Here is a 65442-nt window from a genome sequence, read left to right as displayed (position 1 = left end):
GTGTATTAGTATGAATAGCAAAAATATTCAATATGCGTAATCTTCAACAGCAACAGAAAATACATTGCTAAAACCCGCGCATGTTATTTCGTAACATATTTTGACTTCCAGTTCGAAGAATCTTCTGTGCGACTAATTTATGATTATAAGTATTCCAATACATGGGCAATGGGCATAACCAACACATGTTAGGAGAAAAGATCTGCAAATGAATTTGATGTCTCGGAGATGCGCTGATTTAGGTCACGGGCGCTGGTTTATCTCACGCGCGCACATCCACGCGAACGTCGTGGCGAATTGTATTTTGCGCAAAACGTTTTTATGTATTCAATCTGCATTTTGAACAGGCTATTCGATAGTATAAGATGTTATTGATGGCTCGACGTATGCGTATTGATATTGGCTATCCATCTGTAATAGTTGTAATTGTCTACGACCAGAACAACCCAGGAAATTTTGGATTAAGTAAAGCGTGTTCGTGAAAATACGCTCAGTTATCATTAATGAGTACGCCGTTTCGATCGGGTTAACATGTGTTCAGCTTGCGATAACTTTTTATCTATAATTATCAGAGGTGGTCAGTAACGAAGTACTTCTACTTTTTCGAAGTACTCAAGTAGTTTTCCTCTACTTCTGGTTCTTACTCAAGTAGATCTGATTATCGCTACTTCTACTTCTACTTCGTAATATTTTGTGATCTACTTACTTACTTTTCGCTATTTTCAGTTTGTCAAGTAGAAGTAGTTCGATCTTCCAATACTGAAGATAGCCTGAGGGATTTCGGGGCTGTTTTCACGAAGTATCAACATTTAATTTTGATAAAAGTTTAGTAAACCCCAGAATTTTCGTCGCGCTTCGCGTGCAGTGCTGGATACGGAGTAACCAGTATGATTTCACGAAAGTATCAGTGAATATAATTTAGGTAGAGGGTTGGCTTGGTTCCGTTAGCACCACATTGTCGCCCTTCGTCCATATCAAATAATTCGTCACAGTATATATGGCTCATCATAACGCTTGAAACTGATGTTTCGCAATCTAGCATTTACTTGTCATATCGTAATCTAGCAGTCCATGGCGTATCCAAATCTGGAAAAGTGGACTCTATTTTGTTGTTTTTTAGTTTTAGAGCTGTTTTAGTAAACCACCGTTGAAACTTTCTGGACTAAAAACATGAAATACATGTTCTGTTTTTAGAAGCAGTATTTATATTTCACTTTTAATTCCCAGTATCATATACTTTGAGTTAAAATTATTATCAGTTCTTTTGTCTGGATAACATACATGTTGACGTATAAAAGCAAGTGTTGAAATGCCTTTAATTTCTGGAAATAAAGCTATACACAATATGGCATTTTTACGGTCCACCATATTTTTTATGAACGTTTACTAATCGCGCAAAGTGTTTACACCGTTACAACTTCTCCGTATTGCTCTTCGACTAAACTACGGGCCTTATAATATGGGGAATGGCGCCATACCATGCTATTTTCTAAAACGTGCTGTTCGAGAAAACAGAGGATTAGCATCGCATTTCCATATCAATACTATCATTTTCATCCCATGATGTGGAGGAATACTTATGCTATCGAAAATTGGATACCTGCTGGTATGCATCAATATAAATCAAGTTCGTCACCTATCGCATAGCTCAATTTGCACTTTTTTACAATCCATGTGAACGAATTAGGATCGTTTTCATAACTACTTACTTACTTGAGTACTTTTAAAGTCAGTCAATTCTACTTCTACTTCAAGTAGCTTTAGGTTGCTTATGGAATAAGTACTTCTACTCGTACTTGAGTAGATTTTTTCGTCGCTACTTCTACTTCTACTTGAGTAGATTTCTTGACTACTTTGACCACCTCTAATAATTATTCTCGAAGAAACCGCCGCGATAGCTCAGATATTTGGAATTTGTACTTCCTGCGAGATAGTTACAAATAGCGCAGTGTACATAATTGTAGAGGCGTAGCCGGGGGTCTCGGGGTTGATTTTGAGAACCACCGTGTCAGATGGTGGGATAGCATTTCCTATACCAGTGGTTCTTAAACTTTTTAGACCGCGACCCAAATCTGACTTTTAGTGGCATCTCGCGACCCAAGCAACACACACCAAAATGAATGCATTTGGGTGCCGACCAATTATATCAATAACGAAGGGTTTGGCCACCCAGCGACGGTCAATTATCGCCACCGAACTTTTTGGCACCGCACTTTGCCCAGCCGTATGTTGGCCCAACGTCATATATTCATGTGTCCAAGCGTGGACGGGTTTTGGCCTCATAAACCGGCAACCGCTCGTTGTACAACTCTACACTAAAGCGTCCCAGGTCTCCGACGGTGTTTTCCAGAGAAACCAATGTTGAAAAAATCTTATCATGAATTCAAACCAATTTGTTTAATACAAAGGTCGGCACATTTTCATGATCAAGTCATGTTGTGGTGACGACTTCTCCGCGTGTCTCGCTTATTGGCCGTGGTACCAAACTCAGTGACCTCCGATATGAGTAGTTAGGTAAATGGGCACGACGTGCCAAAACACGATTTATAATAAACAAACAAAGATTATCAATATAATAATTAATGAAAGAATTAGCTCATTCTCAATTTTGCAGCAATACTTTTATGACCCTGTGTGCGGCAATAAAAAAAGGGGGAATAATTAACGATAGAGAGAAAACAAACAAAGAATCTGGATTGACCTTTGTACACAGACATGAGACTTGGGTCATTCTACTTGTACTTTTCCACTCCTGATTTTACCTCGCTTGACCTCTGGACACGAGACTTGTATATTTAGTATTTTTTTAATGAGTCTTGATAATAGCTACCTGTCCTGACCTATCGGTCCGCGGTCAATCCTAGGACGAGTCTTGGGAATAATTGCCCGCCAAACCCCCTGGATGACTTGTCGCTCCGCGTTTGATTCAATTTCGTGTACGGGGGGGGTCATAGGAATAATTGCCGGTCGTGACGTCAGTATAGTTTTCTTCTGATCCATGAGATCCTGGACGGGGCTTGATAATAGTTGCCTGCCCTGACCCGTCGTCTCGTGGTCCAATTTCGTGGCTTGGGAGCAATAACCCGTCAAACTGGTTGACTCGTCGTTCCGCGGTTGATTCAATTTCGTGTACGATGGGTCATAGGAATAATTGCCGGTCGTGACGTCAGTATAGTTTTCTCCTGATCAGTGAGATCCTGGTGCGTGTTTTAGGTGTCTATACGTTCGGCTGTGCATAGTGACGCGTGTAGTCTGTTCCATACTGCCGTACTTGCTCTTGCTTTGTTGTCGACTTAAATAGTAAGGAGAATTGATCTGCTCTGGTTATAAATATGTGTGTTATTTTGAGTCATATCGAGAACCAGAATGTCGTGTATTAGAAATAGGTATTAGGCGCCCCCGACATAGATTAACTTGAATAAAGTACCATTTAGAATATAATAAGTAATTAAAGAAATAGCTCATTCTCAATTTGACTCGCATCAACGTGTTAATTTCCGATATTGTAGTAATTGGTGCAAGCAAAAACTGCTGTTCCACACCTTTACCGCTTTCTAGCGTATTAGGACAGACAGTCCCAACCAAACAATGTGATGGGTTCTTCTACTGCTTCACGTCTGGTCAAGCGTAATCATGCCGGTGTCTGTAAATGATATACAATTTACCTCGGTATATTATTTTTGTATGCTGTACATGATGTACAACTTGAATCGATCAGTTGTCGAACTAATGCTTTACCGGTATGTACGATCGATCACGAGCTCACCACGCACTTGTCGTTCGAGAGCGACTCATTTCGCTATAGACAATCAGTTGTGTTCGCGTGTACCGTAATATATCCTCAACACTTGTTATGCCAACACCTCCAAGCATATTTACAATATCATGCTAAGGAACTATTGCTTCGGCAGCCACGCGCTGTCGTTCGAATTCGACTAATTTCGCTGTAGACAATCAGTTGTGCTCGTGTGTGTCGTAACATATCCTCAACACATGTTATGCCAACACCGCCGAGCATATTTGCAGCATCATACTACGGATATATTGAACCGGCGAAGTGTTACCGTCAGAGAATTGCTGCGCCACACCTTCGAGCCTCGCTTTCGCGCTCGGTAACTGCGAGTACGATGTCAGATTCAATTGTCCAGTGACGAATCGGGGTAGCTCGCTTCATCGGGGTGGACAGACCTTATTTGGCTGAAACGCGCTCGGTGGTGCAATAATGGGAATGAATTGTGACAGATCATACCTGATACGATCTATAGCCTGAGGTGAGGTGTAAAGTAGAGTGGGAGATTTCGAAATCGGAATCCACTGCGACTATAGGATTGCAAAATCAAAGTCCAAAAAATCCGACTGGCCCGTAAAGTCCTGGTATTTCCATGTATTAGGCTGGTAAAATGTAACATAAATCCAACTCTCAAAGACACTTGGCCGCATCCAGTCCGGGTTTAACCAAAACTGATGAAATCTGCGCCGGGTCCGGAAACGAATCGTGACCACCCCCGTCCAGACAAAATAGTTCTGCTGTAAGGGGAGTGTCGTTGTACATTAATTTGCGTACAGCGAGACTTTGTATCGACTCATTGACGGACTTCTGTTTGTATCGCGTTTGGTTTAGAATCCCAATTCTATATAGTGCGGCCCGCGAAATGATTCAAATGTTGAATGCGGCCCGCGAGCTCAAAAGTTTGCCCACCCCTGATGTATATTGTACCACTTGAATCGATCTGTTGGCGAACTAATGCTTTGCCCGTCTGTAACATACACATATCGATCACGAGCTCACCACGCACTTGCCGCTCGAGAGCGACTGATTTCGCTATAGACAATCAGTTCAGTGTTGCCAATTTAGCGATTTTCGCGCTAGATCTAGCGATTTTTCATCCGGTTTAGCGCTAAAAATATGGATCTAGCGCCCAGCGATAAATCTAGCGATTTTTGAAATGGTATTTAGCGATTATTTAGCGCTTTTTACCGAAAATAACTAATAAAGATCGGTTCTGGCCGACGACTATGGCGACTCATCTGCCACCAGAGTGCGGACTCCAATGATATGTAATGAAATTAATGATGGATTACTAACGTACGGATAGATACGCAACTCCTGGCGGTTACGCATGGGCAAACAGTGTCTCTTCTTGCTGTGTAAAGTAGCATAATTGACAGTGCTACATCTGGCGACCTGAGCGCTGCAATTTAATATGATTGGCCTTGATCGAAAGCTAGTGTCGCAGTGATTTCGAAGATGCAAAATAAAATCTCGTCAGGACAATGGAACCATGCACCCCGAAACAGCCCTCGAAGTCTGAAAACCAGCATTGCTTCAATAATGGCACCGCCGCAACACAATGGACATAACAATGACCAATTTCGTCCAGCGATTGTTCTGATCAATGTCGATTTTCAGACTCTTGGGGCTACTTTGAGGTCGTTGCATTGTCTTTACAAGAATTTAATTCGTATTGTCGGAATCAGTGTGACACTGGCGTTTAAGACCAGATTCATTAAATTTCTTACTCCGGGTTGGTCCTCTACTTTTAGTGGCTGGCAAACCCGGTTCAAGTCGTGTTGTATCGGGTCAAGTCGCATGTTGCGTACAAGTGTGTCAAGTCGCATGTCGTGTTCAAGTACTCCAACTCAGTTTCGAGAAGTCAAGCGCATTTCCGCGGTACATCGCATCACTATTCACGGACGCATGGAGCAAGGCACGCTTATAGAGTGAGCGGTTATGCCTGCAAACCTGGTCAGTGGTCACGTATAGCGATCATTGCGCAAAGCGATCCGCTCTACCGAAACGCACTGCACGTTTTGTTCCGCCTAGAGATGAATATTACGTATTATGAACTAGAAATATGATAAGTGACTTTGGCCCCCAGGCGAGTAAAATACAGCTGAGAAGAGTGTATTGATATTATGGTTCAATTTAACACCTTTAGCAATTAATGTAGATCTAGCGCTATTTTTTAGCGCTCTTTTCTCAATATTTAGCAACATCTAGCGATTTTTGACACCAGTTTTGGCGATTTTCTTCCATCCGGAGTTGGCAACACTGAATCAGTTGTGTTCGCGTGTACCGTAACGTATCCTCAACACTTGTTATGCCAACACCAATATCATACTAAGGAACTATTGCTTCGGCAGACACGCACTGTCGTTCGAATTCGACTAATTTCGCTGCTGACAATCAGTTGTGCTCACGTGTGCCGTAAAATATCCTCAACAAATGTTATGTCATATTTGCAGCATCATACTATGGACGTATTGACTCGGCGGAGTGTTACCGTGAGAGAAATGCTGTTTGACCCCCTCGTCCTAGCCTTGAATTTACCGTTTCGAAAAATTCCACCAGAAGAAGCTGTGATCGAGTGTCACAATCAATGTCAGCCACGCTCCATCAATCTGTTGTTTTGACAAAACCAGTACGTATACGCCGGAGATGAGCATTGATTAGGATTTAGAAAAAACGTATTTGTGAAATTTTTCCGGATTAGGTTGAATTAAGTTTTGAGATTGATTTACTATATCGTACGGGCAACTACTACCGAGACCCGTCGTGACGAAATCGGATGAATCAGTCATGGAACGACAAGTTAGGGCTAACCGCTTATATTCCTAGTTTATTCTTGAAAGCTCTATAGATTACTGGTTAGCTGCATGTTGTGGGCGATTGACAACAGTTAGTTGTCGCTGTTATACAATTTACACTTTGTGTTATACATTCCTCGTTACCACCGCGAACTAGGAGGTCAATCACGACGACGGGCAACTACTCCCAATTGGCGGAATACTGTTTGATTCATCTGTATAATCAGGTTTAGCACCACAAGAAGTATATTAGTAGTTTATGATTGAATGAAATCTATCCATCAAACAACGATAACAACTATATAGATCTCGTTCGTATTACTATGAAAGCTAATCGATCACGTCCACACAATATTATTACGTAGCATTCATTTGATGGGGTTGTTGTTGTTAGTATTGTAACATGGTGATCGGCTACTATGACCTTTACACCAGTTCTAAAAGGGTAAGGAATTGGTTAGTGTTACAGCTGTCTGACGGTGGGGTATTCGACAAAATTACTATGTTTTACTACGGAAGCTATGATCACACGGACGGGCTCTCATCACTTATCGTACGAATGCTTGTAATCTCGATGTAGTGTGATACACACGAATCAGCTGTGATCAGTCGAGTGTGACACGATCGAAGTCACTATTTACTGTTTGAAATAACTCGTATATTCCGTTCAAGAAATGTCCCTCATTTGTCCAAATATCCTCCTTTTTGTCAAATTGTCTTCCTTTTTTTATCTTAAAATATCTAAAAAGACTACGAATGGCACTAAATGATGACCTAGTTTACGAGCGATGGGTATTTCGGGAGTCAGGGGACAAAATGAGCTTTTTTAGTCAACACCATGAAATTTGATGTATAAACATACAAATCATTCGTCCGCTATAGTAACTTTTTGCAGCTCGTGAAAAGTGTCCTCCTTTCGGGGCTTATGTTAACCCTATATTTTACCAGCTTTTAGTCTCGGACTTGAACATCGAAGTTTGCACATAATTTCACATTACATTCCCTATGACAAGCATAGGCTATTACGGTTATGGGACCTGTGCTCTCAAACATGTATTGATGAATAGCGAAAGCGACCACAAGCTATCATTACATGAAAAAAACGAGCTCACTAGCCGGTCCATGTTGGGATGTACACACCAATGGCCATGTCCATGATCTGAAGTTTGCACATAATTTCACATTGCATTCCCATGACTTAGCACTAGGGCTGGGCAAAATCGAGTACCTGAGTGATTCGATTCTGAATCGAGTATTTTGATTCGAGTCGAGTCGAGTAATCGAGTATCACTTATTATGACGTCACATCAGTATGGGAGATGACAAAATTCAAATATGAATTTTATCCTACCGCAAATAACATAAAACCTGTCGTACACCATGTAAAGGTAATTTGTAGCTTTGCAATACGTGTTACATATGCTGTCATACGACTAATCGAAGTTTCAAGGCTTCCTGAGTGGAAAATGGTATCGAATTATAATTTTCGTTGATCAATTTACTGTTATTGACTTGGAGCGTACGATTTCAGTACTCGAAAAAATCACCTCTTACTACTCGACTCGAATCATTAGGATTAATACTCGATTCAGATTCGAGTACTCGAATCATTGTGCCCAGCCCTACTTAGCACATACTATTACGTGGGTATGGGGGCTGTGCTTTTCAAACATGTATCGATGAATACCGAAAGCGACTCAAGCTACCATTACACGAAAAATCGAGCACACTCGTTCCTCCCTGTCGGGGTATACCCACCTTCGTTTCGTACAGACAAATGTTTCCATGTTGCAGCGAGAATAGCGGGGAGGGTGGTAGATCATTATCACAATGAGTACCTTGGGATGAGTGTGAAATCGACATCGTCCGTTAAGCGACTGAAGCAAGTCGCCACTACAATCACTCTCTGCGTAGTGCGTAAACGCAACGTACAAAGCGCTGCTGGGTATACGAAACTACGGATTCTAGCCAAAGCGAGGTTATCGAGATAGCTGTAGCGATTCACAACACATGCTAAATCTCCTTGAAATGGGAGTACAAAATGTATCGCTTTGAAATACTCAAGTAGAAGTAGTTGTTAAAGAGTAATTCGCACCGTAAAATTGCAACTGTTTTGGAGTGCTAATGTCACACAATTGCTATATTGATCACTCGCTTATGTGTAGAAAGCAGAAATTGACCCCTGGGTTGTACGATCTCGTGGCCTTGACAAACGTTCTATAGCTCAAAAGTCACTGTCATGTTGGGCTTTGATTGCTGTTGTACTCTTGTTAGCGTCGATATTCATTGGTACGTGTTTTCATGGTCTAAAATGTTGGTTATTATAGAGTGTTTTCGTAAAAGGTTGGGAGCCACTGATTTAGGCCTTCAACCAAATACACGTGTAACACATCCTATTCCTGGGCCGTAACCGATCCTTTACCACACCTTCTATACGATAAACGTCCTTTTTATCCAGAGGTAAGCCGACGACATACGGGAAATGCGGGCGCTGACGTGCTATTTTGTTATTCTCTCCGCGTAGCATGAAAGAAGGTATTGAGGTACCCTCCCAAGGTCACTGCGAGCGTAAGTTAAGTCAATCTCTGTGTATGTAGTGTTAATGTCGCACCGTCGCAATAATGTTCACTTATGTGTAGAAAGCAGAAATTGACGACTCGATTACTTGTACGAGCTTGTAGCTTTGGTAAGCTTGCTGAAGCGGAAAGCCACTCAAGTTGGACATTAAATTGATTGGTGTTCGTTCTCTTGTTAGCGTTGATAGTCGTTGGTACGTGCTTTCGTGCTTTAAAATTTATGTTATTGTTATCATCGAAGGATGGTCATAAATAGGCAGGAACAACTGATTTAGACCTTGATGTGTTCAACAAAATACGCGTGTAACAGTGTAACACATCCTACCCCGGGCCGAAACCGATCTTTTACCACACCTTCTATATGGTAAACGTAGCTTTTACTCATACGTAGCACGATGATCTGTGAAGACGCAGCACTAACGTGCCATTTCGTTATTATTTCGACGTCACATGACAGGGTAGGTAGACATTGGGCTGTGGTACCCGACAATACAGTGTTCAACGCGATCGACAAGTACCCCCACTACGTGCTATACGTTTAAATAAATATTTTTACTCGTTTCCGCCACCTAGTGTGTTGTAATGAAGAGGGTACATAAATGAAGTAGCAATATAAACTAGGCTGTACAACTGACTATGATTTCCGATAATACGGATTAATGATGATTTGGAAATGAGCTAAGAAGTATTAGACATAGAATCGGTATTTTGAAAGGATAGGTCTTTGAATTTGAAGTGGTTGAAACCCTTCCTAAGCCACTGTTAGTATCGCTGACTGTGAGCTAACAACGGCCGCAAGCACATCACATAACAGAACATCGGTATCATGATTTACGTGAAACCGCGACACATGTTTTATTCTACAGTTCAAGTTTCACAGCGAAATCAGTTCTAGAATGCGCAACTAGAACTCGAACAACTGACTTTTTTAACTCCGCAACTATAACTACATAAAACCGCAGATGGCTGACCGTCAACCAATTAGTTAGATAATTCGTACAAGGCCGCGAGCTGTCGTTACCACCGGGCTCGGTTATGATTTATTTTGGTACCCGATGATTTTATTGCTTTGATGTGGAAATTTGTCATGTATTATTTGATGAGTGTAAAACTTCAAATAGATGTCCGCTGTTCGTACTACTGGCCAAGGAGCAGCGTTCCAAATGTGTTTAACACACAAGAAACGTCAATAATTGCTTTGCTATTTGAAACTAAGCAGAGTGGAGGGTTATTATTCTCCCCTATGCGAAGTAGTGTGTCTGCGATTTGTTGATAACTCGCACACTGTGGGGGTTACGAGTGATAACTTTTGTAAAAAGACATATTAGCATACAGCAGGGGTCCTCACATATCACGGTCAACACTGCATAGTATCAATTCTTATTAGGATCGCATTCAATACTGCATTGTATCAATGCCTATACCCGGTGACATATGACGGAGGAGAGATAACAAATTAGCACCTTGGTGATTACGTTTCGACTACTTGTGGGATTTTTCTGTAACCGTAATTATAGTCGGATGATTCAGCAGTAATCGTAATCGCAATCGATTCAATTGATGAAATAATCATCCCCATGCCCACTAACACACATTACAAAGCAAATTAACACACATTTAAGCTTGTATAAGTTATTGTCTGATACCGATGTGTTACAATGTGTAACCGATTTCATAGTCACATGACATCAAGACATCATATCTAATTCATTAGTTGATGTTGAGTATGTCTTATGGTACTTTACAAAATTTATCAACCCCATTTTTGAAGTTTATTCTATTTCGCTATGACCTAAATCTCCTCTTTTCATTACCGCACAGCGGGATACCCGGAAGTATTGCTTGCAAAAGTGTGAATCAGCTTTTTCTTTATTTATCTTTAAAATTCGTTGAAAATTTTAAAGCACGAAAGCACGTACCAACGACTATCAACGCTAACAAGAGAATGAACACCAATCAATTTAATGTCCAACTTGAGTGGCTTTCCGCTTCAGCAAGCTTACCAAAGCTACAAGCTCGTACAAGTAATCGAGTCGTCAATTTCTGCTTTCTACACATAAGTGAACATTATTGCGACGGTGCGACATTAACACTACATACACAGAGATTGACTTAACTTACGCTCGCAGTGACCTGGGGAGGGTACCTCAATACCTTCTTTCATGCTACGCGGAGAGAATAACAAAATAGCACGTCAGCGCCCGCATTTCCCGTATGTCGTCGGCTTACCTCTGGATAAAAAGGACGTTTATCGTATAGAAGGTGTGGTAAAGGATCGGTTACGGCCCAGGAATAGGATGTGTTACACGTGTATTTGGTTGAACCCATCAAGGCCTAAATCAGTGGCTCCCAACCTTTTACGAAAACACTCTATAATAACCAACATTTTAGACCATGAAAACACGTACCAATGAATATCGACGCTAACAAGAGTACAACAGCAATCAAAGCCCAACATGACAGTGACTTTTGAGCTATAGAACGTTTGTCAAGGCCACGAGATCGTACAACCCAGGGGTCAATTTCTGCTTTCTACACATAAGCGAGTGATCAATATAGCAATTGTGTGACATTAGCACTCCAAAACAGTTGCAATTTTACGGTGCGAATTACTCTTTAACAACTACTTCTACTTGAGTATTTCAAAGCGATACATTTTGTACTCCCATTTCAAGGAGATTTAGCATGTGTTGTGAATCGCTACAGCTATCTCGATAACCTCGCTTTGGCTAGAATCCGTAGTTTCGTATACCCAGCAGCGCTTTGTACGTTGCGTTTACGCACTACGCAGAGAGTGATTGTAGTGGCGACTTGCTTCAGTCGCTTAACGGACGATGTCGATTTCACACTCATCCCAAGGTACTTATTGTGATAATGATCTACCACCCTCCCCGCTATTCTCGCTGCAACATGGAAACATTTGTCTGTACGAAACGAAGGTGGGTATACCCCGACAGGGAGGAACGAGTGTGCTCGATTTTTCGTGTAATGGTAGCTTGAGTCGCTTTCGGTATTCATCGATACATGTTTGAAAAGCACAGACCCCATACCCACGTAATAGTATGTGCTAAGTCATGGGAATGCAATGTGAAATTATGTGCAAACTTCAGATCATGGACATGGCCATTGGTGTGTACATCCCAACATGGACCGGCTAGTGAGCTCGTTTTTTTCATGTAATGATAGCTTGTGGTCGCTTTCGCTATTCATCAATACATGTTTGAGAGCACAGGTCCCATAACCGTAATAGCCTATGCTTGTCATAGGGAATGTAATGTGAAATTATGTGCAAACTTCGATGTTCAAGTCCGAGACTAAAAGCTGGTAAAATATAGGGTTAACATAAGCCCCGAAAGGAGGACACTTTTCACGAGCTGCAAAAAGTTACTATAGCGGACGAATGATTTGTATGTTTATACATCAAATTTCATGGTGTTGACTAAAAAAGCTCATTTTGTCCCCTGACTCCCGAAATACCCATCGCTCGTAAACTAGGTCATCATTTAGTGCCATTCGTAGTCTTTTTAGATATTTTAAGATAAAAAAAGGAAGACAATTTGACAAAAAGGAGGATATTTGGACAAATGAGGGACATTTCTTGAACGGAATATACGAGTTATTTCAAACAGTAAATAGTGACTTCGATCGTGTCACACTCGACTGATCACAGCTGATTCGTGTGTATCACACTACATCGAGATTACAAGCATTCGTACGATAAGTGATGAGAGCCCGTCCGTGTGATCATAGCTTCCGTAGTAAAACATAGTAATTTTGTCGAATACCCCACCGTCAGACAGCTGTAACACTAACCAATTCCTTACCCTTTTAGAACTGGTGTAAAGGTCATAGTAGCCGATCACCATGTTACAATACTAACAACAACAACCCCATCAAATGAATGCTACGTAATAATATTGTGTGGACGTGATCGATTAGCTTTCATAGTAATACGAACGAGATCTATATAGTTGTTATCGTTGTTTGATGGATAGATTTCATTCAATCATAAACTACTAATATACTTCTTGTGGTGCTAAACCTGATTATACAGATGAATCAAACAGTATTCCGCCAATTGGGAGTAGTTGCCCGTCGTCGTGATTGACCTCCTAGTTCGCGGTGGTAACGAGGAATGTATAACACAAAGTGTAAATTGTATAACAGCGACAACTAACTGTTGTCAATCGCCCACAACATGCAGCTAACCAGTAATCTATAGAGCTTTCAAGAATAAACTAGGAATATAAGCGGTTAGCCCTAACTTGTCGTTCCATGACTGATTCATCCGATTTCGTCACGACGGGTCTCGGTAGTAGTTGCCCGTACGATATAGTAAATCAATCTCAAAACTTAATTCAACCTAATCCGGAAAAATTTCACAAATACGTTTTTTCTAAATCCTAATCAATGCTCATCTCCGGCGTATACGTACTGGTTTTGTCAAAACAACAGATTGATGGAGCGTGGCTGACATTGATTGTGACACTCGATCACAGCTTCTTCTGGTGGAATTTTTCGAAACGGTAAATTCAAGGCTAGGACGAGGGGGTCAAACAGCATTTCTCTCACGGTAACACTCCGCCGAGTCAATACGTCCATAGTATGATGCTGCAAATATGACATAACATTTGTTGAGGATATTTTACGGCACACGTGAGCACAACTGATTGTCAGCAGCGAAATTAGTCGAATTCGAACGACAGTGCGTGTCTGCCGAAGCAATAGTTCCTTAGTATGATATTGGTGTTGGCATAACAAGTGTTGAGGATACGTTACGGTACACGCGAACACAACTGATTCAGTGTTGCCAACTCCGGATGGAAGAAAATCGCCAAAACTGGTGTCAAAAATCGCTAGATGTTGCTAAATATTGAGAAAAGAGCGCTAAAAAATAGCGCTAGATCTACATTAATTGCTAAAGGTGTTAAATTGAACCATAATATCAATACACTCTTCTCAGCTGTATTTTACTCGCCTGGGGGCCAAAGTCACTTATCATATTTCTAGTTCATAATACGTAATATTCATCTCTAGGCGGAACAAAACGTGCAGTGCGTTTCGGTAGAGCGGATCGCTTTGCGCAATGATCGCTATACGTGACCACTGACCAGGTTTGCAGGCATAACCGCTCACTCTATAAGCGTGCCTTGCTCCATGCGTCCGTGAATAGTGATGCGATGTACCGCGGAAATGCGCTTGACTTCTCGAAACTGAGTTGGAGTACTTGAACACGACATGCGACTTGACACACTTGTACGCAACATGCGACTTGACCCGATACAACACGACTTGAACCGGGTTTGCCAGCCACTAAAAGTAGAGGACCAACCCGGAGTAAGAAATTTAATGAATCTGGTCTTAAACGCCAGTGTCACACTGATTCCGACAATACGAATTAAATTCTTGTAAAGACAATGCAACGACCTCAAAGTAGCCCCAAGAGTCTGAAAATCGACATTGATCAGAACAATCGCTGGACGAAATTGGTCATTGTTATGTCCATTGTGTTGCGGCGGTGCCATTATTGAAGCAATGCTGGTTTTCAGACTTCGAGGGCTGTTTCGGGGTGCATGGTTCCATTGTCCTGACGAGATTTTATTTTGCATCTTCGAAATCACTGCGACACTAGCTTTCGATCAAGGCCAATCATATTAAATTGCAGCGCTCAGGTCGCCAGATGTAGCACTGTCAATTATGCTACTTTACACAGCAAGAAGAGACACTGTTTGCCCATGCGTAACCGCCAGGAGTTGCGTATCTATCCGTACGTTAGTAATCCATCATTAATTTCATTACATATCATTGGAGTCCGCACTCTGGTGGCAGATGAGTCGCCATAGTCGTCGGCCAGAACCGATCTTTATTAGTTATTTTCGGTAAAAAGCGCTAAATAATCGCTAAATACCATTTCAAAAATCGCTAGATTTATCGCTGGGCGCTAGATCCATATTTTTAGCGCTAAACCGGATGAAAAATCGCTAGATCTAGCGCGAAAATCGCTAAATTGGCAACACTGAACTGATTGTCTATAGCGAAATCAGTCGCTCTCGAGCGGCAAGTGCGTGGTGAGCTCGTGATCGATATGTGTATGTTACAGACGGGCAAAGCATTAGTTCGCCAACAGATCGATTCAAGTGGTACAATATACATCAGGGGTGGGCAAACTTTTGAGCTCGCGGGCCGCATTCAACATTTGAATCATTTCGCGGGCCGCACTATATAGAATTGGGATTCTAAACCAAACGCGATACAAACAGAAGTCCGTCAATGAGTCGATACAAAGTCTCGCTGTACGCAAATTAATGTACAACGACACTCCCCTTACAGCAGAACTATTTTGTCTGGACGGGGGTGGTCACGATTCGTTTCCGGACCCGGCGCAGATTTCATCAGTTTTGGTTAAACCCGGACTGGATGCGGCCAAGTGTCTTTGAGAGTTGGATTTATGTTACATTTTACCAGCCTAATACATGGAAATACCAGGACTTTACGGGCCAGTCGGATTTTTTGGACTTTGATTTTGCAATCCTATAGTCGCAGTGGATTCCGATTTCGAAATCTCCCACTCTACTTTACACCTCACCTCAGGCTATAGATCGTATCAGGTATGATCTGTCACAATTCATTCCCATTATTGCACCACCGAGCGCGTTTCAGCCAAATAAGGTCTGTCCACCCCGATGAAGCGAGCTACCCCGATTCGTCACTGGACAATTGAATCTGACATCGTACTCGCAGTTACCGAGCGCGAAAGCGAGGCTCGAAGGTGTGGCGCAGCAATTCTCTGACGGTAACACTTCGCCGGTTCAATATATCCGTAGTATGATGCTGCAAATATGCTCGGCGGTGTTGGCATAACATGTGTTGAGGATATGTTACGACACACACGAGCACAACTGATTGTCTACAGCGAAATTAGTCGAATTCGAACGACAGCGCGTGGCTGCCGAAGCAATAGTTCCTTAGCATGATATTGTAAATATGCTTGGAGGTGTTGGCATAACAAGTGTTGAGGATATATTACGGTACACGCGAACACAACTGATTGTCTATAGCGAAATGAGTCGCTCTCGAACGACAAGTGCGTGGTGAGCTCGTGATCGATCGTACATACCGGTAAAGCATTAGTTCGACAACTGATCGATTCAAGTTGTACATCATGTACAGCATACAAAAATAATATACCGAGGTAAATTGTATATCATTTACAGACACCGGCATGATTACGCTTGACCAGACGTGAAGCAGTAGAAGAACCCATCACATTGTTTGGTTGGGACTGTCTGTCCTAATACGCTAGAAAGCGGTAAAGGTGTGGAACAGCAGTTTTTGCTTGCACCAATTACTACAATATCGGAAATTAACACGTTGATGCGAGTCAAATTGAGAATGAGCTATTTCTTTAATTACTTATTATATTCTAAATGGTACTTTATTCAAGTTAATCTATGTCGGGGGCGCCTAATACCTATTTCTAATACACGACATTCTGGTTCTCGATATGACTCAAAATAACACACATATTTATAACCAGAGCAGATCAATTCTCCTTACTATTTAAGTCGACAACAAAGCAAGAGCAAGTACGGCAGTATGGAACAGACTACACGCGTCACTATGCACAGCCGAACGTATAGACACCTAAAACACGCACCAGGATCTCACTGATCAGGAGAAAACTATACTGACGTCACGACCGGCAATTATTCCTATGACCCATCGTACACGAAATTGAATCAACCGCGGAACGACGAGTCAACCAGTTTGACGGGTTATTGCTCCCAAGCCACGAAATTGGACCACGAGACGACGGGTCAGGGCAGGCAACTATTATCAAGCCCCGTCCAGGATCTCATGGATCAGAAGAAAACTATACTGACGTCACGACCGGCAATTATTCCTATGACCCCCCCCGTACACGAAATTGAATCAAACGCGGAGCGACAAGTCATCCAGGGGGTTTGGCGGGCAATTATTCCCAAGACTCGTCCTAGGATTGACCGCGGACCGATAGGTCAGGACAGGTAGCTATTATCAAGACTCATTAAAAAAATACTAAATATACAAGTCTCGTGTCCAGAGGTCAAGCGAGGTAAAATCAGGAGTGGAAAAGTACAAGTAGAATGACCCAAGTCTCATGTCTGTGTACAAAGGTCAATCCAGATTCTTTGTTTGTTTTCTCTCTATCGTTAATTATTCCCCCTTTTTTTATTGCCGCACACAGGGTCATAAAAGTATTGCTGCAAAATTGAGAATGAGCTAATTCTTTCATTAATTATTATATTGATAATCTTTGTTTGTTTATTATAAATCGTGTTTTGGCACGTCGTGCCCATTTACCTAACTACTGATATGCTCAAACCAACTACAGTAAATCGCGCGAAAAGCGAAGATATTTTCGTTGTTGCAATGACCTCATATAATATTACATACATATTAAAGGACCATTCTGGTACCGTCGCGACCCAAAATTATACCCTTCGCGACCTATGTTTGGGTCGCGACCCATACTTTAAGAACCACTGTCCTATACGCTGCAGCCTTGCTCATTCTTATTCCGATTAGGCCAGGGTGGTCATTGGTCAACATGTGGAGTACGAACGTGCGGCCGCATGCCGCCGTAAACCGCAATTATAATTATACGCCCGTCTACATATATTTATATTAGCGCGTGTTGGCGGCCGTCAATATGCAATTTTAATTTGTTCTAAAATCTTTGAGAGATTTTAATTCGACTTAAAAAATTTCTTCAGGGCGACTTGGAATTTTTGGTTTTAATATAATGTGTCCTTGCAATCTGATCCCCACCTTACAAATCCGAAACGCATAGGAAAGTGATGCGCTCCATAAAGAAATATGAAGTTGGTATCGTGTGCGTCTCACGGATGACGGTTTTTATAGTAGGCCCACGTTTGAGCGATTTCAATATATTTTGGCTATGCCGACAATCCTGATGAGACTTCAAGAAAAACGACATGCACCAAAGTGATTAACAGAGAGCACTGCACCATAGATCATAAAACGCTCACGGTAGACTTACAAGAGAAGAAAAGTTGTTCCGAAATATCAATATATTTTCACGCGGTAATGCGATGGTTCTGCTTGTTTATACGACTTATAATAATTTTCTGAAAGCTTGTCAATTTGCGCAAACCGAAATTGCCAACCACGGTACGTGGATGAGATATAGGCCTAATATAGCCTACCCTACATTAATACATTTGAATCTGGCGAGGTGGTTTTATCATGCAGAGAGATATGTTTTGATTGCGTCGTGCTTATCGATGACGATATCGATGATTTGATAATTTTCATCCTTCCACAGATGATTTCGGGTAGATCGGAGTACAGCAACGGGTTGAGAGCACTGTTTATGGGGACTATTAGTAGTCCGGATGGCAGATAAGCGTCTTTTGGGATACGCACGCCTGGAATGAAACAGACATGATATTATGTACACATATATGTCAATAATACCTATGGGCAACGTTGCACCAAACGTACTCGTTAGTCATCAAGTCTGGTTCGGCCTACACACAGTAAGGTAACTTATACAGTATCCATCAATCGACGAGATTTTGAGAGGGACGAGAGTCAATCGTTAACCAGGCTAAAGTAGAAATAATATTACACACACAGAAGACAATCAAACTCCCAGTCGGAGTGAAATGTTAAACATACTGAGAAGCAGAACTCATCTCTGCATGAGACCAGATGGAAGCGAGTCGACCGAGGTGAAACCGATAGTAATATAAATTAGTCTCATTTGATATCGAAAACCCACCGGAAAGATTCAACAATCCCATAATGCATATCGGCATCCAGCAAAGGAAGTCAGAGATAAGTATCCTTGTTAGTTTGCGTTGCAAATTCTCGTTATGTTTGGTGATTTTCTTTTCTTCCGAACACATCCGTACGAGTTTCCCTTTATTCTTCGTAGCATGTCTATATGTGAATTACAACTTAGCTGAGGATTGGACACAAAGAGAAATAGTCAACATGGCTGAACGAGTCATTATCACGCTTTGGGTTGTGTATTGTTCCCTGTAAACTAGAACTTTTATACGGCGTTAGAACACAAATATACTAACTGATATACATAAATCTTCCAATTTGATACTGAGCAAACATACGATACCGCAAAATCTGTGATATCGGCAGAGACATGGCAGAGTGTCTCTCCGAATTCATGATTCGTTTAAATATTCAATGTCTTGCCAGTCACCGGACATCGGTGTACCCCTGCCTCAAAGTGTAACATTTACAAACTATGTTTTGTCAGGTATATAAAGTAGTGAGTTCATATCCATGCAGCCACCTTGATGTGGTCCACAATACAATACAAAATCCATTAGGGTCGGATAATACCAATTTATCTTCACTAAATACCATATTGGGATGACCCGAGTCATGGCAAGACTTAACTTTACTCAAAATCATTTGGCCTACGCTATATTGCCTTGGCATGACAAAGACTCGAGAAACATGAATTGATTGATGGGAGCAATGTTCCCTTTAAGCTGCGCACGTGCGCAAACGCGCAGTGCTGACACGGTCTCTGCGTGCAGAAAATCTAAGTTGCGCACAAAAAATTCGAAGTGATGACATTTTTTAGTCGTTACGCACTGTTGTCCATGGGTCTGCGCAGTAAGTAGATGAGTGTGCGCACACTCGTCAAAAATTAGAGGAAACATTGGATGGAAGTCAATTTTCAAGTCGACCTTTGCAAAGCATTCTGAAGATAAATTTTGACATGACTTGATTAGATTCCCCATTCACTCGAAGTGACGTATTACGACTGAAAGGTATAATGACTTGATCCAAATACTGCTAGATATCGATTCTCCAACTTTAGTATCACTATTACATTTACTACTCAAAGATATTATGATTTATTGAAAAAATATGTCGCAGCTTATGCACATGTACATTGTACAATGTACAATGTACCTAGACGACAGTACGATACAAAGTTCACAATACCTGTACAACAGTACGTAGATGGCAAGCATGCAAACAAATGCAAAGAAATTGATGAGTAGAATCCCAGTCGAATATCCCCAAGCTTTGCTCTCTTTAGGCTCAGGGAAAAATGCTGGAAGACACACAGAATGACTTGCATAATATCCAAATTCGTAAATTACGGTGATGTTAGGATTCATCTCGGAAATAAGGTTCTTCAGATATTTCCAGTTCGTCGTTCTGTATTGAGAAACGCCTCCGATTACTATATTGATGCTGTTACAGTCCCATATAAAATATATGCGTTACCCGTAGTGTTCCGTGCGAGATGTGGCATTGTGCATCAGATTAAGCCAGTTGATCGTATATGGAACTTCTTTAATTGCTACCACCTTGAAGATATCGTTCGCACTGAAACTGGATATAACAATTAGTTATTTTAAAGCCCAACATTTCAGCAGAGACTTTGATCAAGACATGATTGAATTCAGACTAACGTGCGTCGAGGTTGAACATATACACTTGAATGACAGAGATTACAAAATCTCACGGTATCTTGAATCCAAACTGTTGTCATATTTAAAAAATAAAAAAATAATGGAATGGAGTTACATGAACTCCGTGATACTTACCCTACACTGGACTTGAAAGTATCTTCCATACTCGGAATCACAGGAATAACTGCAAGCAATATCGAAATCACCCATGCCCCCAGAATTGCTACTATCGCACGGCGTAGTTCGGGACGAGCAAATGGTCTGTTAGGGTGGAAAAGATTAGATTATTCACAGAAAGTCACAGCGATAGGCTACTCCCGATGCAACAACATTCTAGGCGCCGGTTTGCGTGCGTACGTAACGTACCATGAAAATACACTTACTTGATGAGCGCCACTCAATTCACTGTTTTTATCTCTATTATTAATAATACAGCTACCAAATACACATGGAGACACAATAGGATTGGTCACTACATTTTTGAATTATGCAAACATTTTGACATAACAACTTCGACAAAAAATTGGTATGAATACAGCCCAGCACCAGTGACAGAAAACGACCGAGTAAAAATTTTTTGGGATGTACCAGTTATAACTGACCGCGAAATCAGGAGCAACCGCCCAGATATGATAATCAAACTGAAACGAAAAGGGAATGCTTATTCATTGAACTGGCCGTCCCAGCTGTTCAAATCATGCTACAACAGGAATCAGAAAAACAATCGAAATACGCAGACCTCAAAATGGAAAGTGAGAAAATGTGGCGATGCAAAGTAAACATTGTACCGATAGTCATTGACGCTACAGCGGTCGTAACCAAAAAACTCATGAGACATATCCAACAGATTCCGGGTAACGTTCGATTCGACATGATCGAAGAAATCACGTTATTGGGCACAGTGCATATTCTTCGGAAGGCCTTGATGCACCACTGGACTAAAATTACACTTGTGCGCATAAATCACAGCATAATTTCTGTAATTTTGATTCTTCATTTTCAATTATCTTTACCTTTGCTCTACAACACTTGCCAATTCTTCATCTACCGGAATTCTGTAATCTGAGCTCTTCATGCATAGGAATAACAAATTGACTGTATCACTGAAATTTTAAGAAATTACTCCAATCTCTCCATGTTCCTTTGGGACAGGTTGCTCCCCGGATTATGTGTGTATTTACCAGTTTTACTGTGAATAAAGTATATAAAAATGCCTATAAATATGATATTAATTATATCAATAATAATAACTTCTGGTAAAGAAAACAACACATGACGTGTAATGCAGTTTTGAGATAATTAGAGTCAGACTCGAGTCAACTTTTTCGTGTGACTCAACTTGACTAAACGTTTCAGAAATATGGATTGATTCGCGAAGCGGAGCAAAATTACGAGTAAACTTCCAGTCATCAACTATCGGTGTCGACTAGGGCTACCATATTTTGGAATCTGGAAGGGGGGACACTTTTACCAAATCATAAAAGTTAGTTGACGGTAATTGAAAACGGATGTATTTGTAAAATTCACTGGAAAAAGCCGTCAGTGACTTTGCGATTCAACGTTTCCAAATATCTTGGTGATTGGATACTCTTCCTCCAAGAAAAATGCGCTTTTTGCCGCTGCTTATCGTCTAGATTGGTTGTCCGTTTGGTGTGTGTGTTGCCTGAACGCACGAGGCGCGAAAAATTTATATAATTCATGATTGAGTCGGCATATTGCAATCAATTTTTATGCTCTCTCTGCTCACGTGATCAGATTTACCGGAAGCGCTGATCAAGTCAGGTGTGTTGGAAAAGGTATAGGACCCCTAAATAATAATTAAAGTCTTCGGGCGTACCTACTTTTGTCTTCCGTTTTCACATGCTCCGACAACCATTCCATGTTAAACGGCTCGCACTTCTTTGTTAATTTGGCTTGGTGAAGGGATGAGCATGAGAAACTACCCGTTCGTTTTGCCATTATTAAAAGCGATCAGTATAAACGGTGACAAGCAGAATTAGCGAGTATTCACTCAACGTTGGCCACACAGGCAAGCAGCTAGCCAAAACACTTGCAGCGACACAAACGGACGCGTGTAACCGCAAGTACTATAGACGGCGAATCGTAATTTTGTGGACAATATGTGACGTCACAATCACTCCGTGTACGTACATCGTGATTGGTGACTACTATTGGTGATTACTAGTAGTCGCACGACTGGCACGAGAACGCACTTCAAATCAATACATGCGATCGACGTAGGCATACCTACTATCAAGACATACAGTTATATATAATGATACGATTATTCAAGTCTGACTGAAGCAAGAACAATATTAGCGTATGACCTTATCGACAGAACATTCCCGTTCAAACAAATCGAATAAAATCAAAATTTGTGCTGCTGAGAAGCTGATGTAATTCAACGCCCCACAGTGCGCAGCTGAAGCATATCCCGATCAACGTTTGCAAGGGGATGGATTTTTTCAATAATATTGGTGCTTGTACTTGCATATTCTCCTATCTCACCATACGTGATCAGATTTGCCTGATGGAAGCGATGACTTCGAAAATTCACGGCATGTGATTGTACAGTAAATCTTATGCAATGTTCATGCCACGCGGAGAATATTATTCGTTAGTTTCTCGCAGATTAACTTCGAATTATTATTTATTGATAACTTTTTTAAACCATGTTATTTCGCCATCCCCAGAAAAAGATTGCGCTATTGAAATGAGGCCCACGTCATTGCAAATTATCATCTCTTCACAGTGCGCAATATTTACCATTACGTGCCGCACTTGTACCTCGGTTTCAGACTTCAGCGAGAACTATTTGTCCTTGGCAATGTTCCGTCTAATTTTTCACGAGTCTGCGCGCTTGCGCGATACCTTGGAGAACAGTGCGCATTTTGCAACGACTAAAAAAAGTCATCACTTCAGATTTTTTGTGCGCAGCTTAGATTTTCTGTGCGCCGAGACCGTTTCAGCACTGCGCATTTTAAGGGAGCTGTCTAGTTACCATACCTTGGAATCCGGTAAGGATGACGCTTTTCACAAATCATAAAAGTCAGTTCAGGGGACTAGAAAACTGCTGGTTCTGAAATTTGTACTGGAAATCATGTTATGTCAACTAAAAACAAGTTATTTTTCCAGTCTAACTCCCGAATGACCCGCTCGGACGTCCGCATTAGGCTACATATTTTGCGTCATTTATGGCATTTTTTACTTCAGCCTGTCCATTAGCCTGGCTGTCAAAACTATAAAGGAGGACGAATTTACAAAAAGGAGGACATTTAGCCGTCATCGGAGGGCATTTTCGATTTCCTGAAAAAGGAGGACACATCCTTCTAAACCTAGGCAAAAGATACCAAGTATACTGCAGTCTATTCGGAAATGTAGAATTGATCCACAACAGATTTTATGGTGATCAAATATGATGCTCACCTCACTACAGCACGCAATCTATAAATTGCTATCAAAAGCATTGTTAAAACTGATTGCTCTGATCCAATAACCATTATCACTCCAAGTGTAGAGCATGTAGTGCTACTACGCCATTCGCGATCAACTTGACAGTAACGCACATCCAGATTAGATGCCTTTATACATATCACCAGAGTGTAGACCTGCTTATTAACAATTCACAAATGACTGGATAAAAATCAGCAATCACGAACGGCTTCTTACCCCGACAAGAAGGTCAGACACCGCTAAGCTTAATAACATGATGTTTATGAGCGTCGTATGGCCAGAAACACTTTGCCTGCTTCGCAATGTCTTCCTCTTCCGCATTGCACGGAACGTTAGTACGATTACTGTGGTACATCCTACGGTTGCCGCAATACCTGATATCCACAAGATAATGAGAGCAGAATGAATGCGAGTATGGAATAATTCAAAGTGGCTATATGGCTATAGATATACCGATAGGTGTGTGTGTTGGATCCCCAACTGTTACAGAGCATGACTTAATGTTGCAATAATACGTGGTCTTATCCTGTGATATACTTCAGCTTCACAATATCGCGCATAAGTTCCACAAGAAGCTTATCATAACTTTATTTATGATAGGATGCTGTTGATGAGTCTTATTTCACAAAGATTGATTTTTGCCTTCAAGAGATACTATTTCCAATTCAGCGATAACCTATTCCAGTTCTAGAACATTGCTTTGATATCACGCTATTGTGGTGCAATCCAGGTGCAATCCAGTTACCAGGATAAATGCGGCTCTTTCGTCCGGTTGGTATGACAATTGCATTGGTAAAAGTGATGCAAACTTATACCCAAACTACATTCTACTTCAGATAATCCAAAGTGTTAAAAGTATGTGGTTTTGCTGAAAAAATGTTAAGTAGAAGTGGGCGTCGTCTGAAAACAAAACCGCTGGAGGAAGTCGTTCTTATTTCGTTTACTAACAATTGATGATTTAGCCAGCCCCCATCTAATAGGGAACAACATATTTGTTTCAAATTGTGGTTATGGACGAGGAAAGAGCGTTGCAAAAATCACACAAATCTATCGTTTTCCGAAATGAGCCTTCGTAATAACAACTCACTGATTATCCAAGCAATAGCAAAGATTCTCTTGTCCGTTATAAAATTATCTTCGTCAGAAAATGCACTTCTAATGCATCCACGTTGGCATTCATCGGAACCAGATTTGCAATCCTGGATACCATCGCATACCTGTATAATAAAAATACGCTACGACTATACGGCTGTTCATAATGTTTCGGGTGTTAAAATCTGGATCGAATATTGATATTATGAGTTAAGTGGAGATGCGAAAGTCGGTTTTCTCGACTACGAAAATTATACGCGCTCTGAAACCATAATTACTTCATAAACGAGTGCTATCCTTTCTTGCCACCGAGTGAGACATACAATCTAGTTCATGTGTGGGCAAACTTTTTAGCTCGAGGGCCGCATTCAACATGCGAATGCATTAGCCAATACGCTACCTTTTAGTTGAGGAGATAGCGTAGTGGTGGTGACGATAAGCGCCTACCACTCAGGCGACCCGGGCTCGATTCAGCTTTGGAGGCCATTCTGGGCCCCTCTTCCCACACATAGCTATTCTTACGGCGACAAAAAAGTCCGGAAAGAGAACCGACGAAAGGGCGCACTCACAAGAAAGAGCCGCGGAATAGAGACAGACATCGAAAAAGGAACTGTGACATCGGGCATTAGGCCGAGGTGGATGCCAGTTTAAGAGACCGAAACTACAACCGCAACTGGTCGTTCGGCATCCTCCTATCTGTTCATAAAATCGCATTGTACATTGTGTGTGTCTTGTTCAGATTATGTATATAGTATACTATTATAACAAGTAGCCTAACTGATGACATTAAGATAATACATATATTTATAACAATTCAAATATTGATTTGATGACAACACACGCGCATCAGAAGCATAACCGAGATTTATGAGCTGACAGTCCTCAATAACCAATGTGTTAAAATTAGTGATCAAAGTCGGCTGTGACGATTCTTAGAGCAGGATGGAAATTTGAATATGTGAGCAGCGAGCGGTTCATAGAATTGCTGATTCTGCTTGTGGTTTAGCTTCAGAACCAGGGCTGTGGAGTCGGAGTCGGTGGAGTCGGAGTCGGTGGAGTCGGAGTCGGAGTCGGGGTAATTTTCGCTTGATGGAGTCGGAGTCGGAGTCGGAGTCGTGAAAACTATAATAGCTGGAGTCGGAGTCGTGGGGAAAATACTGACTGGAGTCGGAGTCGGAGTTTGTGAGAATGGCCCTGACTTCGACTCCGACTCCGACTCCAACTTCTGTATCATGAAAACATTTGCTTTCAAAGAATTTTCAATAGAATTTTTATGTACCACCAATCACTGTTATTAATAACTAGGGATGGTGTGAACCTCTGAAAGGTTCAGGTTCGTGTGAACGCGAACCTTTTTGAAAGGTTCTGTGTGAACGCGAACGTGAACCTCATGACGTAACGTGACGTCATATTGCTAATTCCAACCCTATCTTTCAATGAAGTGATAGCCTATATTAATGTGCACGATACCCAGCGACGACTCGGGCCACATAATGCCACAATCCTGAAGTAGCCTACATATTGGCGTTTTAGGTCGCTAAATGTATCAACCTATAGGCAATCAGATGATACAATACTCCCATAAAATCAATATTATCCGTCGCTTTGCCAACAATTTCGACGAGGACTTATCCAGGGAATATAAGCTTACGCCTTAACGGTCTTGGCCATACCGGACAATGTATTCGGCGTCAGAGTGTTGCTGCATTGATATTGAGCAGAGTGTAAAACAGGTTTCCATACTTTGCTACCGATATTAGACTACCCCACAAGTTATACAGCTGTAGCCAATACCTCAATCGCACGGATTTGGTTTCAATGATACAGTTAACATATGAAGTCAAGATTGAACCCGTACGCCTGCTAGGTTTGTTAGATCAAAAAACGATATCAATCTCATTGATTGGTTGAATAAGCATCATTCGCTGACTACATGAAGTGTATTTTGCCCTTGATGTTGTGTGATTGCGGGTTAAGTTCACAGCAGAGAGTCACTAAATATTCACAAACGGAAAGCTGGATATTTCGAGCAAACTTTTGTAACGAAGCAAGTAAAATTTTTAGGATTGTCAAGGTGCATGCTCGCTTTGTGTTGATTTTTCTATACATAGAGTGACCCGCAGTTAAAATGCAAAAAATTCGAACCAAAGATATCATAATGAAGTGAAAATTGTAATATATGAAAAAAGTTCACAGTGCAGAACCTACCAAGGTTCTGTTGTGAACGCGAACCTCCAAATTTCCGAGGTTCACACACAGAACGCGAACGTGAACCACACGTTCACACCATCCCTATTAATAACCATAGAGATCAGGTGCGACCAGCCCGTGGCACACAGGCCAAATTTGGCACACGAGAAGGCTAGGTGTGGCCTGCGAGGTAATTCTCGAAATTATTTATGACATCAGGTAAAATTGCAAGGCCAACCAAAATTTGATTAGCATGACTGCGAAATTAGATGATGACTAAAACAACATTTCTGACGCATTGACGTATCCAGGTGCCAGCCACATTTATCGCAGATCTTCGTATATGACCATAAAGTAGAATATTTCATAGCGGATTTATTTGACTTGAAATTTTTCTCGGTACTTCGCATGATTCATTGTCACTAGATTTCTTGCATTCAGTATTTGAGCCCCCTTCTGAAAATTATAAATACATATTATTCACAGAATTGAGTCTAACTATATTCGCAATTAGGAAATAACGTGTCGTCCAACATGCGGATTCGCTTGTGCATTCGCAGCGAGATCGTCGACAAAGCATTTGCACAAAATAATAGAGGCATGTTCACTGATACCGTCGATTTTGCTATGTCTAAACGTCTAATAATCCTGTCCTTGCCAAATGAGCCCAGTGGTATACAGATGCGACCCCCAATGTATATTAGCAACATATTTATTGATATAATTCAGTCATTATCTTGCAAAAAAATTTCGCATTTCGCGCGACCAGGGCCTTGTTGCGCACTGCACAGTTGCATGACACATTGTTATCAATTTTAGAGCGTATTAATATAAGTCTTGTTTGCAATGTCACCTAATTCGGTTCGCTTCTATAGGATATCGGACGACTAAAAAAAGGTTATCAACATTCCAGTTGCCCGCGCAATGGTTCGTAAATCTCATGCGTCCCTTTGGCCGAAAAATTTGCCCTGATATAGATAAAATTAGACATTATTTGCAAATTGCATTTCAGTTGCACTGGGGAAGAAAATCGCAATATGCGTTTTCGCGATGCAGTCAAAATTGATGCAATTTTTGGAATTATACCATGATACTGTTGCAGAGCAAATGCATCGGCTGGTTATGTAAAATGCTTCCCACTAGACAAAATTAAAAATATTTGTAGTGTAGCTTAGCTGTTTGGGTCGAACAAATGATTAAAAAAGACTACAAGTCTTAGTCCTTGAATACTTGACTAAGTACATGTAGACTAGACATATAGGCTATGGTCTTTGACTACTTAACTAAATTCCATTTATGACCAATGTCTATTAGTAGTAGGAGTGTGCGTGCTTGTAATCAGTATAGTGTGCAATGACAAAATTAGTAAGTTCAATATTTTTATTAGTTGCTGACTCATACACAATAGCTACACTTGGATTTTTATCTACATTTTTATTGTACAGGATTGGATATCTGCCATATTTGAATGATTCATACATCTCAGGATATTAGTGGATATTAGTCCATGTTATAAAAACTTGAAAAAGGAAGGATATTTAGCAAATCTTTCTTTCATGTTAATTGCATAGTGGATAATTCGAGCTGCGCCACAATGAAACAATTTAGCATGCCACCGTTAATCATATGTTCGCATATGTTTAATGGTTGTATGATAGTTATTCAACCGACAATGAGGCATGTAATTTTGGAAGTAAATTGGTAATAATGCTGGAGTCGGAGTCGGGAGTCGGAGTCGGAGTCGGTACGTTTAAAGACCCAGGAGTCGGAGTCGGAGTCGGAGTCGGTACGTTTATAGACTCAGGAGTCGGAGTCGGTATATTGAAAATGTGTGGAGTCGGAGTCGGAGCCGGAGTCGGTGGTAAAATTTACCGACTCCACAGCCCTGTTCAGAACACACGATGCTCACAATGTCATAACCATGTTACCTTGCATTGCACTACGCCTCAGCAAATGGCTTACTGTATTAATCTTGCCTTCTTCACGTTCTTTTGAGAAGACGACAGAAGCATAATTTATAGGGATTGTGTGAACCTCTGAAAGGTTCAGGTTCGTGTGAACGCGAACGTTAACCACATGACGTCAAGTGACGTCATATTGCTAATTCCAACCCTATATTTCAGTGAAGTTATATATTAATATACACGATATACCTCTTAGCGACGACTCCAGCCTCAATTGAAGTACATACTGAGTACTGACCTTTTCAACGTCAACAAATGTATCAACAGGGGCAATCAAATGATATAATAATCCCATAAAATCAATATCTCCAACGCTTTTTCAGCAAGGAAATATTAGCTTAATACGCCTTAACAGTCTAGGCCAGACCGGACAATATATTCGGCGTTCGAGTATTGCTACGCTGATATTGAGCAGAGTGTAAAACGGGTTTCTATACTTGCTACCGATATTACCCCATGATCAAGTTATACAGGTGTCATTTGTCAAGCACCTGTGTTCACGGAAAAGGCATTTCTGTAAAGTAGTGTTCGTCCGATCGACATCATGTGACCAAGAGACACGATTTTTTGTGATAAAGTGGAACTGGGGTTATATTGCTAAACTTAATATCCTGTAAAGTGTGTCTCTCATGAAATGATAGAACTTCCCTTTACTAATTTCTCACCAACCGAAACAACAGTGAAATTTATGCAATATGTAAAATAGGTGCTAATTGTTCGCCGCTGCAACTTATTTCTGAAGTTAGCATAAATAGCTGACTTCTATATATTGGGGTTATTTCACATTATAAATAAACGGTAAGAGTCAACAATCTCACTGCATCCTCGTGTATGTACTCCAGAAGTCCTGTGTCATTGCAGCGAAATAGCGAGCAGTTACGTTCATCGGCCTTATTTTGACAATCCTAAACGGTAGATCTCAAAATAATATATGAGCTGCTATAGTTCCAACAAATAAATCATCCTGTATTTACGGTACACGTACATCTCGTCGATTGCAGCGATAGTGTGAAGGGATGTTCGGAAGTGGGTCTTCTGAGCAGTAGAAACTGAAAAAATGGAAGAAGATCGTGATGAGAATCGATACCGGCGTGCACACTATTAGAAATCAACAATAACAGTGTATTGTATATGGTATCTTACTTTTTCACGCACCCCCGCTCGTCTGCGAAGTTCTCACAAAACTGTAATCCATCGCACATTTCGTTTAACGAGACAAGGTTTACGACTGTTGCATTCACGGGAACGCATCTACAAGAAAATGGATGCGAAGCATTCTAAAGCCTCTCCGTTGGCTAAGCGCGTTAATGTCGTGGACAGACAGATTTCACTCTGGCGAAATTTTAATTTTGTTATAGTCATTATAACACAAAATTCGAACCCTGAAAGACATATATCTGTAACTGTAAAATCCTAGTGCTGTAATACCTTAATATCATCAATGGTCAGGCTTTTTTCCGCTACTCATTTTCGTTGTATATGTATGTGCTGATGTAGCCTATTCCTTATTTACCGACAGCTGGGGTTGCATTTAAAACGAACGGTGTTCTAAAACACTTTGTTTAAATCATGTTTTAAACAGTGCTTCAAACAAATGCCTTTAAAATAATTTTTTTCAAACGTTGCATAACTATGCCATAATTGTGTAAATACTTACGAAAAACATTTAGTATGAGCCTACGGACGATTTGCAGCCAATATAGCCGGCGCATGAGATATGGAGTGGCTGGGGCTCTCAAAATCGTCGTTGCTTTAACAGTTATATGAAGTATATATATATATAATTGGTGTGGACTGGGTGTTCTGATGATGATTTCCGCCAACCGTAAATTGCTGCATAACATTGCAGTAATGGTTAAAGATATTCTTGGTCTGTTTAAGACAGTGGTCGGAAGCCCTTTTCGTCGAAGGAGTTATATTTATCCTGCATTTTCAAATATCAATGTCAATCCACTGTGACGTCACGATTAAATATTCGTGACGTCATGACTAGAAAAAAAAGTAAAAAATATGTTCTAAACAAGGACCATGTTTTAAAGATGTTTGTTTTAAATTAATTTTTGTTCTAAATGCAACCCTACTTATAGCACATTCAACCACAAACAAGTCTCAGACGTATCACGAAGCCAGGCTCGGTTATAATATTGACATAAATTGACGCGATCGCACAATTTAAGCTTGATCCACAGTATACTAACTAATTTGTGAATTCATCTTTTTAGTTGTTAGTAAAGGTCTATATATAGATTCTTGTTTGTTCAATTGCTCATTGTTCGGAAAAGTCACCCGGGATATCCTGTTGTGTTTTTATATGTGGTGAAGTAATTGCAGAATTCAGCCTTTGTTTCACATTCACATTCTTCGCTTAAAATGTTCGAACATTCCGGTATCCCGTCGCAGGCTGTGGCATCTGCAAACAGAAAGATCTCTTAGATACGCAAAGGGATTTCTGGATTCATTCGAAATTATATTTTACTGATGGTACTGGTGCCATTGAAGCAAATGAAGTCCTTCGATTTTGTGGGAAGGTCATTCGTAGAAGTCGATCCTGAAAAGCAGACGAAGTGAGGAAAAGATCAAGGACGACGATATGCCGCGACTCTTGGTTAGCGATGAATCCCATCAGCGTTTAAGAATATTAACGAAAACGATCTTTCAGGACATATAAACTAGACCCGGAATAGGAACCATTTGATCAGTGAATATGGCTATTCGCGATATAAATATACCATACACAATACATTATATCGATTATATCCATTGTTTCGACTCATAAAATGATGTAAGTCTTTTCAAATATTATACTATCTACTCGGCCACGTGTAAAAAGCAAGGATGTATGTGTGAATAAGTATATGCCATGTGAAAAGTAGGCCCATGTATAGTTTGGCGACAAAAACTATTGAAACAGTTGAGAACTTATAATTTGACTACTTTAGCAAGCTATAATTGAATACTTTGCAAAGCAGAAGTATTTCGTCATACTGACCATCTCAATAATTTTTGTGACCCGCTAGGACATTTGAATGCGACAGTGTTCGGTCGACTCGAGTCTACGTTTTCAGATGACTTGACGAGACATCACGAGTTATTTTGCAGAAATGGCTTGACTTGACTCGGCACTTCAGAAATGTGGATTGACCCGTTTCTCGTGAAAATTTTCGAGTCAATTTCAAGTCATACAAGAATAATCGGTTTCGACTAAATCACTGTACCTGTACTTAGAGTCGTACATATGTACCCGACTCTTTGATCTGAACAGTGTGAGCAACCCACCATTCAACGATTGCGCAGCCTGGCTTTACTGAGCTTCCGTCGTTATGTCGCACATAAATTTGATTGCGTATTGCATCATACAAATTAGTTTCATTTGAGCTTTCATATTCGACCCTCTATTTCAAATTTTCAAGACTATTTGGCTGATGATTGCTGAGAGGCCATACAGGTAACGACGTAGTTCTACATATATGTGAGCCATAATACGCATCATTGAATGCATAATGAACTCTATATTCATTACTCGATTTACAATTAATAGCGACCCAATCTCTACTTCAGTCGTCTTATAAAATGCAATGACTTGAATCATGCCATGTACTTCGAAAATGCGTCCTGACTTGACTTGGCTTTTATTCATTCACATTAACATTCCAATTTTGGGATCACATAGCTAACTTTGGGTCACATGTCACACCTGATGAAGGATCGGAGCTCCGGATGCCCGTGTGATACATGAAATTATACTCTGCAAGCAGGGCTGTGGAGTCGGTGAATTTTACCACACACTCCGGCTCCGACTCCGACTCCACACATTTTCAATATACCGACTCCGACTCCGACTCCTGAGTCTTTAAACGTACCGACTCCGACTCCGACTCCGACTCCTGGGTCTTTAAACGTACCGACTCCGACTCCGACTCCCGACTCCGACTCCAGCATTATTACCAATTTACTTCGAAAATTACATGCCTCATTGTCGGTTGAATAACTATCATACAACCATTAAACATATGCGAACATATGATTAACGTTGCATGCTAAATTGTTTCATTGTGGCACAGCTCGAATTATCCACTATGCAATTAACATGAAAGATAGATTTTCTAAATATCCTTCCTTTTTCAAGTTTTTATAACATGGCCTCTGTAATATCCTGAAATGTATGAATCATTCAAATATGGAAGATATCCAATCCTGTATAATAAAAATATAGATTAGAAATCCAAGTGTAGCTCTTGTGTATGAGTCAGCAACTAATAAAGAGATTGAACTTACTCGTTTTGTCATTGCACACTATCCTGATTACAGTGTTGGGATCAAGTCACTACCTTCGAGTCACGAGTCATTTCGAGTCATTGCACATTTTGACTCGAGTCAAGTCAAGTCAATCGATTTTCGAAGGTGACTCGAGTCAAGTCAAGTCACTCGATTTTTGGAGGTGACTCGAGTCAAGTCGAGTCAAGTCAAGTCAAGTCACGAGTCAAGTCACAATTCAAGTCAAGTAGCTTTTCTAAGTATGAGGCATGGTTACGTCATTGCATTTTGCTAGCTGTCTGAAATACAGATTGAGTGATCATCGATTCCGAACCGTAGAACGAATATAAAGTTAAATACATATGCACGAAGGCGCTGTATCGCTCACATATACGTAGAACTGATAAACTACGTAATTAATTTCATAGCCTCAGTCTATAGTTACCAGCCAAAATAGAGAATAGAGATATGAAGTGATAAGATACAATCCATTACCCATTTGCAAATTGATGTGATACAATTCGAGCCAGCGCCAATGGCAGATGACTATATAAACTAACTATATTCGAATTCAATTTCAATAAAACAAAAGGTTTGGTCCAGGTAAGAACAGAGAACAGAAATAGAATTTTGCTATCAAATTAATTTACTAAACTATAGTTTACGACGAACGTAAGCTGTAAGCTTCGATCACTTCATTTGCTGTCAATTTATTTGTGATAGGCAATGGAGGCTCAGTAACACGCACGATCGCAGAATGATTGGTCTCTCTTATGGATCACACCAGCGTTTCGTGAACAATCCGACCATTTGCAAGATATGGTGATTTTTATCGACACCGATTACTTGATGACTTGAAATTGACTCGTGAATTTTGCTCCGAGTCACGAGTCAATCCGCATTTTTTATCCGCCGAGTCAAGTCAAGTCAAGTCATTTTAGCAAAGTGACTCGAGTCAAGTCAAGTCATACGTAAAAGGTGACTCGAGTCTGACTCGAGTCAAGTCATGACTCGAGTCATCCCAACACTGCCTGATTACAAGCACACGCACTCTTACAACTAACAGGCATTGGTCATAAATGGAATTTAGTTAAGTAGTCAAAGACCATAGCCTATGTCTAGTCTACATGTAGGCCTACTTAATCAAGTATTCAAGGATTGGGACTTGCAGTCTTTCTTAATCATTTGTTCGACCCAAACAGCTAAGCTACACTACAAATAGTTTTAATTTTGTCAAATGGGAAGCATCGTTTGGTCATATTTACATCATTTTTACAATTTTACAAAACCAGCCGATGCATTTGCTCTGTCACAGTATCATGGTATAATTCTAAGAATTGCATCAATTTTGACTGCATCGCGAAAACGCATATTGCGAATTTCTTCCCCTGTGTAAGTATTTGCAAGTATTGTCTAATTTATCTATTTCGGGCAGGGGTGGGCAACTTTTTCGGCCAAAGGGACACATGAGATTTACGAACCATTGCACGGGCCAGTGGAATGTTGATAACCTTTTTTTAGTCGTCCGATAGGAGCGAACCGAATTAGGTAACATTGCAAACAAGACTTATATTATTACGCTCTAAAATTGATAACAATATGTGATGCAACTGTGCAGTGCGCAATCAGGCCCTGGTCGCGCGAAGCGCTAAAATTTTTTGCAAGATAATGACTGAATTATATCAATAAATATGTTGCTAACATACATTGTGGGTCGCATCTGTATACCACAGGATACCACAGGATTATTCGACGTTTAGACATAGCAAAATCAGTTAACATGCCTCTATCATTTTGTGCAAATGTTTTGTCGACGATCTCGCTGCGAGTACACAAGCGAAGCTGCATGTTGGACGACACGTTATCTCCTAATTGCGAATATAGTTGACTCAATTCTGTGAATAATATGTAGCCTATTTATAATTTTCAGAAGGGGGCTCAAATACTGAATGCAAGAAATCTAGTGACAATGAATCATGCGAAGTACCGAGAAAAATTTCAAGTTCAATAAATCTGCTATGAAATATTCTACTTTATGGTCATATACGAAGATCTGGGATAAATGTGGCTGGCCCCTGGATACGTCATTGCGTCAGAACTGTTGTTTTAGTCATCAAATATCGCGGTCATGCTAATCAAATTTTGGTTGGCCTTGCAATTGTACCTGATGTCATAAATACTTTCGAGAATTAACTCGCAGGCAACACCTAACCTTCTGTTGTGCCAAATTTGGCCTGCGTGCCACGGGCTGGCCGCACCTGATCTGTATGGTTATCAATAACAGTGATTGGTGGTACATAAAAATTCTATTGAAAATTCTTTGAAAGCAAATGTTTTCATGATACAGAAGTTGGAGTCGGAGTCGGAGTCGAAGTCAGGGTCATTCTCACAAACTCCGACTCCGACTCCAGTCAGTATTTTCCCCACGACTCCGACTCCGACTCCAGCTATTATTGTTTTCACGACTCCGACTCCGACTCCGACTCCGACTCCATCAAGCGAAAATTACCCAGACTCCGACTCCGACTCCGACTCCACAGCCCTGTCTGCAAGTGGGCGTTAAATATGGTGGGAAAGCAAACAATATCTTATTATTGGTCATATTGAGTGGCTTGATTTGACTCGCGAGTCAAAATGTGCAACGACTCCATATGACTTCTGACTCAAAGGTATACTACTATAGTGGCATGATCCCAACACGGACACTTGACTGTGAACGAATACGTAAGCGTGACCTGCCGACAAAAAAGCTTACCCAGCCCGAGTTAGCCTATTAGACAATTTGAGTGCTCTCGACAAGATAATCTATTAATATCAGTGTTCCTATAAGCAGGCAGAACCAAGCTTACCACAGCCACTTTTGTAGCTCGCCGCATCCTCATTATTTATGCAATCTGTTCTGTAACAAAACATCGCATATACGTATTATAATTACGAAAAGTCTTGTTCTTTGCCAACGTATGAGCAACGCTATGTGCTGGTGAAGCGAGTGGCACCGTGTGCAAAGCGACACTAATGGTTGCTGGTTCTAGTCTCGGCTCTGCCACGTTTCTATATGTCGGAGAGCTCCTCATCGCCGATCCCGCTGTTAACGGAACATCTTGAAAAGCCCGGAGGAAGAGTGAGCCGAGCTCCAAAGTCGGCAGCAGAGAGATCCGACATTGGACGCAAGAAAATCGAGAGTGAATGAAAGCGTGGGAGGGCGCGAGCATGGAAAGTCGTCCTCAATACTCAAAGCAAAAGATACTAAACTTTACCAAATGCATTGACGTGACGCAAAAGGCTCCGAGAGGAGGTAAGCGCCACTGTTTTTGCGTATATTAATAATAATAATAACCCTTTGTGTGTGCCCGAGTTGAATGCCAGGTTGAGAAACCATAACTTGGTCGTATCGGCATCGCCTTATCAGCCATACATCGCATTTTGTCTTGTGTATCACATTGTGTCTTGGGCGGAGGAAAATATAAAATGCCAGCGATTATTAATATTAAAAGTCAGGGAGAGACTTAGATGCTTGCTGCTATAACTGACCCGGAGACAGTGTCCTCACCCCACCGATTTGCGGTACCAGTAATAATCTCGCGTATCAGAATTGTAAATGTCGTGTTAATGGGGTAATCATTTTACATTGATATCATATATCTGCTACATCTGGTTAAGAGTACACGTCTCTATCATTCATGTTGATCATTGCAATTGTATCTGACGAGAGCACAGAATACGGTATGCTTTCATTAATGTAATATACCCACTCATTCTGGCAAATAATAGCTGCGTCTATTGCTGTGTACGTCCCGTTTGCAGACAGACAATACGGTCGATTTTCGTTTCCATTTACTGCGTTATCTATAGAATCGACCACAGTTCAAAAACCACGCCAGGTCTATATACCAAAGATTTTACCGCCCAATATCATTTTTTCGCAGATTTTCGGTCGACTTTGCGGAGAGCAAAGACACTCATCGCTGAGATCCGGGCAATTGAACGCCCCATCGCATATCGACGACCTCACTATCACAACATCTTGATGCGACAGACATTGGAAGCAATATTCATCCATGATGGCTGAAATAAAACTCGGATAACCCAGAACCAAAATTCAGACGAGTGGGCTATACACAATTACACATACAAGCATTGGAATAAATTTGCCTTCCAATACTGGCGGTTAATTTGCAATTAATCATTAGAAATATGATGGGATTGTGTAAAATGAATAAACACAGTCAAACAAGAAACTGTACGATAGGTGTGTTCAAAAGTGATTTTTTTTCTCGGAGTGTACTGGCTACTTGATAAAATTGTTAGGTTACCTAATTCAAGCCTGCACACCAAATTTGGTTCCATTCCAGCCAGTAGCCGCATTGCTACAGGAGAAGAAAGTTTCTATTTATTATATAAAAATAAACAAATTAAAATTTCAAAATTTTCTGTTTACCCCATGAAAGTGTTAGGTTGTCCTAACCTTTAATTATTTATTATAGGTGTGCCCACCGCAAATACTATTTTATTCACATCCAAATTTTTCGACGGCAATAACTCCGCTTCCTCTGGTTGGAATTGAGCCTCCCTTTACGAGTTGGCCTAGTATTCTATTGATGGCCAACCAGACATAAGACACGGCGGTGGTGCTATCAGTCGTACTATTACAAAGCTACATCGAATTTCTACCGACTATACGTGTGGATAATTCGTTACCCTATGAAAATCGTTGCAAATACTTGTGATGTAATTAATTACGAACTGGATTAACAAATCCGACATTTATACTGGCAGTAGCTTCGTACAACGTAGTACTGTACTTTGATCACAAATGTACAGTTTATGTCATAGCAATCGATTAGATCCGTCAAACAATCGAGTACGATTACGATAATTTCTGATTTTTTCGATTGTTCTACATTGCAATTACGATTTCTTGAAAATACTGCGATCGTCGGACCCATGTCCCATGACTGATACATCATATATATGCATTTCTAGTCAAAACATAGAACATAAATATTTTCATCTGGTTGGTCTTTTCTGAAAGCACTGCACTCTAAATATAGATGTGGTCTCAAGTTAAAGATAAGATTGGGATTTTTTTTGCAGCAGCCATTTTCGTTAGACAGCCACCGTATTCTGACTGCAGCTAAAAGATTTCTTTCCGGTGCATCATAGCACACGCAAGATCTCTGTAAGCTTCATTGGGAATTTTCTGTCATGTACCCTATCACTGTTGTATATAGTTTCTCGACGCGACGTCCAACTTAATCCTGTTCTTTTAGGTTAGGCATTACGTGGAAAATATCTTATGCGTCAGTCACTTTTCTTCCAGGTGATGCAACAGCACGGACTCTGACTGTAACCTATATCCGTATAATCACCGAAGACATTCCTGGTCAATGCATATTGCCGTATGCATTACAAAAGTTACCATCATCTGACATCAAGAATAATGAATCACAACTTTCGTTACATAATTCTTGTGGGTTGAGCAATGTGAGCATTCGTCCTATATGCATCTACAATTACATTAATTGCCCATCAGATAAGAGGGCATTTGTACGGTACCGGCAGCGTACAACTGAGCCTCGGCCAGTAGGGTTGATAATAATAGGCCTACGAATGATATTACATGAATTTAAATGTTGTATGTTGCAATGGCAGCCCATGCTGTCGCATTATGTGAAAGCAAAGTGAGTGACGTGTCTTATGTTTTCCACGTACTGCATTTAAAGAACTGGGGTTAGAAGAAGGAGGTCGCGTCGTGAAGCTGTAACAGTGACGAAAATTGTGCCTAAAATTCTCAAAGAGTTAAGAAACGATGTCACGCGATGACCAGTTACCTCGATATCACAGATATCTGTGTGTGCTATGGCGTATTCTTTTACTACTCTTTTAGTTGCACTTCGAATACGGTGGATTTCTGAAGAAAATAGGTGCCGACAAATCGTTTTTCGTAATTTTATCTTTAGTTTGAGACCAAATCATATCTCAAGCGTAGTGCCCCTTTATTTTTAGGAGTAACTAATGTGACGCGAAGTGCACGTGGGGGAAGCCAGGGAGGGTAAGGTATGCTCTTGGCGAAAGGAGTGTGTATTCACTCAAAAGGTGATATACGAAAACAGCATCTATCTCGGAATTATGTAGCGGTTATAAATCCTACGTGTCTTCGTATATACCCTCCAACGTCCCTACGTATACACTATACTAGCTCTGAGGGGGCCCCAAATTATTTCGTGAATTAGCATAAATTATAGAGTATTTTTTGAAAATTTATGCAATTTTTTAAAGTTGCCAAATATCTTGATTATTTGGTACTCTTCCCCCATGAAAAAACACGCAAGCTTTATAGAAATGGACATATCGGCGTTGGCCATTAACACGCCACTACGCACCAAGATATATAACGATTTAGGACTTATTACATGGGACTCCAAGAAGTGTGCCAGAACGATCGGCAGCGCGAAAAGCTTGGCCGAAACGGACTGCCCTTACGCAGACCGAAAACTTCGTTATATATACAAAATAATAGGTTTAATTGTCCATAGGCGCCTTAATGACTGGCGCCATATGTTTCAGTCTTGGCAATCTGAACCTCAGAAGACAAATACCATCCAGCAGGAAAAAATATATGCCAGTGAAGAAATACCAATTTGAAATCGTGTGCGTCTTTTAGTTTAGTACGTTTGAGCGATTCTATATTTTTGATATAGCAGACAGGAGGTCACGAAATAAAATCATGTAACGAAGTCATACCAACGGATCCGCCCGCCCGAAAAAGTTTAATTATTATTTACGGACGGGCCCTACAGTTTCCGGTAAATCTGATAACGTGAGCAGAGAGGACAAGATATTGATAGCAATATATATGCAATTCCTGATCTTATTGGCCGATTGTATGATGAATTATCGAAAATTTTCGCGCTTCGAGCTGGCTCACTAAACAATGCAGCTAATTTCGTGGCAAAAGCGAACACTGTGATGAGGGGTCGGTTTATCACCCTGTGAGAACCCAAAACCCAAGTTTTTGTGAGGGGGGGGGGCTGACGAAGTGCTGTTTCGTTCCTGCCAACGGGTATACGCCTGAAGATGTCTAATTATTATTGGGCGGTCCTACGTTTTAAAACAGACCTCGCTCAGCTCTACCGGTAAATCTGATTACGTGAACAGAGAGAGGATCAAAATTGATAGCAATATATATGTAATTCCCGATCATATTGCCCGATTCAATCAATAATTACTGAAATTTTTCGCGCTTCGCGCGTCTAGGCGGGAAAAGCTGTCTCACCAAACGGACACCCAATGGAGATGTCAAATAGCGTCAAAAAGCGGATAGCCAAAGGGGGGTCTGGGGGGCGAAGCCCCCCATAAGTTAGGTTTATCACCCCATGGGGGCCCAAGGCCAACGTTTTTTTTGGGAGGGAGGGGGGGCTGACGAAGTGCTGTTACGGCCCTGATGACAGAGGACAAATAGTCTAACTAACCTAACGGTACCCCTGATGTAGGTCATGTTTGACTTTGGAGAGTCCTACCTGTAGTCAATCAGTTTTCAACATTCAACTGACTTCTAAACTATATAAGATTATTGAGGTATTGCATTTGAATTGCAACCTACTATGTACCACGACTAGATATGGAGACGAAGGATTTGAGGAATTTGGAAGACTCACCTCGTCTGGGACCATCGCAAATTCCCGGTTTAACAACTGAAAACAAACATTATATGTTAAGACACTCTACTCATTGGTATAGGCTAGTAGGACAGAACATTAAAACTTGTATTCACTCGATAACTGAATGCTCACCTATGTATGGCGATGTATCATCTGCTAATCTTACCAGTGGAGCATCCAGCCGAGATCAAGGGGGGGGGGGCAGTGGCGTAGCAGCCCCTTGGCGATTATGGCTCCGCGCCAAGGGCGGCAGGCTCCAAGGGGGCGGCAAAGTGAGGCTGAACAGTGCACAGTGTACACAGCCGGCTAAAAGCAGCGTAATGATAGTCCTAATATTTAGTCAAACTGGTCTCAAACTCAATCGAAAGTCAGTGTCGCACTGATTCCGGAACACCCAAATTTAAATGTAAGCATGGCAATGGAATCACTCCAAAATAGCCGTCAAAGCCAATTGTTCCGAACAATCGGAGCGCCGCATCACAATGACCAATTGACCATGGTAAAATAAATTATATCGAGCGGCACCGCAATGACCTTAGCCATGGTAATGGAAATCATATCGAGCGATTTTCAGAGTTGTATGGCTATTTCGGGGTAATTCCGTTGCCTTGACCAGCTTTTAAATTGTATTTGCGGAATCATGGCAACAATAGCTTTCGATTAAGATCGGTTTTGTTAAATTGGAGTTAGGAGGGGGGGAGATAGCATAGTGGTGACGATAAGCGCCTACCGCCCAGGCGGCCCTAGTCGATTCTGGTTCGGAGGTTATTCTGGTCTCCTATTTCCCCTCGCCAACAAAAAAGCCCACAAAAAGACCCGATGAAAGAGCGCACTTACAAGGAATGGAGAAAGACCAAAAGACCGCGAAATAGAGACTAACATCGAAAAAGGAACTGTGAAATCGGGCTAGTCCGCTAGTGCCGTGCATGAGGCCGAGGTGGATGCCAGTTCAAGAGACCGCTACTGCAAACGCAGCTGGTCGTTCGACATTCTCCTATCTGTTCATTACATCGCATTTACTCTTATCCATTGTACATTGGGTGTGTCTGTCTTGTGCGGATGAATATATCTCTGAGATTACTGATAAAGGGCTGGTGCGGAGCAGTGAAACCACGTTTGATCGTAATGCAACAGCGTTTGATGTTTTACAGTGGTATTAGTTCAATCACACATATACTTGATTCGACACCATATTTATGCTCGTGTCTGAAACTTTGTCTGACCATTAGTGTTTCAATTACGAGCTGTGAAAGGAGCTTCTCAAAGCTCAAACTGATAAAGTCTTACTTACGTTCTACCATGAATGATGATCGGCTATCCGCTCTATCCATTCTTTCTATATAAAGAGACTACGTTCAAAATCTTGATTTTGAGGATATTGTCGCTGATATCGCTTCGGCGAAAGCCCGAAAAGTTCAGTTTTGAGGCGGCTATTGATTTTTTTGCTTAAAACATTCGTTCACCATTTCTTGTCTGCGTTATTTTTGGCCTTATAAACGCTGACAGGTTGAGGTTTCTTTCTCAAGCAATATAAGACTTTTGAGACACGACAAATTATTTGTAATTATTTATATTGAAAAGATTGCTTGAACATGAAACTTTCTCATGGTTTGTTTTATCACTGCACCGTATACATCAACACATAAGGAGATGTAATTAACCATAGCATAAAAACGGGCGATCGCGATCATCACAGAGTTGTGCAATGTGCATGAATGTGTGCTTTTCGATGGCTTTACTAGCCGTACGGCAGAGCGCGTAGTACGCGCGAAGATAATCAGACCTTAATTGCTGGCACCTAGCACGTTAGTCAGTCAATTACTGCAGCGTACACACTGGGATAATAACTTAAGCGACAAAGAAACTTGTCATGCAGCTGATATCATTAGGTCAACTTTACTACTATGCCTACTGAATTCTCCCGTTCAGCGGCAACATAGGCCTGTATTTCAACGACAGAAATATATATATATATATATCGGCTTTCAATTAAATAAAAGGAAAAACGAAAACAGGAAACAAAGGAACATCAAGATAATCAATTTTGAGCCCTTATTAAGCGGCTCCAGCGTGGGCGGTCGTGGGCGTCTTCGAGCGATAGCCCGCGTTGCGCTAGCTCAGTCTCTATTGTTGAGCGCCATGTCGTCCTATTCCAGCCACCTCTGCGCCATGGCTCCGTCGGAATGTGGTTGATGATGGCGGCGGCTGGTTGATCGTCTTAATGCCGCACTAGATGACCGATTAACCGTAAGCGTCGTTCAGCAGCCAGCAAACGGCATGGAACTGTTTTTGTGAGTTTGCGCAGAGCATTGGTGGATATGTGCTCCGGGTGGTGGATGCCGAGTGCGTAGCGGAGGAGTGCATCGTAGTTGGCGTTAAGTGTCTTAGCCAGCTTTTCTGTCAGCGTGAGTGCTTCTATTCCGTAAAGAAGAACCTGCTCGACAGTGGCACGGGAAATGCGGGTCTTGAGTTGGGGTGAGGCACTTGAGTGGAAGAGGCAATGTAGCCGTCTTGCCGCGCCCCAGGCCTTTGCTCGCCTCGCCTTCAGTGCTTTTCCAGAGTCCGCGACTTCAATACCGAGGTATATAAAACTCTTGACATTCTTGAGCCTGACTTCTCTCAGTTGAATTGGTGTCGAGTTCTCCGGCAGAGCTGGTATGGCCAGAACCTCAGTCTTCTTGGCATTGATCTGGAGGCCAATAAGAGCGGCGGCGGCCTCTAGTTGGTTGATGAGGCGTTGTGCCGACGCGGTATTCGGGGCAAGCAAGGCGAGGTCGTCTGCGTAGGCAAGAATACCTACGTGGATAGCCTCGCGAGTCGTACGCGTACGCGTTCCTTGCGGTGGCCGCCATTCAAAGAAGTCCGAGTTGTCCGAGAAGGCCGTTCGTAGCACGAAGTCAAGGATTATCACGAACAAGAATGGTGCCAAGGTGTCACCTTGAAGCACGCCAGCCGAAGTGGTAAAATCTCCGCTTGGACCGTCGTCTGTTCGAACTCGCGCTCGTGTGTCAATGTAGAGGGCCATAATGGCGTACCTTATCACCTCAGGAATTCCATAGAATCTCAGAACGACAGAAAGACACCTAACAATTGGTAATGTGGATCGCTAGGCGTCTATTTTGAAATGTGAATGTAAATTATAGGTCATTTCCCGCCGATGATCGCGAAGACAATGTGGATTTGAGAACAGCATTGCCGTACTGGCGCCGCCATGTCTGCGTCACGCTGATCAATCTACACGCCATGCAATCCTGAATCAGGTGCAGCGAATTCGCGCGTGATATTGATTGCCGACAGTTTCGTCTTTGCAATTACATATCGCGTCGACCAAATAGATTACATTTTCATTTTCGCTTTCATTTTCGTTTTTGCAAGGCGATAGAGGAACTGAGGGAAGAAAGTTGAGAACGTCAGCAACTGCCACAGCTGAAATGTAGCTGAACAAGCGCAAAGTGCGTACGGAATTATATAAAATTATATATATAGGTCTAGCTTTGTCTTCGTTCGGACTAAGAGCACCATCACCGAGGTAATTGAGGTATCCATCAAAAAAGAATTAGCGAAATATTATGACTTTTTTTATCCTTTCGACTAATTTAACGCATAATTCCAATATTTTGTAGGGGTTTTCGACCCCCTAAATAACAGTTAAGGCGTCATATTTTCCCTACGAAAAACGACTATGTTGAACTCATAAATTAGCAAATACTTGAGGCTATATTTGACATAAATTTTTACGATTTTGAAAAGGGGGTTCCGACCCTCTAAACCCCCTGGATGCGCCACTAAATCTTACCCATAAAACATACCATCTAACAACCTGTTCCATGCTCTGGCCACATATCGCAAAACATTGTTTTAAACGAGTCGTAACGCGCGAAATCCAAAAGCCAAATTTTTGCACTCACAATGATGTACAGCAGGGGTGTAAAACATACGGCCCGCGGGCCGCATCCGGCTCGCCAGACGATTTCATCCGGCCCGCGAAGAATTTTTGAGTAGATTGAAAAATTCTCATATTATCCAGCACTTTTGTAAAAAATGTTGAGATTTTTTGCAGGAAATACTATTCCCTCAAGACAGCAAATGTCCGACATGACCAATGTTCATAGGCCACATTATAAACGCCCGACTACAGCGTTGTGGTTTCACTTTATTCAATTCGAGAAGGCAAAAAGCGCACAATGAGTTCAGACTTTCATGGAAAAATGGACCAAAAAGTAGCCATTCACAGAAGTGAAAACACGACTGCGCAGCCGTTATATGCAGTTTACATGGAAAATATATTATTTTCACATAATATAATTCAAATATGTGCTGCGTCACTTCCCACCCAATAGGTCGCAGGACCAAGACAAACCCGACTTGCAATTGAATAATAATAACCCAAATTCCAACGTCCGCGTTTGCAGGTAAATATCTAGACCAGTGGTTCCCAACGTGGGCGATATCGCCCCCAGGGGGCGATTTGGCGGTCTAGGGGGGCGAAAATGACCAAGGGGGCGACAGGGGGCGAAAATAGCGAAGGGGGCGATAGGGGGCGATGGCGCGTTAAAACGGCCTAATTGGAGCCAATTCGGAGAAATGACCCCCCCTTTTTTAGTCAACCAACGAAAATTTAGCTGCTAAAGTGTAAAAGTTCGACATCGAGTTTTTTTTTAGTCAACCAACCGGTCATTACAGTTTGTATGCTCGTTATTCGGTTCACAACATTTCGAGGGCGATGATCGGTGTGAAGCTTGAAAAGGGGGCGATGAGCCGAAAAAGGTTGGGAACCACTGATCTAGACTTTCTCACAGCATGTACGCTGAGCTAACGCTGGACTACGACCACAGCAGAGGGAGCATAGAAATATGCCAACTTATATCGTAGTTAACGCCACTCTTTTATCGGTTCATAACTGTATTCAACCGGACAATCGTCTTATTTTTGCCAATCCTATTGTTGTGTTGCGACTTGCTGGAATACAACCCCTATGACCCGTGTATTATATATCCATATATGCTCGACAATAAAGTATTCAAGTAGAAAGCTAGAGCACAACATAACAGAATCACTTGACTGGTCCGGCCCGCGGGCGATTTGAAGGCTTGAATCCGGCCCGCGACGCAATTTGAGTTTGACACCACTGATGTACAGGCTATCAAATAATGCACACTCTCGTGTGGTGATACTGTGAGTCTCCATATGGGAACAAGGTGATTGAAATTAGGCTGATATGACGTCGAACCAGCGGGAAGCACTTCCTTCAAAGCCAAAACAATGTATTGACCAGGCAATATTCCATGGTAAAATGAAAATGGCTTTCTTGCTGAAAGTTGTGCATATAGTTCCTGTTCGGCTTATAGGGAAGATTTAAACTCATTGACCTTCTTCCTACGTGATTCCGACTGAGGTGGGTAATTCGTGGGAAGGTTTTAGTGTTTGACATCGCAATGACGTTACTTCTCACCAACATTTTCTTCGCTTAACTTTGCAGTATTAACCTGAAATCCGAACGTAAGGCTAGTATGCACCATTGTGCGCCCGGAGTTGAACGTGACCTGCGCTATCGTGATTAATTGTAATTAATACGCATATATGATTATTACAATTACTGTATGTATCAAAAATTGTCCTTAAGAAATAATTGCCGTATTGTGTTTTCTTATGCCACAAAAACATGAGAAACTTTAGTTATACCACCATAACTTCGAGTACGTGTTACTGAGACTATATTTAGATCTATATTATGGGGTACTTTCATGTCTGATCAACCACAAATAGATTTGATCTCCATCCAATTATAGATTTGGCTGAAAATTGTCTGAAAACATTGTGTATATATGTAAGTATCAAATTATTTTTCAAGTTATCGTATGATAAAAGCAAGCTTTTCTGCTCACTCAACCGTGAAAGTGAAGGATTATTTTTAAGCAGATTTGAAATGGTGTTAAAATTAATTATTTTGACATTAAAATTTTTTGTTGTTGTTTTATTGTATAAATTGATCTATTCTATCATCCATATGAAAATTTATGATTACTATGGTGTATGACTCCAGTATGTAGCTCAGTTTAAAGTTCATTACCTTTCACTCCAATCACTCAAGCATAACAATATTTCAGGGTCCGCGTCAAGTTTCACGCTGGTTCACCAAATAAATTAGAATTGTACCGAATGCAAGGAGATGGACGCTTGGCCATTAATTATAGAAATGAGAAAGCAAATTTTGATTTTGATTTAGAAGTTTGGAACGTAGTATCTGCATCTGCATAGATTCGTAATATGGAGTTTATTTTCTACTTTGGGAGTACGTCCGATGGTGCAAGTGTTGTAGGGAAGTATTTAAAAGTCACCTGAAATTGTTTCGTACAAGTTACATGTGAAAGCTACGTTGACTTTTGTACGAACTTCGCTACATTCCGACCTTTGGCAGTATAATATAGGCTATATAGCATAGAGCAAAGTTGAATTACATTAAAACAGAAGTCGCAAACACGTGGCCCGCGAGAACATTTTGTGCGGCCCGCGACGGCATTTTGGAATTTCAAGTATTCAACAATATATCCAAGTGTCGTATATCTTTTTTTAGATATAAGAACTTGAAGTTTACCCTAAAACTACTATAAAAATCACTGAAATCTCAACAAACTTCAGTATCATATCACTTTTTAAAGCTACCATGCGGTAGAAGATCAGCTATAACGTCACATTTCTAGTTCACGATCATAAAACATGACCCGTTGATGATTCGAGACTGAAGATTGTGATTTGGTTTAGTGCAGCCTTTCGTAAAATTACCCGATTTCAGATTGACTAGGTGATTAAATAAAAATGACTCGAGTTAAGTCGGGTTAAACGGTAAAATCAGAGAAGGACTTGCGACTCGCAACGGTGACTTGGTAATCCTACGGACGCAACAATCTATGAAACTGTCATGGGGAATAGTAATATATCAAAAGGTCGTGGCTTGCGTTGCGTAGGGTATATAGTTTTCTAATCATGTCAGTATGGCTACCATTGGCATTCTGTGACCCCCGTGACGTATAAGTTGGTTACATGCTGGGTGTTGTTTGTTCTCTTTACCCATGTTATTATCGGTGGCGAGCAAGGTCGTGGTACGCACCACAGCTGTAACACCAATGATTCTTCGGCGATTGGACATTTCTATTACAGTTTTTTTTTAACCAGAGTCAGTAGACCGCATCGGGGTACGAAACGAAGCACCACATCAGGGAGTACGAGATGCATCGTGGAATTAGGCCTATAGGCTGGGGAATATTTTCTTGGCCAATTTATTCAACTGCCGAATAGTCTTCGCGCCACGCGCGATTTTATGTGAATGGGCTTTCTGATTTTAATATCGGTTCCATCAGAAATTGTGTTGAAAATGGACAGGGGCTACGAGAAATCTTATTGGAAGCACAAGGGGTGCGGTCGCTAAAAGAGGTTAAAACGCAATGCTATTACCATGGCTCAATAATTATTATGTTTCAGTGGTTATTGATATGTTCGAATAGTAATAGAAGCCACAATCTAACGCTTATTTAATTTGACTTTGGCAATGACAGTAACAATAGCCTACTTATCACGACTATATCAAAACCAGGATTAGGCTACACCGCTCAAATGCTCTGATATTAGATCAATCTTCAGGAAATTTTAAAATATTATACATAAAATCGTGGCACGTCAAAGGTGCAATAGCTGCAATATTTGAAAATGGGATTTTGTCCGTGTCAAGGTAAATAGTACAAGTTAGTAAATAACATTTCAACGATGTTTGTGGAATGCCTGTTTGCAAGGTCCCGTCATTTAAGGCCTACTTGGAAATTATACATTGAATATCCCTATTACTGATGCTGCGGCACGCGGCGTCATCAAAAAATAGGAAATTGGCCCGCTAGCACATTTGAGTTTGAGACCTCTGCTTCAAAAGGATACCCAACAATGACAATGAAGTTAGTGCTCTTTAACAGGTCTTCTCGATCTTCGCCTCGTGGAAATTTTGAGGGAACCTCGTATAAATATCTAATATAAAAAAGCAACATCAAATGAAGTTTCCTATAAGTAAATAGAGTCGCATACATTTATCGTAATCAACATTTGTTTTTCAGTTTTTTTTTCCGGTCTGCGAGTTCAAAAGGGTTAAGAACCTTTGCAATCTATAGGTCCCTCCTCAGGAGTCGGACATATGAATTTTACTTATGTAGCATACACAACACAATTTAGTAGAGCTCAGGACGTATACCCTCGGTCCCTCTACTGGAGTCTACCATAAGAGTTTGACATGGAACAGTGTATATACGCTATAGCTAATAGCTATAGTGTAGCATGAGACCTATATCGTGGGTTCCCCTATTGAGGTTTAGCATTGGAGCGGGTATACACCCAGAAGTATATACCGAGCTTGGAAGTTGCCATAAGTGATATTTGTCACCATGCAAAAGTATAGGAAAATCCCTATACACCATAACCACAATCGTTATACTACTGCTGATTATTCTCATAATAATTGAAAATTAGCTTAATATTGTAAATATCCTAAAATCCCATGCCAAATTAATCAATTGTCTCGTGTTGTTGATGAAACGAATCAGCTTGTGGTGCAAAAGACCTCCGTTGTTATTAGCTACTTAACATGACTTTTCTACTTTTCTGTGAGAAATTTTATAAGCTTGATATGCAACTAGATAATTGTGAATTACTACACATTACTACATGATCTGAGTTTCTCAAAAGCCTACGGCTCAAAATGAAAGTCGGTCGAGCTGTGAACGATAAGCATCAATAAGAATATCCGCCTAGTATAATATAACCATGAATATCGATTTATCATCGAAACACCCAGAATAACAAATAATAACATCAAATTGCTGCGGATCCGCAGCTCTGTTGCAATTGTAGCTGCGAAAAATGCATTTGTGAGTCACAGTTTTCAAACCTAAGGTACGGAAACATCTTACCACATAATTTCTTCTGCATTGAAAGAAGAGCACTTTCAATTCCTTTATAATCGTGGAGGACTGTAACATGTTCACGCGTAGGCTTTGATGCAAGCAGTTTTGCGAAGTCGAACAATGTAAAGTTTCCGATAGCAATCACGAAAACCTCTACTCCCAGGCTCTTAAAACAACATAGATTCGAATTGAATGACATGATCTCTTCGCCAGCAATGATCCTGCCATCGAGTTTTCCATCATCGATCTACTACTTCGATCAAATTAGGGAAATGGAATTATCAAACTTTTTCAAATTCTTCACCCTTGTGCAAAATGTGCAACTGTGCATTAGATGTATAATGTACATTGTACATTCTACAGTGTACGCGTCCCAGCGCAGACCTTTGCATTGTGATGGTACTTCGAATTTCCGTCGTGAATTTACCTTGACCTTTTGTTGAGAGATCGTGATATTGTCATCTGCGATTCCATCGGTGATAACAACCAAAACCTTTTCCACGTCAGCATCCATCCTCGCCCCTTTCTCTTCTGTGAACGCCTGCGTGGCGACAAAATCGAGAGCGGCTCCGGTATTTGTACCTTGATATCGCAAGTGTCAATGCGAAAACCTATAGGTTTGTAATGTTACTGAGCACATAGCATTCGATTGGAGCCTCCCAACCTTTTTATTGTGGCGACCCCAAATTCTCGATTTGAAAACGTTCCGCGACCGCGCTCAGAATATGGCTTGTTGATTACTAGAATATTGGTCGGCACTGCTCCTTCGCCCAAACTCACGGCCTATGTGAGAAGCTGGCGACTATGTGCGCAGTAATGGAACATAATGATTATGAACTTGTCAACACCCGCCTACCAAGACTATAGCACCGTGTATAGGTCGTTTGAAATGATTTCTATCCCTATCCAATCGATGTATTCAAGTAGTGCTAAATGGAATTCAGCGTCACGCTTATTACTGATGAGAATCCACAAGTTATTCGGCCTCGGCTGTTAACACATAACACTACCGGTTACTTCTAGTGGTCCCGGAAGGAGAACTTCTTGTCATATTGATTTCTATGCAACCGACACTTTAATCTACACGAGGGGTGGGTAACATACGGCCCACGGGCCGGACCAGGCCCCAGGGTTGTAATGACTCGAGTCATGACTAGACTTGAGTCAGACTCGAATCGCGATTTTTTGGTGACTCGACTTGACTCGAGTCATTTTCTTGGAAATGAAAAATGACTCGACTCAGGTCAATTTCTGTATTGACTCGACTTGTACTCGAGTCATTGCGCATGACTAGGACCAAGTCATATCACTCGAGACTGGGTCTACCAAAAAAGTCATTTCATTGTAATTTCGAAGAAAAGTAAAGTTATCACACTACTATTATTTCATAAATCAATACCGTTACTTGAAAATGATAGCTGAAACTGACAAAACTGGGTAAAATTAGTATATTATGAATGCGCAGCAGTCGATATCACCGAGCAGGTTTGAGAAAGGTGGTTTCACATGACATTAACTCGGAACTGAACAGTCAATACAATGACTAGGACTCGAACTCGAGTCAAAGCTATATGACTCGGACTCGGCACTCTACTCCGTGACTTGGACTCGGACTTGACTCGGTGGTTAATTGAAAATGACTCCACTTGACTCGTGTCAAAACTGTAAAAGTGGGATTGACTTGTGACTCGAAACGTTGTGACTTGGTTACAACCCTGCCAGGCCCCCAACCGGTTTTGAGGGGCTCGCTGACAGTTTCCGGTCTCACAAGATGAGGATAAAGTTCTGTTTTCTTTGTGATTTTGATTCTTTGTTTCCCGTTCTTGACAAGAATTCCGTTTTGCATTCAGTCACATGCCTTGCCTCAAGTCGGAAAAATAAATCAAAGTGAAATTTATTCTGATTAGTGTAACAATTAGAGGCGGTCCGGACACAAGTAATAGCGATTATTACTTGGCGTCACTATCAGGGTTGTAATGACTCGAGTCAAGTCATTTTCTCCAAATACTGAAATGACTCGACTCGACTCAAGTCATATGACTCGAGACTCAGACGGCAAAGACCGATATTTCATTGCAATTTTGAAGAATAGTAAAGTAACCACCTTATTGGACTTTCGTCTATTAGTACTGGTACTTGAAAATGCGACCAGAAACGGCTAAATGTGAGGAAAATTAGTGTAATATAAATGCGAACCATTCGATATCACCAAAGAGAGTTATAAAAGTGGGTTTAACAAGACCTTAACTGGAAAGTGAGCAGTCAACACAATGACTTGGACTCGGACTCGGAATCGAGTCATAACACCATGACTCGGACTCGAACCGCTGCTCGATGACTTGGACTCGGACTTGACTCGGTGGTGAATTGAAGACTCGACTTGACTCGAGTCAGATCTATAAAAGTGAGATTGACTTGTGACTCGGAGCCTTGTGACTTGATTACAACCCTGGTCACTATATTAATCAAAGTTTGCCAACATGAGACAGATGGTCATGAAACTACTTGTTCTGTTCGGGTCTTCATACATTTGGGAGAAACATTTTCGACCATGAACATTAACAAGACAAAGATGCGTTGCAATCTAACTGTCGTTCACGTGCAGTCTTTACTAAAGGTTTCTACGTCCGACATGCAGCCAGAGTTCAAAGAACTCGTTGAGAACTTTGATCGACATCGACCACAGATGTCTCGTTGAATTGAACCGCATTGAAGTACATTACGTTTATAGATTCATTGAATACTGTGTTGGTCTCTATGCTTTAAACTTAAAGTTTACATGGAATACGATATATTCTTTGTATAGGTGGATAATACGCAATTAAGGCATCGAATCAGGAATCCTACCCGCCAAGTACTTCATTTCCCCTTATCTAGCCCGCCCACTGGAGAAGTTGCCTGCCCCTGATCTACATAGTGGTGTCAACTGTCAAGACATCAACCTCAAGTTGATAGGTGGCGCTTTCTATGAAAATCGAACAGACATTTTCAGTAATAAGCCACCGATATCACCCAATTAATTGGCATTCTTGTAATAGTCGCTGGTATTTAATTTTAGTCTCCGCGACCTTTTTTGAATAGGCAGACGACTTCATTGCGGTTGCGACCCCTTGGTTGTGAACCCCTGTATTAGAGGATATGGAGAGTTTGAATGCATTGGTTTAGTATTAATTAGCAATCACCGCTGCATAATATCTGAAGCCGTCACTGCGCAGTCAACTGGTTAGTATGGCAAGGAATTTGTTCGAAATCACAAGCAACAAAATGCGAAGACATACAGGTATCATAAAATTATGGTTGGGGTGGGGGTTAGGTTGGTGTAGTATTATCACTAAGCTTCTAGCTGTCTACTTAGACAGATACTTTTACAAGTCGGATTCGAAGTGTATTCTCCACAGACCACATGCTTGTCTGTCATCAAAACAATCCGGAAACCCATCGCATGATCAATCAAGCATATCATAACACCACATCTCCCTTTTTTTAGGGGAAGAGACATCAACACTACTTACATTATATACAAGTCACAATACAGCAGCGATAACAGTATATACAAGGTGACACTACCCCTGCAAGGTTAGCAAGAGCAGGGCACCACAGTTGGGGTCGCATAATATTAGGGCTGGGTTTGGGTATGGTAAAATTCAGGGTTAGGGTATCTTTAACTTAGGGTTGGGGTAGTTAGGCTTGTTAGGGTATTGAAAGGTTAAGATGGAGCAGGGTTGGGATGATGTTTAAAGTTGGGGGTTGGTAATCATAATTAAGGTTGGGGTGTCGTAGGATTAGGGTTGGGAGTAAGGGTAAAGAATGCTCATATGATAACTTAACCCTAATTCAATAATAAACGCCATCAATTTAGTCATGTTCATGGGGAATTCTGATTGGTGATGGTCACGTTGTGTTGGATAAGAAAGTAGACTAGACCCCATATTACATACCTTCGTTAAGCTTCTGAATATTCCTGATTGTAATTTTCATTGTCTCTTTGTTTGCGTGATGCATGTCGACTTCAAGTTGAACTGTACTGCTGAATTGTATCTATAAATAAAGCACCAACTCGTTTAGTCTGCATATCAGCGCGATATATGTAGATTGGTAGGTGTGAGAGGAGTGATGTAATTCTACGAAACGGAATTCAACTGCGAGACTGAAAAATAATAATAGAGGAAAGCATCACGGCGATTCTGAACACGCCCATAATTTATAAGTAGGCTAGTCATTGAAGTACAAAATTACTACTAATTGCTTGTTAATACGCGCTCAAGTCTAAATGAATATAAAATATTTCATCGCTGCACTGTCGTAAATTGCACTAAATGAGGCATCACAGATGAGCCTTGGCTCTGAGGTACAGGTATGTTTCCTCAACGACCGTATTTGAGTTGGAAATACTATTTTTTACTCTGGTGTAGTATTTTAGTAAATGAATGACGGTGATATAGGATGCATTTCAAAATTACTGTCACTTATCGAAAGTTCCACTCGAAATATGTCACATAATAATATCGTCAGAAAATATCCATTTATTGGGAAAATTGGCTATATCGGAGATATTGGTATCGGTCCAAAATACTGATATGACTAACCCAGTTTTTATCAACCATAGATTTTATGTTATCGTAAAAAAAAGTTTAGGCTTACCACACCGATCTGAACGCCGATTGGTCCGATGGTTTGAAACACGTCTAACGTGGCCACCAACACATCTTTCACAGTTGCGAATTCTATCTTTGATATACTCGATGACCCGTCCAACATGAAAATTAGATTTGTACGTTTGAGGTGGCACTTCTCTGAAATAAAGAGGTTCGGTAGGACAGTAAGATATTTCATGTCATCAAGAGTATCATCAACAGCACAACTCCTTTCCCCGTTTTGATGTCAACTAGTGCAGATTACGGACCGGTAAAATTTCAAAAATTGTTTGAAGGATCGCGGTGGACCTTCGACAATTGAAATCAACCCAAAATGTGTAGAGTATCAAACTGTTTGGTATGGTACTAGAGAAGTGGTTTTCAACCTTTTTGACCTCGCGGCACCCTTTGGAAATGAAAAATAGTTCGCGGCACACGAGCACAGTGGCTGTGAATTTTTTGGCACGGCACCTGCAAACTACCAGAATACTTAGCAGTACCCACTGCAGTAGCAAAGATGACTAATGTGATAACCTCTGCAGTCAATCCAAAATGTTTCTGTATTGAATTGAACAGTTCTACCGCAAAAAAAATTATTTAATTTCATCACGAACAGAGTTAGTAGAAATTTGCGCTTGACTTCTAGCGGATATCCTTTCAATGTCTGGATGCACATATGATAATGCTACTATCACATTTGCCAATGCAATGATATTCCCTCTGGATTTTCATCCGACATTCGTCGACAGCCATCTCATTGTATCATAACTTCAAGCTTCCGTCATTACGGATGTCAATCAGCTCTATACCTTCTCTATGAGATTTGAATTGGTTTCTTGCGGCAAAAATGGGTTTCTTACATATAGTTTTCGGTGACTAGTGTTGGAAAATAAGCGTTTATTTTTGCATGCAAACATTTGAGATGCCGAACAGCTGATGGCACGATTTCCCTGTTATTCGTTTCGGAGAAATGGAAGAACATGCTACACGTTCAAGCTTCTGCTCGTACTGACCACACTTTAAATTTCTCTTGTAATTCTCTAATTTTGTCGGTTAAAGATAAGATATTTCTGGAATTTCTCTTATTTAGGTGCTCAAAGATATCTACCAAATAAGCTAATATCTCTGCACATGTCCCAAATATGTCTACGAATGGTATCATATTGACATCGGAATCGTTTTCAATTAATCTGCATCTTTGGTCGCAGACATTTTTTGACAATTCCAGTGCAAGCAGAAAAAATAAGTTTCTCCGCTTCCGTGCGAGGCTTTGGATTTTAGCTGGTAGCCTACCTCAGCTACCATATAACTGGCTTGTTGCGATCTAGTTGAAACTTAAAACGTTTTGGTAAACAACTTAGATAATAACCTCAGCGGCGAGAAAGTTTGTTAACTGATATAATTTTATCAACCTTTACTTCTCAATTCTCATATTCCTTGCCGGTAACACAACATTGCGCTACAAGCCTACGTTCTACCCGAAGTGCCGGCATCGCATTGTAGATTGTTATGTTTGTAATTCGAATTTGTAAACGCGAACATCACTTCCAAGGGAAGTGGATCTCAAACTTTTTTCAGACACGCCCCCTTTATGATATTGAAATATTATGCGCCTCCTCATCGTCATATCACAAAAAACAACCAGAATGCTGCCAATCCTAATGAATATAGCTGGTTTAATGGCATGGAAGGTTATGACTGTTGATGAGAGAATTCTCAAATATGAAATTTGGACTATACACAGAGCAACAACTATGAATTGCTGGTGAATCGCACAGAGCGCGAAAAAATTTCAGTTCACCGCAGTTCCGCGCCATCTAGTTTGAGAGCCACTGTCCAAGAAATGTCATTTCTCGCTGGTAATTGGGGAGGCAATGAGGATTAGTAAACAGCATTGTCATACAGTAGGGTTACCATACGTCCTCTTTTAAAAGGATTATTTGTCCTCATTTTTTACTTTTTTGAAAGTGTCCTCGGAGGACGCCCTTTTGTCCTGCTTTTTGAGATTTTGTCCTCTTCTTTGAGAATTTTGGTCAAATTTACGACCAACGGCCGACGGCCGACTGAGATGCCTTAAATCAGCACCGAAATATAACGCTCCGACGGGTATTTCGGGAGCTGAGCGGGAAAGTTGTCCTTTTTTGTATTCAACCACCTGATGAAGTGAAATAAAAACTGTATTTTGGGCACCGAGCGAGAAAGTTGACCTTTTTTTAGTCAACCGACCACGAAGTGGGAGGAATTTACCATTTTTCAGGATTTTCCTCTGGTTTTGCAAGTCTGAAAATTCTGAAAAAGTGTCCTCTTTTCAGATTTCCAAAATATGGTAACCCTATCATACAGGCCCTGCCATGTCTGCTCTTCTCTGCGATCAAACAATGTATTGTGCAACACTGAATTGTGCAACACTGAATCCAGCGGGAGAAGCGAACTCGCGAACTCGATCAATTTAGATTTGTCGAATGTGCAAACGTCACATCAAGCTCGATTTAGATTATTGATCGTTTGCTATAGACTAGAATTATTTTGCGCATATTTCAACATTTGGAAGAAAATGCTCGCGGCACACCTGCGAGACGTAAATGGCACACTAGTGTGCCCCGGCACACCGGTTGAGTACCACTGTCCTAGAGAGTGACATTTTGAGTTATGTTTATGCAATCAAATGTGTTCATGATTGCATAAATGTAATTTCACGGTAATGTGTCTGCACAGTCGAGGTAAAAGTGCATTGCCCAAATAAACGTGCTGAGACTCGATTATGATCTTCCACGACAAAGGCCGTGGATATGCCGATTTGAGACAACTCTAATATTATTCTTTTCGTTGAGAACAGCGAGAGAAGAATCGTTTTGGAGTCGGACCAAACACTTTGTCCGTGCTACCTTGCTCAGTCCCCACTACCACCAGACTTACTACGAATACAATGCGCCGCACGAAAACACCTGGCAACAGTGACACCCGACCCCCAACGAAATGCAATGAATCGAAAACGAATGATCGTGCAAATTGCGCGCGGTTTAGTTAGTCAGCTCGAAGTCGTCGCTTTCACGTCGTCACCGGAGAAAGTTTTATTATATCTGGCGGACCGGCGGTTGTGAACCACTGAACGAGTGTACTTAAACCCTTTTCGGCGATATAAGTAGATGCTTTTTTACTAGAACTTCTAGTGCTTTGATAGCCAGGTCTTCACACCGACTTTCTAATCGGACTTCGGATTACGTTGCGGGGGAGATAGCGTAGTGGTAACGATAAGCGCCAACTAAGCCGGTGGACCGGATTCGATTCCCATCGGAGGTTCATCTGGGCTCCTCTTCCCCCGCTGAAACCCAGAAAAAAGACCCGAAGAAAGAAAGCACTCACAAGGAATGGAAAGAACTAGTAGAAAGGACCGCGGCTTCAAAAAAGTTCAACATCGAAAAGAACTGAACTGTGACATCGGGCACTCTAGGCCGAGGTGGATGTTAGAGTAAAGGATCGCTACTGATGCGTGTCATTCGACATCCTCCTATCTGTTCGTTACATCGCATTGTACATTGTGTGTAACTTGTTCAGATGAAAATAATAACCCAATGATTGTTGTTGTTGTTACGTCATAATAATAGTGGGGCGCAAATATTAATTCACTACAGCTGGTGCGAGGCAAAGTTGTAAAAGCTACGGTTACCGGTGCGTCGTAATTCCAACAATTTTTTAGAAATGTGTGGCGACGACAAAAGTTAGGGGCCACTGTACATAATATCCTAGGTTTATTTGAATTATTCCACGTCAGAATTGAGGCATATCGAAAGGTCGCCGCAGGACGACGTGCTTAAACAAGTATATTGAACACGAGAGGAGCAAAACCGATCGATCACTTGGCTGGTGCCTAAAACCATCCTTATGGAGCGGTGATTCATTATTATTACGCGATAGCAAATGATAACGACCATAAATCATTGTTGCGGTGCCGTGACCGAACAAAATTTTAGAGGGGCGCCACAACGTCTCTATAAACCCAAACATGAACCAAAGATCTGAGAACAAGAGTAACGCACTTTACTGCCTGGCTATCATTGTATGTGAATATTTTAATGCTCAATCATTATCTTTAGGACGGGGGTCTCAAACTCATAAGTCCTGGTGAGCAGATTTTGATTTGTAACTTCATGGAAACCATGGATTACATGATCAGGATCACAATACGAACACCATGTTGGAGTCTAGGGAGAGTACGTGTCCCGCTGGCCATGTGTTCGAGATTTCTGCTTTGGGTCATTATTGTCTCATGCATCGGAGGGAATGACGGGGAGCGTGTGAAGGCTATGTCAATCTCCTGGTGCATGACAAATAAACTGAATGGTGACTGCGTTTACTCGGTCTGGAATTTAGCAGCAATTTCTAGTAGACATATTTGAATAGCTCACTGTTATGCATACCATGTCTGTATTTTGTATAATGTATATAACCGACTATTCTCTTGGTACTTACCATCTGCTCCTGTTGTTATCATAACTAACGATAGTACGAAAAACGCGGTTATTAGAATCCCTTTCATGGTGATAGAATTATTGAGTCACCATTAATAGTTCCGCCACTCTCATTATCTTTTGCTCTCTTATGCAAAGGTCATAATGCTAGACAATCTGCTCGATAGTTTAGCCTACGAATACCATATTGCAACTAAAAGACAGTTTGGAAAATAGACTTGTCAAACGAACGCGCCATCATTTACAATGTATTACATAGATCAGGGTTCGGCAGCATTGGTGGCTGGATGAAACATTTCAAAGGGGAATTATCAATCATGTCGAATTCAAGTCCATGGTGTGCCACTTTGCGTACTTCAGTGACCGTTCGCTATTTACGACAGGGTAGCATAAAGAAATATGCTCTTCTGAAATTATGCAGACGGACATGGTTGATAATGTTTGCATTCATTCGTAAGACTGAAGTTGGTAGTAGACATCGCCAGAATGTAACCGAAATGCATGCCTATATCGGTCATAAGTTCGAAATGTATGTTCTTTGTCAAGCTGTTGCCGTTGTCTCAGTATTCACGGTGTTTAAACATATATGGTCAGTTTACTCCAGGTCTATGTTATGATCCCAGAGCTGGCGACTTATAGCACGGTGGGCCACATTCGTCCTATAGGCTTCTGGAAGACACTGCTAACGCGGAGCGGAAGACGAATAATACTCTTCATAAACCTACAACGCTTAGGATGGGCTTCTGGAGCCGACTTCGGTCGATCTCGAATATGCAGCAGTGCAATGTACCACTACGCTCCTCGCTTCCATATAACTCTTTCCGTACTGGTAAAGTGAACACCGTTCTCCGAGATCCATGGCCATTTTATAGTAGGCAAATATCGATGTTTATGATTCCATAGCTACTATTTTCTAAAACATTGGCTACGTTAACCTGGTGGCGATGTGGAGCTTATCAAAAATCGCGTCATGGGCCAAATTCCCATCAAACTCAAACAGGTGCACGGCGGTCAGATGTCGCCCTCTAGCCAGAGTATGCCTACCCTTTACAGAGATTTTCAGCAAAAAAGATGAACATCAAACCCAGGGATATCCCTGGATATCCCTGCTGGAGTTTCAAGATATCCCTGATCAAACCATTATATACATCGCAGTAATTATAATTGTAACCGAACTTTACTTGCTGCATGACATATGTATCAACTTACATGGTCATTTCAAGTGCCAACCTACTCGATATGTTCGTCATTCGCCAAGTTCATTATCTCATGCGCTAACTAAGCCTAGAATTGCCAATATTGGAATGGTGTGATAATTTAAAATCGCCTCTCAAATTAATATATCATCCGTAATCTAGGATGTAGAAGTAAATATCTGTCATATTCACCATTTTCTAAACAACTTATTATTTGTGGCGTACAGAGAAATGAGCCCCTTCCACTCCGACATCAATAACAATAAATCATTATTCAAAAAGTTGCGACTGTATATATTGCGATTAGTATATTTGATTCGTATGAATGAGAGCAAAAGCATTTCAGAGCCACAATTCAGTTGATTACTCTCATGCTAGGCATACTTGACTTCGCCCACATAGGAAGCTCGCCAGCAACATTATTGACCAATTCATTCTACTGGTAATACTCAAAAGTCCATGCCTAAATTTCTACTTTCACCTTCACATGACGTAAAGCACTGCAGCTTCGACTCTTCGCAAAGGAAGCAATAACTCATTTCCCCATGTGTTATAGTTGTCACTGTTGAAAAAGAGCCGACTGAAAGTTTGGAATCGTTCAAAGCATTCTCGGAAAAGCCAGCCCATTTTCTATAAGCTAGAAAAGTGTCTGTCATTGCATATAGATATATCATATAGCATGGGTCGGGAACCTTTTCGTCAAAAGAGACTTATTTACCCTATATTTTCAATTGTAATTCTGAATGAGCCGTACGTGGATGTCAATTGACGGTTACGTCACAATTAATGATTCGTGACATGATGGAGGAACGAAATCGAAGTTCACTATACATGGGATTCGTCGTGTGTACATTTATGTCATGTTATAGCGCCCATATCAATCAAGTCCGTTGCCCGACGTTTGCGACATAATGAAAAACGACACTGAGCATGGGGCAATTAAGCTTATACGTCCTCTCTCAAGAGGATTTGTCCTCTCTTTTGACTTTTTTGAAAGTGTCCTCGGAGGACGCCTAAATGTCCTCTTTTTTGAGAATTTGTCCTCGTTTTTGAACTTTTCGTTATCTGTACATTGTAATTGGACTGAGATATAGTAAATCAGCGCTCAAGTGACGGTCCGGCAGGCTTTTCGGGACTTGGGCCAGAAACATGACCTTTTTTTGTCAACCAACCACAAAATTGGGAAAATTTACGACTTTTTCCCGATTTTACTCCTGCATTCCAAGTCTAAAATTTTTCAAAAAGTGTCCTCTTAGATTCCCAAAATATGGTAACCATAGCTTAGATACAAGGGTTGGGAACCTTTTGCAAGCTTCTTATTTTAATTTTATTTCCGTGAGGGTCATATGATATTTTTTGAAGCTTAAAGCGATTAAGATGTACATTTTAACGCAAAATCAACAATTTTAGACAACATTAAACGTGTGAGTCTACTGTTTCTTCCTCAGTAACACACTTTTTACAGTTAGACGACTTTCCAAGGAATCCACAGCATCCGCGAAGAGAGCTATGCCTCAATTGTTGTACTGGCATTCATGCATGGTTCAATCAGTTGCTCTAAACCGGGAGGATAACTTCAGAGATTGAGAATAATGTTAACCGATATAATTTGGCGTACACTACTTCTCAATTCTCAAAATCGCAGGTGGTAACATAACGTTACGCAACAAGCCTATAGCTTTAAACCAGTGGTTCTCAAACTTTTTTTATACACGCCCCCCCCCCCATTTATGATGGTGAAAAATGTCGCATCCCCTTATCGTCATATCACCAACTACAATCAAAATGCTGGCAATCCCAACGGATAGTTTGATGTAAGGTAAGGTTATGACTGTTGATGAGAGAATTCTCAAATATGAAATTCGGACTATATACAGAGCAATAATTAGTAATTTGTGGTAAATCGCGAAAAAAAATCATTTGACCGCAGCTTCGCGAACCCTTCAGATGCTTTCACGCCCCTCAGTATGAGAACCACTGCTTTAAACGGTATAGTGCTAGCAAGCTACCTAGTAAATTGGAATATGTATGGCTAATTGGCTTTGTTTGTAATTGTAATTTAGAGTGTCACTTCCGTTTTTGTGATTTTTATTCAATTATGTATACATAAAATAGCAATAATTATTTCATAAATGAAATTCTTTCGGTTTGGTTCGTCCCCATCATCCGGTCATCTCATCGCAGTCGTTGTCGAATTTGTAGTTGAAGTCGTAGTAGAAGCCGCCGCTAATTGGCGTTCGTATGCGTGTATTGTTCATATTAAGTCTTTGTAGTCGTAATTTCATCGTTTATGATGGCTGGTGGATAATTTGGGTGTGTATTGGTGGGGGAGTGATAGGGGTTGGGGAAGGGTTGGGATTATGGGATGGGGTGTTAGGATAGGTTAGGGGTGAAATGGTTGGGTTATGTGGGTCGATAAATACAATTTATCGCGCACTATCTGATAGCTTTCCCTCACATTATCGTCGGAGCTTGTGGTCTGTCGTATACGTTGCGCGTGATTTTGTTGGGTATAGCGTCGATAGCCATTTGCAGGTCTGTATATATTGTTCCAGATCTTGTATTAATTCATTTACAATAATCAACGTTAGTTTCAGTAGATTCGTCATCGATTCTGTTAGGAGAATGGTTGCGTTTGTTCTTCTTCTTATTATTCGGGTTTTTCGCTTGGCTGCATGCAGTTCCTCTGGTAGTTACTCTATCGCTGTTTGCCTATTTATGAGGTTTCGTATCCGACGGCTTTTTGATGGCTGGCTTTTCGGCCGTCTGTATCTCCCTGTGTTGGTCAGTATTGTAGTTTTCCAACACGGCTTGCTCTGGCTCGGTTTCTTCCTGTGTTGAGTCTGCAATTTCGAATGCGGCGTCAGTTGAGGAGTATGTTTTGATAATTGCCTGGCTCGTCTGCCTTGTTTCGTTCCTTTTCATGTCGTCATTCCGGGTTGTTTTCGGGTCAACCGTATCTACTGTTTCATTGTTGGCTATTTCAGCATTTCCATGCTCGGCCGTATACCCGGGTTTGTCTCGTCGAAGTTTGGACCTGCATTCGTCTGCACGATGACCCAGTCGTTTGCACGTCGTGCATTCCAATTTTTCATTCGGGCATTCCTTTACAATATGTCCCGTCAGATTACAGCTGTAACATCGCTTCTGATAAGCGTCTTCAGCTGTTCTGATGAGGCATCCATACCCATCAACTTTTATATGGTAGGGCATGTTTTCTTTTCTGAATTCTTCCACCCAGACGTTAGTGAAACCATTATACCAGTTCGTGTTTCTTCTGAAGACCCTGGTCTGGTTAATAACTGTCCCGAAACCGTAGTCACTCAATTGTTCGGCTATATCCTCCTCTTTAGATTCGTATGGTATTCCTTTAACAATGAGGTGTGTCGTTGGACGTCTTGGGAGTTCGAAAGTTATATTGCGGAATTTTGCTTCATTAGGGTTTTGTCTCATCTGGTGGTACAATTCATCTCTCAAGTTCTTTCCATTGGTTTCTGTGATCAAATTCATAATCCATATTCCATTCCTCAGCTCATATAAGCCTGCAATGTATTTGTAGTATTTACTTGTGATGCTGTTGTGTTGTAATTCTTCAATTATTGTAACGACCTGAATGTCTTCATTTCCCTTTATATAAAAAGTATTTGGTCTGGTATGGTTAAACGTCGGTGTTTCCTGGTTGGTTTTTCCCTGTACTGTTGTATTCTCTGCTCTTTCTGTTACTGTTGCATATGATACCTGTGTAGCATTTCTTTGTGCATCGGTATCGTCAGCGTTGTACGTCTCCATGGCCGTCGCCATTGTTAATAGGATATTTCCTGAATTGCTACGTCGTATATCCAGCTATCCAGTATATCCAATATCAAGTATATTCAGTATATATCGAGTATATCCAGTAATATCTCGTCCTTTCCCGTACTAAACGGGTCCAAAAGCTAGTTATCTTCCTTACAGTGTTACAGAATATTTTACAACAACATGCAAAAAAAAAATCAATCTGAAAAACAAGCCCAAACAAGCGAATTTTTAGCCGAGACAAGCCCAAAAACAAGCAACAATTTTTAGGATGCAAAACATTGTATTTACAATACAATTCACTCAGATATAGGCCTGACATGTTAAACGATGTCATTTTCCTGTCCAACATCCACAGTGTCCTGAAACATGCTTTCATTAAACCGCTCCAGCATGCATTTCGTAGGTTTGAAGTCGGTACAGCAAACATTTTGTACGAGGGTATCACAAACCTTGACACCAAGGAGCGAAAGAATAGTAACAGATAATCCTGCATTTTTAGATGATCTCCGGATTCGGACTGAAAAAGCTTGTTGATTTTGTTGAATTGTTGCAAGATTGGTGTCAAAAACTGCAAATACAACTTGTTAACAGGCTCACCATACAAGTTTGATAAAAAATCAAACAAGCCCAAAAACAAGCAACCCGCGACTCCTGAAAATAAACCGCGAATCGCGAAAACGACACGCCCAAATTCGCGGGAAAACCGCGAGGTTGGCAACACTGCTTTCTTAGCGTCAAAAACACGTCCGTACCGCTCGACGTTCGACGAGGACCTTCACTTCCAAGGCCGTTCCTTTCGCGCTGATGATCAGGGAGACAATGTGGATTTAAAAACCTCATTGTCATACAGGCGTCGTCATGTCTGCTTTTCGCTCAAATTAATCAATGTGTTATGCAATCCAAGATTCCAATGGTACAATATTGATTACAGCGAATTGTGATATCGGAGTGTTGACTGCAACTTTGTTCTAGCCATTATGCAGAATTCGTATTGAGCTCGTCGGATTAGATTTGTCTTCTAAGCTAATGAATACCTCTAAAGAGCTTGAAGGTACCGTAATAGTCCTATCATAGTACTGGTCCATTATTACGGTCCTATTGAACAGATAATGAGGAGTTATGAGCAGCAGATTTTTGGCATGAATTTTAGGATTTTGAAAGGA

At 41.1% G+C, this 65442-nt stretch overlaps 2 protein-coding genes across 3 annotated transcripts; both read right to left on the bottom strand.

Annotated features, from left to right (window-relative positions):
* Nucleotides 1-18220: 18220 nt before the first annotated feature.
* On the bottom strand, nt 18221-60946 carry LOC145434245 (uncharacterized). Of its 2 annotated transcripts, XM_080311593.1 has the most exons (22): nt 59287-60926; nt 54824-54975; nt 54121-54220; nt 50610-50764; nt 50189-50348; nt 41238-41273; nt 37483-37644; nt 37332-37425; nt 36429-36478; nt 31802-31873; nt 31612-31735; nt 30469-30576; nt 30311-30374; nt 30144-30230; nt 25167-25296; nt 24296-24453; nt 24053-24234; nt 20762-20887; nt 20439-20546; nt 20151-20369; nt 18952-19112; nt 18221-18595 (listed from the first exon to the last, which is right to left on the bottom strand). In XM_080311593.1, exons 1-22 carry the CDS (start codon nt 59351-59353, stop codon nt 18375-18377), a joined length of 2736 nt encoding a protein of 911 aa, XP_080167719.1. In that variant the 5' UTR covers nt 59354-60926; the 3' UTR covers nt 18221-18374. The 2 variants fall into 2 exon arrangements, 1 of the variants encoding a protein (XP_080167719.1); XR_013913311.1 differs by lacking the exons at nt 18221-18595; nt 18952-19112; nt 20151-20369; nt 20439-20546 and adding an exon at nt 21640-21815 and having other exon boundaries at nt 59287-60946.
* Nucleotides 60947-62552: 1606 nt separating this feature from the next.
* Nucleotides 62553-65047, bottom strand: LOC145434243 (uncharacterized). Its single transcript, XM_080311592.1, has 2 exons — nt 65001-65047; nt 62553-64428 (listed from the first exon to the last, which is right to left on the bottom strand). Exon 2 carries the CDS (start codon nt 64280-64282, stop codon nt 63194-63196), a length of 1089 nt encoding a protein of 362 aa, XP_080167718.1. The 5' UTR covers nt 64283-64428; nt 65001-65047; the 3' UTR covers nt 62553-63193.
* Between the last annotated feature and the right edge of the window lie 395 nt (nt 65048-65442).

Source organism: Botryllus schlosseri, chromosome 2 (genome assembly GCF_051294905.1).
Source record: "Botryllus schlosseri isolate E-star chromosome 2, Bs_hap1, whole genome shotgun sequence".
NCBI lineage: Eukaryota > Metazoa > Chordata > Ascidiacea > Stolidobranchia > Styelidae > Botryllus > Botryllus schlosseri.
The sequence above is the reverse complement of the archived record's forward strand: the minus strand, read 5'-3'. Positions and strand labels throughout refer to the sequence as shown.

What these genes read in the sequence shown, in the direction of transcription:
- LOC145434245 (XM_080311593.1), bottom strand. Translation starts at nt 59,353, where the DNA reads ATGAAAGGGATTCTAATAACCGCGTTTTTCGTACTATCGTTAGTTATG. An exon ending in TCTCTCAACAAAAGGTCAAG is followed by an intron (nt 50,349 to 50,609) that starts GTAAATTCACGA and finishes TGTTGTTTTAAG; the next exon opens with AGCCTGGGAGTAGAGGTTTT. An exon ending in GAGCGGGGGTGCGTGAAAAA is followed by an intron (nt 30,375 to 30,468) that starts GTAAGATACCAT and finishes CCATTTTTTCAG; the next exon opens with TTTCTACTGCTCAGAAGACC.
- LOC145434243 (XM_080311592.1), bottom strand. Translation starts at nt 64,282, where the DNA reads ATGGCGACGGCCATGGAGACGTACAACGCTGACGATACCGATGCACAA.